Source organism: Symphalangus syndactylus, chromosome 11 (genome assembly GCF_028878055.3).
Source record: "Symphalangus syndactylus isolate Jambi chromosome 11, NHGRI_mSymSyn1-v2.1_pri, whole genome shotgun sequence".
NCBI classification, from domain to species: Eukaryota; Metazoa; Chordata; class Mammalia; order Primates; family Hylobatidae; genus Symphalangus; species Symphalangus syndactylus.
In genome coordinates, this window is record NC_072433.2 from 44,824,110 (window position 1) to 44,896,198 (window position 72,089).

Sequence of the window (72,089 nt, forward strand, 5' to 3'; positions counted from 1 at the left end):
ATCTTCCTTGTGATATTATAATTTTGCAAAATGTTTTCATTGGGAGAAACTGGGTGAAGTGTATAAGTAATCGCTCTGAATTATTTCTGACAAATCCATGTCAATCTACAATTACCTCAATAATCATTTTGATTAAAAAAAAAAAAAACAAATTCAGTAGCTTTCTTCTCATACTGAAGGCCTGGTAAAAGACTGGCAGCGTCTTCTATAAATTGAATGGTAGGCCAGAGAGGATGTGTGGGATTGGGAAGACCAGAGGTCCTCCTGCTAAAAAGGCAAAGGGGGCCTAGGGCAGCTGTAAAATCATCCCCACCTGAAGGCTCCAGCAACCCAGGCTCAGACCCCAGTTCTGATGTCCCATCTGCTAGGACCACCAGCATTGTGGCCCCTCCAGATTCTTCGCTGGCCCTTTTAGTGTGCAAAGGATAGCAGTTGTTTTTATCTGCTTAACAACCCTTCCATCCTGCAAGAGCAAACTGCTTCTGCTGGTGAATTCCCCCTTCCCATGCCACATGTTTGTGGAGTGGCTGCCAATCCCACTGCCCTGCCCAGTGGGGCAAGGAAAGGACATAAACACGGGCCTGGCTAATCATAGTCTGCCTCCCCGTAGGCAGCAATCTCTGGCCCAGAATTGGCCTAAAGACCAGAGCTGGATCAATCAGAGTCCATCGTGGATTTTTGCCTCCCATGTGGCTGGAGAAACACTCTTTCTTTTGATGTTGCTGAGTTAGATGATGCAAGCCTGGATCTGGGCAAGGTAATGCCCACTCTCCCTTCACTACAGGGACAGAGTCCATCAGTGGTAGAAGCAATGGAGGCCAATATGAAGAGAATCCATGAAATGAGAGAGAGAAACGAGGAAGAATGCAACCTCACCTGAGCCTCTGGAGGCCATGGTCTCCAGTTACATAAGGCAGTGCATCCTGTGCACTTCAGCCAGCTTGCATTGGGTTTCTGTCACTAACCCATGGCCTAACCTTTCATGAAGCAGGCCTGTGAACTTGCACTGACATCCTCAGCACACAGCATGGACCAGTTGGTCCCAGCAAAAACCTTCCAATACCTTCGCCATGGCCATGATACTGAAAATAGAGACATGTTTCTAACATACACAAACCATCAGTTCCACGGATGATAAATGGATGAGACTACAGAAGGGCCAAGCCAAGGCAAGATGTGGCATCCAACTCTCACATACACATACATCCTGCACTAAGATCCTTGCAGTCCTTCCGCTGAGGCAGCTGGCTGTTCCAAAAGATTAATATTGTTTACATTAGTTATTAGTGTCTATGCGAAAAAAAGATGAGCCTGGCAGAGAAGATTTGATGTAAACAACTCCATCTCTATCTCAGAGTAGAGTTTCCTGCTCTTGGCACTCATTTCTGGGATAGTTTGGCAAATATCTACTAGGTGTGAACAGCATCCTAGGCACTGTGGGAATGGAGAGAGATAAGCAAGACTGGAGTCTTTCCCTCAGGAACATGGGCTATTTGGGAGGATGGGCACCAACAATAGATGTAGCACAGTGAGGTTAAAAACAAAGTTCTGGAATCAGAAAGTTTAGGTTCAGTATCCCAGCTTGGCCCAACCTATGAGCAGCCAGGAACCAGACATAGACATCAGCCACATTTCTTTAGCAAACAACAAAGACTCTGTTTCTGTGTCTCAGTTTTCTTCTCGGTGAAGTGAGAATAACAACAGTGCCTATCTCAGTGGTGCGGTGAGGATTGAATGGGATAACAGGTGTAAAATTCCTGGCAGATAGTGCATACTTGGTAAAAGCTATCTGTATCATTTTTATCGTAATCATCACCATTGTCATCATCATCAGTCATTAATACTCTCATTATCACCAATACTACAGTGAGGACTTCAGAATAAGCCATGAAGGAAGCCAGAGTTCCTTGGGAATAAAGAGAAGAGAACATAACTGGGGGGTCCCAAGAAGCATTCTGGACTAGGTGCCATGAGCTGGACCTGTAAGTATAGACAGGTGGTGGGGAGGACGTTCTCAGAGCTACAAGGCCAGAAGACATTGAGACTAGAACCAGAGTCATTTCTGCTTTTCTAACCACCTGGGATTTAGCATCAGCCATCTCACAGAAGCAAGGGAGCTACCCAAACTCCCAAAAACCCAAGGTCTGATCCACATTATTGCATATCTTGGACTTGCTGCTAGGTCTACAGTTTGGTCCTAGGGCCTGAAAAGGCTCATGTCTTGTCTTCAAAATCCTGAAGTGGAAGGAAGTGGCAGCCTGCCATTTCCTCTCTGAGCCAGAACTTCAAGCCTCATGGAGATGTGCTCCCTAAGCCACCTGCTCAATCCTGTTCTCCAGACGGCTTCACTGTCCAGCTTGAACAGGTCCTATCCAGCACAGCCCTTAGCATGGTGCCTGGCATGTGGTAGACTCTCAGCACATGCATGATGAATAAATGAACTCCTTGAGCATACTGTAGCCTCACTTAACCCTGAACTATAGCCTCTATGACTGGTGATAAGACACATGAAATCTTGTGGACATGGTCCATGGGTCATCTGACTCATTCCTATCTGTGGGCAACCAGGTGCCCAGAAATGGGCAGCACGCCCCCTGGGGATGTGCTTTCTCCTCTAGGTGGTTTCCCTTCTGAGAGCCTCAAGAGTCTCCACTTGGCCACATGACTCTAGAAGTACTTGGAAGGAAGTCCTTATCAGAGGAAGTCTTAGGTAATGGCTATCCACCCACACCCTCACCCAAAAACACACACAATCTAAGGTAACTCAGTGGATATCTGTTGTTTCTGCTTGCCCAAACTCATTTTTCTCTTGTTCTAGCAATGGCTACTCAGCTGTCCTCTGAAGAAGGACCAGTTCCTTACTCTTCCTCTGTGTGGTTAGGGTGTGGCTGACATCTATCGCCACTTATTCCACAGGTGGGCACTTAACCTGGGCTTACCCAATCTTCACATTCCATCTTCCTGGCCACGGTGATTGGTTCAGGGGTAAAGAAGTGATCCCAGCTGGTCCAATAAGGGAAAGATTTGAAACTTAGATGGCAGTATTGGGACTAGAAGCTATCTTTACAGACATGGGCCCATGGCTGCCTGCAGACAATTTGGTACCTCATAAGGGCAACCTGTCTCAGGGTGAGGCCAATATGGAGGAGAGCAGAATTAGGATATGATCAAGGAGCATTTGAGTGGCTGGAGCTAGCCATGCCTGAAGCTGACGTAACTTGGTAAGACAATACTCTTTTTTGCTTAACCCAATTTAAGTTGGGTTTTCTGGACTGAATGAGTCCTAATGGCACAAATAGGGCAGCATGAAGGCAGCTCATGTATCCAAGAAAACCCTGGCTTGAACCCTAGATCAAAGAGGTTTTGTTCCTGGGAACTTGTCTTTTCTGCTCATTTGACAAATATTTGTTGAGCCCCTGTGAAAGAATTGGGAAAATATTTTTAATCTCAAAAATCGCAAGAATGACTAATGCACTGGTTATCTGGGTAGGCAGGGATGGAACTCTGAGGAGCTGAGTGGTGAGACCTGAGGAAGTAAAGACATGCACAGTGGTTTAGTGGGGCAAGAACATGGCATGTGGCTTGGGTTGGGCTTCTGGCACTACAACTCACCAGCTGCATGATCTTGTTGGGTAGGCATCTAGAACCCTCAGTTCTTCTACTTTTACAATTGGGATATTAATTGGCCAGGTACAGTGGCTTATGCCTGTAATCCCAGCACTTTGGGAGGCCAAAACAGGCAGATTACTTGAGATCAAGAGTTCGAGACCAGCCTAGCCAACATAGTGAAACCCTGTCTCTACTAAAAATGCAAAAATTAGCCAGGCATGATAACACATGCCTGTAGTTCCAGCTACTCTGGAGGCTGAGGCAAGAGAATTGTTTGAAGCCAGGAGACAGAAGTTGCAGTGAGTTGACACCACATCACTGCACTCCAGCCTGTGCGACACAGTGAGGCTCTAACTCAAAAAAAAAAAAAAGCAGGGGGATATTAATATCTGTTCCACTGAAGCCAGCTGACTGTTGTAAAAGCAAGCAGGCAAACAACAAACAAATAGAAACAAAAAGTGATTTGAATTGTTAAAAGCAATATATTTTTGAATGAGAGAAAATCATTATATAAATTGACATGAGGCACCTTAACTTCTGACCAAGATAAAGTAACAGATTCATCTTCCCATCTTAAACAACTAAGAAACCAGACAAAATATATGGAACAATTTATATGCCCTTGTTCACAATATCATTATTTACAATAGCTAAATATGGAAGCAACCTAAGTGTCCCTCAACATGACTGGATAAGCAAAATGTATTTTTGCTTATATATTCATCTAAGAATATATATATTCTTATGGAATATCACCCATCTTTAAAAGAAAGGAAATTCTGACATGCTATAACATGGCTGAAGCTTCAGGACATTATGCTAAGTGAAATAAGCCAGTCACAAAAAGACAAGTACTGTATAATTCCACTTATATGAGGTAGTTAGAGTAGTCAAATTCATAGGAACAGAAAGTAGAACCATAGTGCCAGGGGCTGGGTTGTGAGAGAAATGGGAGAGCAGTATTTAACAGGTACAGAATTTCAGTTTTCCAAGGTGAAAATCATTATGGACACAGGATGTGGTGATGGTTCCATAGCATTATAAATGTATTTAATATCACTGAACTATATACTTAAAAATGGTTAAAATAGTAAATTTTATGCTATTTATGGAAATTTTCTGTATATGTATATTTTACCACAATAAAAAATTTTTTAAATGTGGAACAACAATTTTCAGACATTGGACTACAGGCAATGCAAGATTCCTGATAAAGAAACAAATGAAGTGAGCCCTTCAATTCTGTCAGCTTATTGCCTAGAAAGGGTTTTCAGGCTGCAGTGCAGGGAAGACCATTCTAGGCAGAGCTCATTGGTCTCCCTGAGTTGAAGAGATAGAACTGGAAGTTTGGAGAAGGCAAGGGAGCTAGAGTTTGCAGGGCAGAGTACCACAGAAGAGAGATCTGCACAGAAAGAGGACGCTGGTGATTCCCCCTCTACTGTTCTGCAGAGTACTGAACTGCATATGCATGTGAGGGGGCTGTTCAAGGCTGGGGAAAGATCCACTGGACATGAGCACGCAGAACAATTGCTAGACCTCAAATAGAGTTTGGAATGATTTGCATTCCCAACAGCCAGAATGGAGAAGCCTCATACTACATAGTGCATCAGGGAGAGTACTCAGAAAGGGATTGCCTCCCTAATAAAACCAAACTAGCTCTAAAGACTAGTCTGATACAAGCTAACAAAGCTTTTTGAAGCAAGTCTTAATGGGATCAAACAATTTTCAAGTAACTTGTATAAATTTTAGAACAAAGCTCACAAACACTTAAAGGAATACAAAAAAATCCAGCTCAAAACAATGTAAAACTCACAATGTCTTATACTCAGTCAAAAATTACCAGACAAAGAAAGCATCAGGAAAATATAACACCCCCCCAAGAAAAACAGTAAAAACAGACCCAGAAATAACACAGATGAATATAAATGGTAGACAAGGACATTAATAGAGCTATTATAAATGTACTGCATATGTTCAAGAAGGTAGCAGAAAGCATAAGAATAAAAAGAAGAAATGGGGGAAATATCAAGACCCAAATTGAACTTCTAGAGATGAAAAATAGTGTTTAAAATGAAAAAACAAAAAGCAGTTGAAAGAATTAAAACTGACGTGAAGAAGGTGAGGAGCATCCAAGTTGAGGGTACTTTGCAGAGATGGAATGAAACCAAACTGGGTATGAAAGGTGGGATTGTAAGTAGAGCATCAGCAGCATTTCAGTCCCACAGCACATCAGCCAGCCGTCTGATTTCAGGTCATAATCTACAAAGCCATATACAATGGGCCAGTGTAAATCAGTGCCAATGGAGGAGAAGGAATGTCACAAGCGTCATGAACCTCTGCTTCCTGAAAGACCCATGGACTGAACCACAATTCCAGTTCTGACTGAGATTACTTTCACCTGCTTCTAAGAATGAGCAAAAAGCCCAATAGCTAACTGCACCTTCTTCCCTCTCTCCCTCTATCAAGATCTCCATGTCCCTCTTCCCCTCACTGTGCCATCAGTCAGGAGTTAATTTCATATTGGCTAAAGATAATCAAAGGTACCAGGACACTGACACACACAGCCATGGACAGGGTCCTACACAGAGGCTACTGCCAAGATTTAAATGCTGAAACAACATACACAGGAACTGTATCAATGCAGATCCCTCTCTAATGAAAACCTATGGTTAAAAAAAAAGTAAATAGAAAAACCTGTCCTGCTACTGGCCCCTCAGCAACAGCACCAGGAAGTCACTCAGAATCTACCCAGAGAATCTACTCCACATTTGCCAAGACGATGCCCTTGTTTTATAATTCCATTGAGCCTGGAAACTCCAGGGAATATTCAGAACCCTAGAGACAGAAACAATATAAAGACAGTCATTTCTCTCTGAAACAATAATTTGTATTTTCATATCTTTGATACACAGTCTAATACTCAAATCAATAGGCCAATGGAGATTCACCTAGTGCAAGTTTAATAAGGAAAATTGTCAAAAAAAAAAAAAAAAAGATTTGGAAAGCTAGAGAGATATTACCTGCAGCTGTGTTAGATTGTGAAGGTGGGCTTAGGTTGGCTCTTTCTTTTTTCCCCAGTGTAATGAAATTGAGAAGCTAAACCTCTGAGTTCATTATAATCATATAGAAATGGGAGCTTCTGGCTGCTTTCTGCTCCCTTTTACCCCTCCTACCTTTACCCCAATCAATACAACAAGTTTTATCTTCTCTGATGAAAGCTAAACTTTCTGGCTATTTTTGCAAGTTAGGCTTCTTCAAGTCTGGTCCAGCTTTGCAGATCTACATAGGTAATGGACTATTGGGGTGGGGTGGCATGGAGGAGTGGAAACAGAGAAGACAATGTGATGGCTATGGCTGTAGTCCAGGTAAAGCAAATTAGAGGCATGAGTTTTGGAAACCCAAAGCAAATGTCCCAGGGGGTGGGTAGGCAACATGGATGAAAACAAAATCTGTAAAACAGAGGAGCTACACAAGGTTGAGAAGAACAGAGAAGTTGGGCAGCAGGGAGAGGATTGTTCTTGCAGAGCTCTTTCCTTATCCCATCACCGTGGCTTCCCCTTGAAGGTGACATGATTCCCTGATGCCAAGGTTAAGCTCCGTTCGTAAAGACAATGGCCCTGGCTTCTTTAGGAATAAGAAATGTGGCCATGCAGCCTCCATATTAATGTTTGATTGGAACAGCTATATTTTAGGCTCTATCCGTTCAATAAATATTCATTTATTTATGTAAACACCAGGCATTGTTCTAGGCCCTGGGGATACGACAGTGAACACTATCGACTAGCTCATGGAGCTTGCATTCTGGTAGGAGAAGGTAGAAAATAAATAGACAAACAAGTAAACAAGAAAACATCAGATAGTGAGGACGCTATAAGGAAAGTTGTAAAAGGGCTACTAAAGCTTGGAATAGCATTTCCGAAAGGAAAAAAAGTGGTGGGGAGGAGGTAGTATTGTAGCTGAGATTAGATGAAAGGAAGGAGCCACTTTGTGAAGGTCTGGGGGAAAGTCCTTCCAGACAGAGGAAACTGCAAATACAAAGACCCTTAGGTGGAAAGAAGTTTTGGTTGGAAGAATAAAAATGGATGTCTGTGTGGTGAGAAAGTAGTGAGTGAAGGGAGAGTGATATGAGACAGTTAAAAAGTTAATCAATATAAGTATCATGTAGGAACATGTGGGTTTTTATAGAAAGGAATTGTGTTAGGAAACAATTGTCCTGAGTTATGTTTTGGAAAGCTCTTTCTGGTTGCTGCATGGGTAACAGACTGCTGGAGTGGGATAGCATGGAGGCGCAGAAGCAGAGAGGACAGTTAGAAAGCTCTGTCTGGAAAGCTACAGCTGTAGCCCAGGCAAGGGGTGATGGACATTTGAATTAGGATGGGAGCAGAGAGAGGGTGAGAAGTGGTTGAATGGGGTATATTTTGGAGGTGGAGGTAGAGGTAATGGGATCGGCTGGTGCGTGTAGTAGGGAAGAAATTTCAGGAGAGGATTCAGGAATGGCACTTAGGTTTTGGCTTTGAGCAGTTGGTTGATTGGATGTCTTGCCCACTCCTGAGATGAGGAAGAGAGGAGAGAAATCAACAGTCTTGACTTGAATGTCTAACACTGTGATCTTTATTTGACACTCAGTGGAGATGTCAGGAAGGCACTTGGATATAGGCATGAAGAGCTGAGTTGTAGGGACCTAAATTATCTGGACCAGCCTTCTAACCACCTAGCTCTGAATTGCACTCGCTCCTTCAGCTGGGTGTTCATGTACTCAGCAAGCACCCGAGGAGTGTCTACTGTGCTCTAGGGCCTAAACTCAATGCTGATGGAGTTACAGTGACGTGAGCAGAGCTTGAGGCAGGACCTGTCCACTCAGCCCTGGATCTTTGGTATATAATGGGGCTATCTAGATTTTATTTTTCCTGCTGAATGGCCACCCCAGTGAATATCAATGCTGTACTTTTTTATTCCAGGGTTTTTCTCAGTTTGGTGTCTGTACAGAGCACCCTTGACATAACTAACTCCATCTTAGAAAAAGACTCCATTTTATATTTCATAGGGCCCTTTGCCAATGAGGATAAGATGTTTCACTTAAGAAACAAATAAAAAAAAATAAAGACTGCATCCAACCAGATAAGGATACACATAAGTGCACTTTCCCACAATCTGTTCTCGCCAGAGGATTCTGACTATAAAAGAGCAGGCCAGGCCGGGTGCAGTGGCTCACACCTGTAATCCCAGCACTCTGGGAGGCCAAGGTGGGCGGATCACCTGAGATCAGGAGTTCGAGACCAGCCTGACCAAAATGGAGAAACCCCATCTCTACTAAAAAAACAAAATTAGCCAGGCGTGGTGACACATGCCTGTAATCCCAGCTACTTGGGAGGCTGAGGCAGGAAATTACTTGAACCCAGGAGGCAGAGGTTGCAGTGAGCCAAGATTGCACCATTGCACTCCAGCCTGGGCAACAAGAGCAAAACTCTGTCTCAAAAAAAAAAAAAAAAAAAAAGAGCAGGCCTTCCGCAGCTCGAAATGGCCGTCTTTACTGGCACTGTCTTGCAGTTACTCGTGATAAGAACTTGGCCTCGGCCAGAAGGCTCTACCACATCCAGGACTCTTCTTCACAGGACAGAGGGACCCATGGAAGAAGTACCAGACCAGGACTCCTTTTGTCTTCTTCATTCTCCCTGGACTTGCTCATTAACCTTTTCTCCCCTTTTTCCTCTTCGTGTTAAATGCTATTTTGTTTATTGTGGAATGTTCAATCTAGAACATATGTATATTAAGCATACTATTATATATGGTTTGCAATATTGACTGACTTGAAGAATGGCTTGATCCTGTGTGCCTGTGGGCTCTGACTCCTGAGTGAACGGGAAGTCCTGAAGAGGAGGTTGTGGCTTTTGTGATTGAAGCAGCATCAATAAAAACCTGACATTGCAGAAAGACACAAACATGCATGGACCTGGTTGTCTCTAACCTTGCACCACTCATGACCATGTCCCAGAGGCCCCCTTGGGAAAGAATCTCAAAGAGTCATTACTCAAGTCTCCTCCAAGTGTTTGCCTAGACCAGCTTGATTACTTTCAGTGATGGAGCACTCACTACCTGTGATCTTTGAAGAGATCTGAGAGGTCTCTGGAACTGGGATTCTCAGGGGGAAACAGAAAGCCTAGGGTCAAATTGCCAACATTCGCAGCTAAGTGATAAATCTGGGAATTGTAAGCAGCCAGGAACCTTTAAGAAGGCCTTTATGGAGGGTCTGCAGAAAGGCTCCATGCTGCCCCCAGAGACTTACATGTGGCAGCCCTGTGCACCTCTGGCCAGCCTGCACCTAGAAACTGTTGGGTTACAGCCCCAGCTCCAGTGCTTCTTAAAGAGGGTGACAAGGGCAGAGTGTATAACTTCATATTGGAGATAATTTTTCTCACGTTCCCAGGTGTCTGTAGAGGTGGGTCTTGATTAAGGTTTATTATCCTCCTGAGACTGGCAGAGCCACATACAACACCCATAAGCTTTATTCATGGACTTTCTTCCCTTTATGGCCAGAAAAAAAACAGTCCAATCCTCCCAGCTCCCTAGATGGAGAGAAGGAAAGCCAATCCTAGGGACCCCCTCACTGGTTCCAGGAGGCCTGCCTGGGCGTGTCCGCATCCCACCTATGAGGCATCAGCTGCCCCCCTTCCCCCTCCCTCAGCCCCCTCTGCTGTCACGTCTCACCTCTCCTGAGTCACCCGAGCTTTAATTTGGGCAAATCTCCACTCCTGACTCAGGTAGGGGTGGTGGTGAAAAATCAAAATGAGGACACAAGCTGTCTGGAATAAGACAAGAGAGACTTGTCAGTCTAATCAACTTTATTAGCAGTGAGTCACAGGAAAGCCTCCAGCAGCTTCCCCCCTTTTCCTTGATGCCTCCTTTTAGTCTCTATGAAGTTGCCAGCAAAGCAGATGCAGCCAAGCCAGGGCTCAATTAGCATGGAGGAGGTAGGAGCGGGGGAAGCTGTGTGGCACCCCCAGGGGACAGCACAGACACTGCTGTGATCAGGGCTGGCAGGAGGGAGGCAGCAGCCTGGTTGCTTCAGGTGAGGGGCTGAGGGTCTTCTCCCCCTGGGGATGGGGAGGCTGTGAGGTTTAGGGACATAGTTTATAACCTCTAGAATTCTGGGGCTGGGAAGGATGGAAAGGCCCCATCTAAGCTAACCCCTTGCTTTGGGCCAGGGAAGGATCTTTAACAAGCCCTCCCCAGACCAGAAGGAGAGCACACATCACAGGACGATGGCCTGGATCCCTGGTGGATTTGCAGCTCCTGGTTCTAGATGTTGCTGAGACCTGGCCCTGAAACCACTTGCCCTGGGGTCTCAGATCTGTGTCCTCATGATGCATCTTCCCTTTTCTGCTATACTACAGCTTGAGTGGTTTTGTTTCTTGCAACCAAAGCAGTCTTGATTAAAAGAGTCTGAAACTATGGCATTTGCAACATGGACATACTGAATAAGCCTCCAATCTGGATTTTCTCTAAGCCCTAGAACTATACATCTAACTGCCTGGTGGACTTCTCCACTTGGGGTACTATAGGCCCCGAAACTCAATAGCCATTATATTGTAAACATCCAAATATTAGAGACAGTGCTAAAGACCCCCTGAACCACATCCCATCCCCAGTCTCCTCCTTGGAGGGGAGCCCCATTAGTGATTGGTTTGCATGAGGCCAGATCTTTTCAAAGGCGTTTGCATGTGAACACACGCATATAGATATGTAGATGCATGTGTGTCTGTTTTGTTTACTTAAATGACTTTATAGTCAATATATCATTTGACAACTCACTCTTTTCCTATTCAAGTAAATATCAGCTTTTTAAACTGCTGCGTATTATTTTACAAGCTGGATATACCGTAATTAATTTAATTATTCCGTATCACAGGACATTTAGGCTGTATTCTACTTTTATTTTTTTCAGTCACAGAGAGCACTGCAGGGGATTCCTTGTAAAGACCCTTTACACATGTCAGGGCTTTTTGGGGACAGGCATAGATAGCTGGACTTGTAGCTCCCAAGAAATGGATTCACTTCTGCCCTCCTCACCCACTATCCAGCTCGAGGAACCCAGGGGTCTTTCTTTTCCCTTTCAGCCAATCACCAGTGATGGCTAGTGATCTCACCTTGCCTTCCGAATTCACAGCTTCTCATCCGTTTCATTGGCTCCACTCTCCTTCAGACCCACCTACCCACTGCCTCAACCATCACCATGGTAGTTTCTCACTGGCCAACCCCCAAGTTCAGCCCTGGCCCTGGCTAATCTGCTTCTACTCTTTGATAGAGGAACTTACTGAAAATGTAAACTTGATGGGGTGGTCCACCGCCTAACCACAGGCTCCTCAGCATCCCAAGGGAAGGCCCAAATTCCTCACTGTGGCTTTCAAGGTCCTTTGTTGTCTTGGACTGTTTTGTGCTGCTGTAACAGAAACCTGAAATTGGGTAATTTATAATTAACATAAATGTATTGGCTCATAATTCTGAAGGCTGGGAAGTTCAAGATCAAGGGGTTGGCAACTGGTAAGGGCCTTCTTGTTGTGTTATCCCATGGCAGAAGGGCAAAGAAAGAGCAAGAGATCAAACTTGCAGCCTCAAACCATTTTATAATCAGCATTAATCCATTCACGAGCGTGGAGCCCGCATGATCTAAACACCTCCCACTGGGCCCTGCCTCCCAACACTGTTGCTTTGGGGATTAAGTTTCCAACACATGCATTTTGGGGTGACCCAAGCATGGCAGTGGTCCAAGCCTAGCTTCCCAGGCTGGATCATTTCTCTGTCACTTCTGCTGTAACCTTCTAAAAACAGAGAACTGGCTGTAGTCCTCCACTCACCCCCACTCTGTTATTTCTTGACTCTTGACTTTTGCTCATGCAGTGATTTCTTACACCATTAGACTCAGTTCAGGTGTGACCTCACCCAGAGAGCCATCTCCAAAGCAGAATCAAGTGCCTCTCTCAGGTCCTCTTGAAGCACACTCTGGCCCCTTTAGCATGGCACTTCTCACCCGTATGTTAATTATTCATATATGCGTGTATCTGTTCTCCCACCAGACTGTGAGCTCCGTAGGGATGAGCGCTTGATTTCTCCCATCACGGTGTCTGCAGAACACAGAGACAGCTCTCTCTCTCTCTATCCATGTGTTTTGGGAGATCTGGCTCCACTTCCCATCTCCATGAAATTTCAGTGTCACCCTGGCTTTTTTTTTTTTTTTTTTTTTTGAGACAGAGTCTCTCTCTGTTGCCCAGGCTGGAGTGCAGTGGTGCGAGCTCAGCTCACTGCAACCTCCACCTCCTGGGTTCAAGCGATTCTCCTGTTTCAGCCTCCTCAATAGCTGGGATTACAGGTGTGTGCCACCATGCTCAGCTAATTTTTGTATTTTTAGTAGAGATGGGGTTTTACCATGTTGGCCCAGCTGGTCTTGAACTCCTGACCTCAAGTAATCTGCCTCGGCCTCCCAAAGTGCTGGGATTACAGGTGTGAGCCACTGCGCCCCGCCTCATCCTGGCTTTTAAGTCAGTCAGTAGGAATGGTCATTAGGTCTCGGACTTTTTGTTCAAACTCTTGGGAAAGAAAGGCTGTCTTCTCAGCTCGACTTGGCATTGTGAGAATATGAAGCTAATGAGGCTGCTGCCACCTTGCCATCTTCAGGAGTTGGCCCATGTAAGAATGGGAGCCAAGAAAAGAAAATAAATACTGAGTTCTGATGACACCATCTAAGCTCCACAAAACAGCCATCTCTCCTCCATTGGACTTCCCTTTTGTGTAAGCCAATAAATTTCTTTTCATTTTAAGCTGGCTTGAACTGTGTTTTCTGTCACTTGCAGCTAAAACAGGTCAGTAGATGTGCAAAGAAAGGGCATGGATGTCTCAGGCCCCTGTGTGGTCCCCTTGTACGTTGAATAGGGCTGACATGTGTGACCAATGGGATATCGCAGAAGTCACTGCATGTCACTTGCAAGGCTAGGCCATAAAGAACCTTGCAGCTTCCGCCTTGCTCCCTCTGGGGATGCCAGCCGTCATGTCATAAACACACTCAATCAGTCCCCCTGGAGGGGCCCAGGGAAGAACTGAGGCGTCCACCAAATTGCCAGCCATGTGAGAGAGATGCCTTGGAAGCAGATCTCCAGCATCAATCAGGCTTTCAAAAGGCTGCAGCCTCATCAGACACCCCGAGCAAGCACCCCAAATCCCTAACCCACAGAAGCTGTTAGAACAATCATTCATTATTGTGGTTGGAAGTCACTACATTTTTGGGTGATTTGTTACACAGCAATATGTACCTCCCAAATCAGCTGCTCCAAAATGGAAACCCCGACCTTCAACGTTCCTCAACCTTCAAATGGCACCAAAATTCACCCAGCTTTTCGGGACAAAAAAACAAAAACCTAGGCGTCATCCTTGAATTCTTCATTTTTCTTGCACTCCACAGCCAGTTCAAATATTAATCATGTTGGCTTTGCCTCCAAAATACATCCTGAATCCAACCATTTTTCTCCACCTTCACCTCTATAACCCTAGCGTGGTGACCCTAATCTCTCTTGACTGACACAATGGTCTCTGAACTGGTCTCAGCTGTGTTCTTAAATCCATATAAAAGACTCTTCTTGCAGTGAGAATAATCTTATGAAAATTCACCACAGATCACATCATACCCCTGTTTGAAACCCTCCAATGGCTTCTTAGCTCCATTTGAATAAAATCCCAACTCCTTACCTGGGATTAGGGCCCTACACGCTGACTCCAACTCCCTTATCAAACTCATCTCTTCTTATCCTCTATTATCCTCTGTGCTGCAGCACAACTGGCCTCTGTCTGCCCTGCAAACATGCAAGGACTGCTGTGGACAAGGTCCCACCTGATCACCCCTTCGGTAGGGCTTCACACGGCTGTCCCTCATGATCCAGGCCTCAACTCAAATGTCACCACAGCAGAAAGTCACCCCAGACCTGCTTCAGCAGCCTCAACCTCCATTCTAGACTTGGTTTACTGTCTTCTCCAAGCCATTTATCCTTACCTGAAACAGTATTATTTTTTTCAAAGGTCTTCCCTTCCCCACCCCCTCACTGAAATATAACCTTGGTGAGGGCAGAGGCCTTGTCTTGTTATTCACTGCTATGATTGTATGGCCTAGATTGTATGTCTGCTATATAGCAGGTGTTCAATACATTTTGTTGTCTGAACAGCTGACCAGTGTTCCACAGAATAGTCTTTGGGAAATACTGAGCTAAGTCATCTCAAAGGTCCGTTGTAGCTCCTAAAATGGTGCTGTTTCTTATTCAGCCTGATTCTGCTCTTCCCTTTGCAAAATATGCATCCAATGGAAGGGAGAAAACTCATCTTCTCTTCGCAACTGGAGTTTTCTCATCATCTACGCAGGGTGGTTGTGGCTTAGATAGGGCTAGTGGCTTCCTGAAAGCTACACAGCCAGCCTGTGCCAGGGCTGGGAATTAGAATTGCACTCTGCCAACACTGAGAAGCTTTGAGGTGGAGGAGAGGAGAACTAAAAGAGTTGGCAGAGCCTGTTTGCTAATGGAAGGGAAGTCACCATGACGCTGGTGAAGCCCCAGGGCCCTCACTCGCACTGACCCTTTCCACGGCCCTCACTCGCACTGGCCCTTTCCAGGGCCCTCACTCGCACTGGCCCTTTCCAGGACCCTCACTCGCACTGAACCTTTCCAGGGCCCTCACTTGCACTGGCCCTTCCCAGGGTCCTCACTTGCACTGGCCCTTTCCACGGCCCTCACTTGCACTGGCCCTTTCCAGGGCCCTCACTTGCACTGGCCCTTCCCAGGGTCCTCACTTGCAATGACCCTTCCCAGGGCCCTCATTTGCACTGACTCTTTCCAGGGCCCTCACTTGCACTGACCCTTTCCAGGGTCCTCACTTGCACTAATCCTTTCCAGGGCCGTCACTTGCACTGACCCTTTCCAGGGCCCTCACATGCACTGACCCTTTTCAGGGCCCTCACTTGCACTGACCCTTTCCAGGGTCCTCACTCACACTGACCCTTTTCAGGGCCCCAGGAGAGGCATTAGCAATAGGCTCACATGTTCAGATGTTTTTGTACAACCTGCAAAACCAAGGTATTTGAACCACATCAGCTGACTCCACTATTTCTTTCCGCGGCCATGTGCTCCTGCCAGGCGATGTTGGGAAACTGTGGGCATTTGGGGATCTGACACGGAAGAGGTTGTGTCAGAGTTACATCTAGCATGAACATGAGGGGATATATTTACACAGTTTCCAATTGATCTCATGGAGAGTTTAGCTTTTGCCAGCTGTTCTGGTGTAGGCATGACTTCCAGGAATATCCCTACTCGCTCCCTTTGTGTCATGACATAAAGAAACAAGGCCAGAGGTCACATCATGAGATGAACTGGCCCAAATGCGCTCGACCCCAGAAAAGAGTGAGAAAGTGTAGGTCCTAGAAGCTAGTCTGTAGCTTGTGCCCCTAATCCTCAGACACGTGCAATGGGAAATGAAGAAGCTGGCTTTTGCTGATGCCTCATCAAAATGGAAGTTTTTTTCTGCAAAAGGATCTTTCTAATTTCTCTATAGACACATAATCATTGTCATGGGAAGAGGCAATCAAAGAGTATAAAGCCAAAACATACAGAGAATTTGGAAAATATTTTAGAGGTGTGTCAGCAGTTAATGAATACAAACGTCATGCTATTTTTTGGATTTTCTGATGTTTGTGGTGCCCGTTTGTGGTGCTGTATAGCTTTCAGGAAGCCACTAGCACTATCTAAGTCAGTTTTAAACTGTTCTTATTCATTATTTCTTTTTTTTCTGCTCTAAATCAATATTCACTTTCATATCTAATTTCATGTTCTTTTTTCTTAAAGAGGATCCCACACTTGGACAAGCTTCCCCTTGGAGCCTACATCCACACCTGATTATCAGCAGGGACTCGGGCTCTGATGAGAAGCAGGGGTGGCGTCCTGGGCCCAGAGGTCTGTTCTGGCCAAAAAGAGATGAGTCTCTCCCTGCACAGGCTAGAACAGCTGCCGTCCCCTCCTCCAGCACTGAAACCCTGGTTCCCTCCAGCCTTCATTTTGGGCTGAAAGCCAAATGATTTCCTGTGTTTTCTCTGTTTATCAGCTCTCTATTATCATGATGGCAAGAGCCACCCACTCAATAAAGCAAAGCAAACAAACTCCCACAAACCCACAAACAGCTCTGAGCGTGCAGCCCCGATTTCCTAATTAACAAGCCATTCTCAGCCAATCAGATGATGTGCATGTCATCCCATTTGGATTTGTGGACAAACCAATGATTCCTGGGCTTCAGGCCATTGCTCTACGGAGGAGAGGGGGCTACTGGGGAGGGACCACCTCATGGCTGTTGCTACACTCATTCCTGGGCTTCCTTGTCCCTCCTCCCTGTCCCTCCTTCGTCTGTCTACACAGAGTTAGCAGGCTTGCAGGGCTGTTTCCAGACTGCTGGGTCCAAGGCAAAATGGGGTTAAGCCCCAGAGAATCGCCTTTCCTTTGCGGCATCACAGCTCTTGCTTTTCCTCTTGTTCCACCTGCCAGTGCCAAGGCCCTCCTGGTGAGTAAGCCCCATGACGAGTGCTGTTAGTGCACAGAGTACAAAGACAACCGCTCATGGCAGTGAGATCCAGTGCCCTGGCTGCCCTTTCCAGAGCCTTCTTAGAGGGGGCTGAATAACAAAATTCAGGGACCCCCATGAGCAAAGGAAAGGTATCTCACCTTCCCAGAAGGCACATGGATGCTCCCAACCACTCACTTGCTCTCCTCCCCATCACAACTATCTGCTGTCACCAGTTCTGCATTCTGGCAAGTGGCTCCCCATCCCTGGGCCTTGGTCTCTCCATCCATGAAAAGGAGCAGTGGGAGAAGCGTGAGGCCCTGTAGGGTGGCCCTCACACCAAGCCTGGCTGGCAGGTGTGCTGAGTGCTCTACACAATACTTGTCTTATTTTTATATTTGATTTAGTTGCCTACACTTTAAAAATGGAGAGAGTCATTATTTTAAAAATGTATATTTCAGGATTAAAAAAAATACTCAGAAGATCTGGCATCATTGAGTACACGTTCCCTTGTGGCAAACAAGAAGAGGAGCAGCTGCCCTGAAGAGAAGGGACTGGGGTGCTCCAGTTCCCCCAAGTTGCCACCACTCCCTATCGCTCTACCCTGTCCACCTCACTCGTGTAGGTTATTTGTGGGACCCCTGAAGGCATGCACATTTGTGAGGATGGCCCTTTTTGTTTAATAGATTGTGGTTTTAATTCCACAGTTCGTTCCTTCTGCAGATGATGAGCTTATTCCACAGGTATTTATTGAGCCTCTCTTGTGTTCCTTGTGTTTTACTAAGCACTGCGGAATGCTTAAATGGGGTGAAAGGCACAGCCCCTACCCTTAGAGAACTCTGAGTTTAGTTGCAGGCATATGAGGACATGGATGAGAATTCATGACCTTGGAGGAGGCCTTCCTACCCAGTGAGAGGAGATAAGGCCCAGTTTAAACTCCTCCTCCCGCTTGTTCCTGTATAATTGCACGACTACATTTACATGGCACCTCACAGTTTCAGGACACTTTCCTACCTATTAACTCTGAGTCCTGACCACAACTCAGAGAGGCAGAGATTATTTCCAGATGCTCCCAGATGCCAAGAGACTTCCTGCATTCTCTACCAGTTGTGTTTTTAACACTCAGCACAAACACAACCAGACACCATTTTAAAACTTGGCATCTGCCACTCTGAATGCTTGGATGCTGTGCCCACCACAACCTTTGCCAGGAATATCCCTGGTCCATAGCCTAAAGAGATACTGGAGAGGTGTCTTTCTCACTCAAAGACAGAAGAAAGACCTCCCTTGTTCTCTGCAAGGCACATGCCTTCTAACTCCCTACGTCAGCTTGTACCATCCACGAGCACTGTGAAGGGCAACAGCCAATCCCAGCCTGCTCATCTTCCTGTGGTCCAGCAAGCATCCCTCTTGGCCAGCCCTCCCCGAGGGCTTACCTGTGGAGGGACAATTCCATCCCACTCACACTTTGGACTGACCAGAGAATAAGCGTCCAAGATCATTTTAAATGAGAGTCTTCTAGTTCTGCAGAAATGAGAAAACAAATCCTAAGGAACAAGAGGACATGTGGGGCCAGAGTGCATAGATCTAAAGTCCTTCTCCCTCTGAGGACAAGACCCTGAGTTCTCTTTCTAAGGCTCCACGCCAAGGGTCGTAAGCCTGTCCCACCCTCGATGACTGTGCCTCAAAGGCATGAGTGGTGTTGATGACTGATGAGCCCCTGACAGGCAGCCAAGGGCACTGCAAGCCCAGCCCCCATCTTCATGACATCTAAGCTGTTCCATTGGTAACAAGCTTCTCCCTGGTTAAAAGTAATAAATCTCCTCTGATTTAAGTGACAGCTTGTTGGGATGGTTTCCTTGGGCTTTGACATAAAGAGGAAATTTAAATCCAACATAATCTGGAGTGAAATAACGATGTTAGCTCTGAAGGCTGAGATGGTTCAAGCAGGGCAAGGCATAGGAGATAGACCCTTTTAGGGACTCAGCGAGGCCCTCATCATGCTCAGCTGGTGGAGGGTAGGGTTAGTTCCAGTAAGGCCTGCATTGTGCTGTCCTATTCTTCACCCTTCCTTCCTTCCTTCCTTCCTTCCTTCCTTCCTTCCTTCCTTCCTTCCTTCCTTCCTTCCTCCCTCCCTCCCTCCCTCCCTTCCTCCCTTCCTTCCTTCCTTCCTTCCTCCCTCTTTTCCTCCCTCCCTCCCTCCTTCCTTCCTTCCTGGGTCTTCTTCTGTCACTCAGGCTGGAGTACAGTGGTATGATCATAGCTCACTGCAGCCTCGAACTCCTGGGCTCAAGCGATCCTCTCACTTCTGCCTCTCAAGTAGTTGGAACTGGAACTGCAGATCCGCAACACCACACCTGGTTAATTTTTTTGTTTTTTGTTTTGTAGAGACAAGTTCTCTTTATGTTGCCTAAGCTGGTCTCAAGCTCCTGGCTTCAAGCAATCCTCTTGCCTCAGCCTCCAAAAGTGTTGGAATCACAGGCCTGAGCCACTGGCACCAGGCCATGCTTCACTTCTACCTGCATGCTCCTCACCTCCACTTAGGTGCCTGGGACTACCTTCACTGTCACCCCCAACCGAGCTGCCTTCATCAGCACCCAAGATAGCAGATCTTTTCTCTCCCATCCCCTCACCCAAACTGATCCATCCCATCTGAGGTACACACATGGACTCACTCCCAGGTGCTAAAGCTGAAGTTGACCACAGAGCCTTTACTGAAACGAGGAACATGTTTCCAAATCCTTCCTCAACCTTCTTGCATAATATGAGCCTAGAACTGGTCAGGCTGGGACACCAAAGAGATGGGAAGAGACAAGGTAAGGCAGGGAGGTCTCACCAAGCCAGGGACCACAGTGGGCAATGAAGGATGCTAAGGTCAAAGAAGGCACAAAGCCTGAGGTCTCACCCTGTTCGTGATGCCTGGTAGGTGCTCGATGCACTCTCATTGCATGAGTGAATGAATGAATGAATGAATGAATGAATAATGGAGGCCTGAGGCTTAAAGCCTCTGGAGGAATTCGGAGGAGACCACCAAATCCAGCGAAAGGCATAGTGAGAGCGGGGAGGATTGAACAAAGGCAAGCACAGAAAATCAGGATCAGTGCTTACCTCCATTCCTGTCTGGCCTGGAATGTTTAAATTGGCTTTATGTCTTTTGGCTGTAAGTCCTTTGGCAATAGGAGTCCCAGAGAAGGATAGGATGGACCCGGGACAAGACAAAATAAAAGTTTGGCCATTGATGGTGCTTGCCAGGTCCGACCGGCAGCCCTGGCCAAATGACAGATGAACAAATGCACTCAGACACAGGTATCCAGTGAAAGAGTGGGCTAGGAGACTGGGCTGCTCACAGACCTTGAGGAGGGTGCTGTAAAGAGTCAGCAGCCACAGCCCCGACCAGCTGGAGCTGCGGGCATTAATTCAGTATAGATTTAATGACAAAGGCCTTGAGTCAACATACTTGTGGGTAAGTGCGGGCAGATGATTAAAGGCCAGGTTTCTGGAGACATGAGTAAACAAGCTATTCAGATAAACTCCCCTGTTTTCTTTTGTACCTACTTCTCGCCCTTTGCCCCAGGGTAAGAACTGCCACCTTGGGCTCATTCTCCCCCAAAGCTTTGCAAAGCCCCCTGGCATTCCAAGATGGTTTGCGTTTTTCCTACAATTTCTCCCACCACTCTGACCTACAGTTGCTTCTGGAAGATCTTGGCCAAAAGGGGGAGAATGTAAACTAAAAACACAATACTAAGCCCCTCCATTGATGGAATGGACACCTCTTGGCCAAGGGGACCCCAGAGAAAACTTGAAAACTGAGTTTCAGCCCTGACGGGGGGTTGGAGAGTCAGACACACCTTGTTATAACCCCTCCTTCGCTAAGATCAGCCTTTCTTCCCTAAGGGCTGAACAGAAACCAGCCCTTTCAAAAGATGCCCCCCCACCCCCACTGACATAAACCAACTGCCTGACACTGCCCCTCCTTTTTTGCCTGATAGGAGACCATGGAATGTTTCTGGCCATTCTACAGAGACACATAGTAAGAGTTTTCATAACCTCTGTGTCACCTTTTGATGTCAGAGGGTCGAAAACTCCACCCTTGGATCACGCTAACACTGCCATTTATTGTACATGGTGCCCATGAAGGGGCATGAAGCTCAGCTCTGCGTGCACACATTTCCCCTTCTATAAATATTCATGACTGCTCCTGTGGCATATTGATTATGTATATCCGGCCACACCACTCAGCATTAATTCCTGTTCCTCTTGTCCCTCCCTTGAAGTATCTGTTTCTGGCTTCTGGTTGGAAGTTGTGCTTCACAGCCTATCGGAATGGCCACCCTGCAGGCTGCAACCCTTTATGAGAAATGGGGCTCCCTTTCCCAAAATAAAAAAAAAGGAAAGAAAATCAGGGTCAGTGTGAAGAGACGATGCCTGCAGCTGCCCAGAATCCATGCTCTCTTCCTCTGATAAGACCTTGATTTGCCTTTGTAGAAGCCACCCTTCTCTTCATTGTATGTAGTTTGGGTGGAAATGCCAATCAAAGTCATTCTAGCAAAGGGCCAGGCAAATCACAACCAGCCCCATTAATCTGTCTCTCATGACAATGTGGACCTTGAGCAGAGGGATACAAGGGCCAAAAGCACTGGCTGATGGTTCATGCCACCAGGAGTGCCTTAAACAGAGGCCCTGTTCCCTCAGCCACCAGAACCATAGGCCTGGTCCATCTCCAGGCTCATTGTCAAGTTCTTCCTATGAGCAATCCCATATTCTTATTAGAAGTTTTTGTTTTTTATTTTCAGTTTAGATGAGCTGGAGTGATTTCTTTCTTTCTTTTTCTTTTTCTTTTTTTTTCTTTTTTTTTTTTTTTTGAGAAAGAGTATCTCTCTGTTGCCCAGGCTGGAGTGCAATGGCACGATCTTGGCTCACTGCATCCTCCACCTCCTGGGTTCAAGCAATTTCTGGCTAATTTTTGTGTTTTTAGTAGAGATGGAGTTTCACCATGTCAGCCAGGCTGGTCTCTAACTCCTGACCTCAAGTGGTCTTCCCTCCTTGGCCTCCCAAAGTGCTAGGATTACAGATGTGAGCCACCAAAAGCAGCTGAGCCGGAGTGATTTCTGTCACTGCACCAGATAATCCTAAATAGTACAAGATCAAAGGTAGAGAAGGTTGGAGAAGATATTAGGTGGTCTCCCAGCTATCGCCCTAGAAAGTGTGGCTTGCTGTATGCTCTTTGGTGGCCCATTGTGAATCTGTCTGGTTTTTGAGACCTGGAGACTGGACACCATCAGGTCTCTCTGCTGTACTGTTCATAAATGCTGAGTCAGCAGGGTGGGAGCAGTCACCAAGAGCTCCATCCTGGACAGCTGTGCCTCCAGTCTCAGACCCGCTGGGACCTGGTTCTTCTAAAAGGGGGCTTGGGACACGCAGGGTGCAGCACTCATAAAACATAAATTTCTTCAGTGCAATGAACACAATTAGACATTTTCCTTCTGCTTCCACTGAAGACTGACACCCCAGTGTCCAACAGAGCATGCAGATTTCTGTAAGCAGCTACTTGACAGATTTCTCCAGGAAATTCTCTCTCTGGCTCTCACTTTATCTATCAAGTTAAATCCTCCCATACCTTTATCAGACAGGCTTTTTAAAGAGCATCACTGCTTCCTTGTCCCACTCCAAGCAGCTCTGAAGTCTCATTTGAGTGAATAAGAAAGAGCAGGACAGACAGAGAAAGGAGGCAGCAGGGATGGAAGAAGTGAGAGGAGCAGGTGACAGGGCAAGGGCTGAGATTCTGAGAATCACACTAGGTCTCCTTTGATGATGGACAGGGTGGGAAGGGTGCCAGGGAAGTGATTCAGCAGACAGTTCACCTAATGAGCTGAAGTCATTAGCAGAGTCCTGGAGTCACGAGGTGCATTCATTTAGTTTTTTGGTTTCCAGGCCCAGGGGCATGTTCCAGTCCCTTATAGAGTTTACATAGGATTAGTGTTAGAATACAGGGCACGATAGGCAAAGCTGGCCAGCCCCACACCAGGCAGGGGCAGGTAGGTGGCAACTCCAGCACCTGGGCCTCTAATTACCCTCTCCCTGGGACCCTCTTTGACTCCCTAGTCCCAGTGGCTCTCACCTACTGCACCGATTCATCTGTGCTCCCTCTTGGCTCCCACCGTTCCTCTGCCACCGCCTCTCACCTTCCGTGTGTCCATTTTCCTCCTCCCTGTAGTCTTCTTGATGTGGCTCTTTGTCTCACCCCACCTCCTTCTACTGACTTCTCATTCTCCATAGCTCAAGTTCAAAGTACTCAAAAGAGAGGACATGATGGACTGGCCCATTGCCACATTATCTAGGAAGCCCTGGACAGCAGAGTTTACACATCAACTTTGCTGTGGTTTGCTGGCCTGCCTGGGATTAGGCTGCTCCGCTCAGATCCAACCAGCTGCCAGGGGCTGTGCAACTAGATGACAGTTTGTTCTCTAGCCGTTTGTTCCTTCCAGTGTCACTGTCGCAGAGAATTCTGGAGGTTCCATCCAGGGAGCATCTGTCAGTGACATTGGGGACCAGGAGGGCCACTGTGTGGGAGCAGCAGCCAGTGACCGTTCCACAAAAGAGGTTTGAAAACCCAAAGAGAGCTGGTTGTCTGAGATTTCAGAACCTTTAGAGACCAAGGGGACCAGTCAGGCAAAATCTCTCACGCCAGTCCACAGGGCTTCTGAGTCCTGCAGGCTAGACAAGAGGGAGTACCTGGGCCGGAGCTTCTGCTCTAAGAAGGTGGATGAGCAGAAGAGGCTGAAAACTCAGGCCTCAGGTCTCAGGCCTCCTACACCTTTGGACTCTATTTGCTCATCTTTACAATGGGATAATGATAGCACAGTCCAGCAGGGGTTGCAGTAAGAGCAGCTAAAATCATGCACGAATGTTCCCACTCGGTGTCTGACCCACAACAAAGACTACATGTGTCTTGCTTTTTAAAAATGATTTCAGCTATATGAAAATGATTTTAAGATTTGAGATATTTATTATGATGATTATTACTAAGAGCCGTGCATTCTCCCAGAAGAATTAATCTGAGCAGAATGAGAAGCGGCTGAGAAAGCAACCCTGCCAAGAAAATAAGCCTCACTTTGCCATTCCATCCCTCCTTTGGTTTGCACCAACTAATCCCCCCAGGTTAGAGGCCTATGAAAAACATTATAACAAGACTCACATGGAGGATTATTAATCCTTCATTTTCAACTGTCGCAAAGTGGCACTCTCCCTTCTGAGTCGCCTAAAGCCAAATTGGCTGAGCTCTGGGGTTGGACCTTTTCACCACAAGGACAGCATTCTCCAGAAGAGGAGCAGCCTCGAGCTACAGAAAAGGCTTGGGGGGGTGGGGGCAGGGGCCTGCCTGCTGGGCAGAAGAGTGCCCTCTCCTCACTTGTGCCCAACCACAGCCACTGCTGTGTGCTGGGAGGTGGGATGGGTGGGTGGGCAGGGGGAAGACCAGAAGCAAAACTGGAGCTCCTGGGGGTGGGGGTGTTTCTCAACAGTCTTGTTGGCATGACAGACATGGAAGGTGGTCAGTCTTCCCCTTTTCCAACACAATCAGAGAACCTCATTCAGGAGAACCAGCTTAAGCTTCTCCAAAGAAAAACGCCCTCCTCAAGATGGTCTCATAACTCTAATGTTTCTAGAATAACGAAAAGACAAATATATGAGGTGGTGGATACCTCAATTACACTGATTTGATCTTTACAAATTACATGAATGTATTAAATTATCACATGTACCTCAAAAATATATACAGCTGGTATGTGTCAGTGTTTAAAAACCCTGTTTTTATTATTGTATTATTATTTATTTTTAGAAAACAACAACCATTTTTTTTTTTTTTTTTTTTTTTTTTTTTTTTTGTATCTCAAACAAAAAATCATTATTTATTATCTTTTTTTTTTTTTTTTTTTTTTTTTTTTTTTATTACACTTTAGGGTTTTAGGGTACATGTGCACAATGTGCAGGTTTGTTACATATGTATCCATGTGCCATGTTGATTTCCTGCACCCATTAATTCGTCATTTAGCATTAGGTGTATCTCCTAATGCTGTCCCTCCCCCCTCCCCCCACCCCACAACAGTCCCCGGAGCGTGATGTTCCCCTTCCTGTGTCCATGAGTTCTCATTGTTCAATTCCCACCTATGAGTGAGAACATGCGGTGTTTGGTTTTTTGTCCTTGCGATAGTTTACTGAGAATGATGTTTTCCAGTTTCATCCATGTCCCTACAAAGGACACGAACTCATCATTTTTTATGGCTGCATAGTATTCCATGGTGTATATGTGCCACATTTTCTTAATCCAGTCTATCGTTGTTGGACATTTGGGTTGGTTCCAACTCTTTGCTATTGTGAATAGTGCCGCAATAAACATACGTGTGCATGTGTCTTTATAGCAGCATGATTTATAGTCCTTTGGGTATATACCCAGTAATGGGATGGCTGGGTCAAATGGTATTTCTAGTTCGAGATCCCTGAGGAATCGCCACACTGACTTCCACAATGGTTGAACTAGTTTACAGTCCCACCAACAGTGTAAAAGTGTTCCTATTTCTCCACATCCTCTCCAGCACCTGTTGTTTCCTGATTTTTTAATGATGGCCATTCTAACTGGTGTGAGATGGTATCTCACTGTGGTTTTGATTTGCATTTCTCTGATGGCCAGTGATGATGAGCATTTCTTCATGTGTTTTTTGGCTGCATAAATGTCTTCTTTTGAGAAGTGTCTGTTCATGTCCTCTGCCCACTTTTTGATGGGGTTGTTTGTTTTTTTCTTGTAAATTTGTTTGAGTTCAATGTAGATTCTGGATATTAGCCCTTTGTCAGATGAGTAGGTTGCAAAAATTTTCTCCCATTGTGTAGGTTGCCTGTTCACTCTAATGATAGTTTCTTTTGCTGTGCAGAAGCTCTTTAGTTTAATGAGATCCCATTTGTCGATTTTGGCTTTTGTTGCCATTGCTTTTGGTGTTTTAGACATGAAGTCCTTGCCCACGCCTATGTCCTGAATGGTATTGCCTAGGTTTTCTTGTAGGATTTTAATGGTTTTAGGTCTAACATATAAGTCTTTAATCCATCTTGAATTAATTTTTGTATAAGGTGTAAGGAAGGGATCCAGTTGCAGCTTTCTACATATGGCTAGCCAGTTTTCCCAGCACCATTTATTAAATAGGGAATCCTTTCCCCATTTCTTGTTTTTGTCAGGTTTGTCAAAGATCAGATAGTTGTAGCTATGCGGCATCATTTCTGAGGGCTCTGTTCTGTTCCATTGATCTATGTCTCTGTTGTGGTACCAGTACCATGCTGTTTTGGTTACTGTAGCCTTGTAGTATAGTTTAAAGTCAGGTAGTGTGATGCCTCCAGCTTTGTTCTTTTGGCTTAGGATTGACTTGGCGATGCGGGCTCTTTTTTGGTTCCATATGAACTTTAAAGTAGTTTTTTCCAATTCTGTGAAGAAAGTCATTGGTAGCTTGATGGGGATGGCATTGAATCTATAAATTACCTTGGGCAGTATGGCCATTTTCACGATATTGATTCTTCCAACCCATGAGCATGGAATGTTCTTCCATTTGTTTGTATCCTCTTTTATTTCATTGAGCAGTGGTTTGTAGTTCTCCTTGAAGAGGTCCTTCACATCCCTGGTAAGTTGGATTCCTAGGTATTTTATTCTCTTTGAAGCAATTGTGAATGGGAGTTCACTCATGATTTGGCTCTCTGTTTGTCTGTTATTGGTGTACAAGAATGCTTGTGATTTTTGTACATTAATTTTGTATCCTGAGACTTTGCTGAAGTTGCTAATCAGCTTAAGGAGATTTGGGGCTGAGACAATGGGGTTTTCTAGATATACAATCATGTCATCTGCAAACAGGGACAATTTGACTTCCTCTTTTCCTAATTGAATACCCTTTATTTCCTTCTCCTGCCTGATTGCTCTGGCCAGAACTTCCAGCACTATGTTGAATAGGAGTGGTGAGAGAGGGCATCCCTGTCTTGTGCCAGTTTTCAGAGGGAATGCTTCCAGTTTTTGCCCATTCAGTATGATATTGGCTGTGGGTTTGTTGTAGATAGCTCTTATTATTTTGAGATACGTCCCATCAATACCTAATTTATTGAGAGTTTTTAGCATGAAGGGTTGTTGAATTTTGTCAAAGGCTTTTTCTGCATCTATTGAGATAATCATGTGGTTTTTGTCTTTGGTTCTGTTTACATGCTGGATTACATTTATTGATTTGCGTATGTTGAACCAGCCTTGCATCCCAGGGATGAAGCCCACTTGATCATGGTGGATAAGCTTTTTGATGTGCTGCTGGATTCGGTTTGCCAGTATTTTATTGAGGATTTTTGCATCAATGTTCATCAAGGATATTGGTCTGAAATTCTCTTTTTTGGTTATGTCTCTGCCAGGTTTTGGTATCAGGACGATGCTGGCTTCGTAAAATGTGTTAGGGAGGATTCCCTCTTTTTCTATCGATCGGAATAGTTTCAGAAGGAATGGTACCAGTTCCTCCTTGTACCTCTGGTAGAATTCAGCTGTGAATCCATCAGGTCCTGGACTCTTTTTGGTTGGTAAGCTATTGATTATTGCCACAATTTCAGAACCTGTTATTGGTCTATTCAGAGATTCAACTTCTTCCTGGTTTAGTCTTGGGAGGGTGTATTTGTCGAGGAATTTATCCATTTCTTCCAGATTTTCTAGTTTATTTGCATAGAGGTGTTTGTAGTATTCTCTGATGGTAGATTGTATTTCTGTGGGATCGGTGGTGATATCCCCTTTTTCGTTTTTTATTGCATCTATTTGATTCTTCTCTCTTTTCTTCTTTATTAGTCTTGCTAGCGGTCCATCAATTTTGTTGATCTTTTCAAAAAACCAGCTCCTGGATTCATTAATTTTTTGAAGGGTTTTTTGTGTCTCTATTTCCTTCAGTTCTGCTCTGATTTTAGTTATTTCTAGCCTTCTGCTAGCTTTTGAATGTGTTTGCTCTTGCTTTTCTAGTTCTTTTAATTGTGATGTTAGGGTGTCAATTTTGGATCTTTCCTGCTTTCTCTTGTGGGCATTTAGTGCTATAAATTTCCCTCTACACACTGCTTTGAACGTGTCCCAGAGATTCTGGTATGTTGTGTCTTTGTTCTCGTTGGTTTCAAAGAACATCTTTATTTCTGCCTTCATTTCATTATGTACCCAATAGTCATTCAGGAGCAGGTAACAACAACCATTTTTTTAAATTTATTTTCTTTCCATAGGTTTTTGGGGAAACAGATGGTACTTGGTTACATGAACAAGTTCTTTAGTGGTGATCTGTGAGATTTTGGTGCACCCATCACCCGAGGAGTATATACTGAACCCAATTTGTAGTCAAAAAAAGCCAATTTTATACAATGGTCTCTTTATGAAGCCTCCTTAAACTCTTTCCTATTTCCTTAAGTCAATCTCTCCTTCCCTTTCCCTGACCTTTCACATCCTCTGGTTTTGAACTGAGCTCCTGGTCTGCAGGCCTGACAGAGTCAGAGAATCTAAGGCAGGACCTCCTCTTTGTCGATAAGGGAAGTCTCAGACCCAGAGCAGGGAAAGAGCTTGCCAGGGTCACACAGTAAGTAGTGGCAGAGAAGGGGAAAACCAAGGTCCCCAAGCCCACGTTTTAGCTCACTCAGGGGAGTTCCCCAGGTGAATCTCACATAACATTACTTCTGCCCCGTGCTAATCCAAACGAAATCCAAGTATAGGGGCCTGTGGTCACAGGTAGCACTAGGCTGAGCAGGGATAAACACTTTTTCTTAATGCAGGACATCTCAGAGCCTTTGATATGTTATGGTACATAGGAAAACTCCTGGGGCAGGGGAGGGGGCACCAGAATCCACAGTATTTTCCACGTATTTGATTTTTCTTTTTTCCTGGGACCATCTTGCAAGCTAATGTCCAGCAGAATGCACACTGCAAACACCATTCCACACCATGCTTCTCAGACCCAGACCCAGGAATAGTCACCCCTTCCAAAGTGTCTGCCCGGAGAAAGCAGCTCCTTCCACATAAGAGATTGGGCTGTGTGTCTTGAAAACAGGAGCCTTTAGAAGTGAAGCTACAGCATAAAACAAATTCAAACCAACAGAATGTGCTTTCTCTCACCTTCATTTGGCTCCAATGCCCTATGTTTAATGAAATATTTCCGGATGGAAGGAGGTGAGGAGGAGAAGTGTCTGCCCTGATCCTGAGATTCCCCCTGCCACACTCAGCCCAGAGCAAATTTAACCAGGGACCCCTGCAATATGCATCAGAGAGAGCACTAAGGGGCTCCAGCCTGAGCCCGGGCCACTGCAGTCATAAAACACAGCCAGCGGACATGAAGCTGCAGAGCAAAAATACCTTGTAGCCATTATTTTCATGAATCTCTTCCCATCCACACACCACCTCTTCCATTTTTTTAATCCGGAGCTACTGAGAATTGGTATTTCTCACCTTTGTAATATGAGAAACAAGTTAATTAAAATCAATCCCAACTCCAGTCTCAGAACATCACTACTTTGGCTGCAGATCTGTCAACAGTGTATTTTGATAGCAGTGCACAAAGGTGGTTATTTGGAGACACTGATAATTGCATCAATTTAGGAGGCATTAGCTAAGCCTGGCGATTAATTACACAAGCAGCTGACAGAGCTGTAGCCACCAGATAGCTGGAGGAAAAAGGTAGAAACTCCAGCTCCCTTTTATACAGATCCAAACACCGAGAACACTCAAATAACCAGAACTGTGCTCATTGCTCATGAAGGTTTACAATGGTGAACACGTAGCACACTCAAACCTTGAAGGTCTTTCTAAATCCCAAAAGAGAGATTAGAGAGCTATTGGTATAATGTTCATTTAAGAGAGTTTTGTTGGACTTTAATCCTTTGAAATCTGGTCATTTATAAGGGGTATTTGTGCCATATCTTTTGGAATCAGAATTTCTATTTAATTAGTTTTGATCCCATTTCCCTATTCATTAATCAGTTTGAAATTAATAGAAATTATTTCTGTTTCTTTCTCTTCCTCATTTTTCACAACACACACACAGATTCATGTATATGCGCATATCTTTTCTGTGAATACTATGACAACACGCAAGTATATACATGGGTAAATAGTTTTAAAAATTGGGAAAGCGAAATACCAACCCGAATAAGAAAAAGTTTAAATGCAAAAAAGACAGAAGACGACATGGGGAGGTGGTAGGGAGTGTTTTCGTTTCTGCTGTCATAGGCCCACAGCTCCCCTTTCTCACCTACTGAAATCTCACCCATATCTAAAGACCCAACTCAAAAAGCCTTGCTTTTTCTTGAGAATTTCACAAATGCCTGATTGGAATGCCAGAATCTTGGGCCAGTGTCTGGAAGTATTTCTGGAAAATTTTTGAAATATGATCTGGTCCATACATGAAATGGGAACTAAGATTAATGTGGGTCATGGCCAGGGCATGGTTCCAGAAGGGATCCCCTGAGGTGGGTGTTAACCCAATTCTGCAGAAATCAAAGCTCAGAGAAGTGAAATAACCTGTGTAGCACTCACACCTGCCTGACTCCAAAGCCCAGGCTCTTGGCCATTGTGCCACTCACCCCTCTGCACTGAGATTCTTGGTGTCCAGTGGATAAGGAATGATTTTGGTTCTGTCCAGCCTCCAAGGTCCCCTTCTTCCATGGACCCCTGGAGACCCTCTGGGGACTGTCTGGTTTGAACTACTTTTCTTTGGGTCCAGCCTGACCACTGGGTATGGAAAGAAAACAATCTTTATTTTTTACTCAAGTAATATCTTTATTACTCAAGTAATAAAATGTGAGTACATTATCATTACAAAAGGTTAAATTCATTCAACCATTGTGGAAGACAGTGTGGCGATTCCTCAAGGATCTAGAACCAGAAATATCTTTTGACCCAGCAATCCCATTACTGGGTATATACCCAAAGGATTATAAATCATTCTACTATAAAGACACATGCACACATATGTTTATTCCAGCACTGTTCACAATAGCAAAGACTTGGAGCCAACCCAAATGCTCATCAATGATAGACCGGATAAAGAAAATGTGGTACATATACACCATAGAATACTATGCAATCATAAAAAAGGATGAGTTCATGTCCTTTGCAGGGATGTAGATGAAGCTGGAAACCATCATTCTCAGCAAACTAACACAGGAACAGAAAACCAAACACCGTATGTTCTCACTCATAAGTGGAAGTTGAATAATGAGAACACATGGACACAGGGAGGGAAGCATCACACACTGGGGCCTGTTGTGGGGTGGGAGGGCCTAGGGGAGGAATAGCATTAGGAGAAATACCTAATGTAGATAACACGTTAATGGGTGCAGCAAACCACCATGGCACGTGTATACCTATGTAACAAACCTGCATGTTCTGCACATGTATCCCAGAACTTAAAGTTTAATTTAAAAAAATTCAAATCACCAGAATATGCCAGAAAACTTCAAGTGGCACTTTAACAATCCTCTGCTCTCTCTCTTCTCACCAGGACTTACTGCTGTCAACTGTTTGGTTTGTCTGTTCTTCTGATCATCTCTGTGCACACTTATGAAGATAGGAGTTTTGTTCTGTTTTAGGATCACATCACCTTTTATGAGACACTTCTTTATTTAATGATATGCCCTAGAAATGTTTTCATGGTAGTACATGTGGGTGTACTTTCTTTTTTAACACATAAAATTTTGCCAAATCACCTTATAAAATATCTCTTTGTGAACAAATGCAAATAGATAGCTAGGCTGAATTTCTAGGAGCAAAATTCCCAGGTGTTATGGATTAAACTGTGTCTACCCAAAATTAATATGTCCTAACCTCTAGCACTTCAGGATATAAATTTATTTGGAAATAGGGTCATTGCAAATGTAATTAGCGAAGATGAGGTCATTAGGGTAGGCCTTATTCCAATATAACTGTTGTCCTTGGACACAGAGGCATGCCCACAGAGAGAATGCCATGTGAAAATAAGGGCAGAGATTGGGATAATGATTTTGTAAGCCAAGAAATGCCAAAGATGACCAGCAAACTACCAGAAGTTACAGCATAGGTATGGAACAGAGTATCCCTCACACTCTCAGAAAAAATAACCCCACTGACACCTTGATCTTGGACTTCTAGCTTCCACAACTGTAAGACCATTAATTTATGTTGTTTAAACCACTTGGTTTGTGGTACTTTATTAGGGAGGCCCTAGAAAAACAATGTGCCATATATGCACATTTATGCTTGCTGTATAACATCAAATTGCTTCCTCCACCTCCCCAGAAAAGATTTCATCATTTCACACTTCCAGGCATAGTGTGTAAGGATAGCAGGGGGGTGAGGGTCAGGGGGGCTCATACCCAGCAGGTGTCATAGCTTTTCTCACCAACCAGCAGTAAAAGAAGGGGTCTAGATCACCACCTTCATAATCCCATTTAGGATTGGAATTGAGTCTGTCTTGATTTCACTCCTATCAACCTGATCTTCTGAGCAATATTATCACAAGCTGTTTGGAGTGAAGATGGAAAAAAATGCCTCTCTATGTGACAATATATGCCTTGTAGTGAACTCAAGAAGGGGTGCAGACAGGCAAGGCTCTGAGGTGCAGAGGACAGAGGATTTCTTCCCAGCCAGCACAGCCCATGGTAAAGTGGACCTTAGCAGCCGGAGAGGAGCAAATGAATCTTTACCCACTGGGCACTAAGAGTCTGTCTATGCAGAGAAGTGGGTGGCACAATCACCTAGGGCCTGGGCTTTGGAGTCAGGCAGGTGTGAGTGCTGCACAAGTTATTTCACTTCTCTGAGCTTCAGTTTCTCATCTGGAGAATTGGATTAACATCCATTTAGCCCCTTCTGAAACTTGTCCTGACCAGAAACTTATGTTAGTTTTAGTTCACACACGAATGTGAACACTTCTCTCCACCTGTCTTTAGGTTTACGTTTATCCATTTATCTGACATGACTTTAAAATAGAAAGAAAAGCAAAAGAAAGATGTTGATGGCAATGATGATCATCATCTCTCTCTCCTCTGGTTAAGTGCAGAGGGAATTCGGGAGTGGTGTGTGCATCTTTCTCATGGGTTTTGAGAGAATAACAAAAATGGTGATTAGCTCTGGAATCACATAGAATGTGCTGAAGGTAACAGTTGCCAAGCACATTAAGTCCTGTGATTAATTATTACACAAATGAACAAGTCCATTCAATAGACCAGGCTCAGTCAGCCTTAATTTTTTTTTTTTTTTTTTTTTTTTTTTTTTAGACGGAGTCTCGCTCTGTCGCCCAGGCTGGAGTGCAGTGGCGCAATCTCGGCTCACTGCAAGCTCTGCCTCCTGGGTTCACGCCATTCTCCTGCCTCAGCCTCTCCGAGTAGCTGGGACTATAGGCGCCCGCCACCACGCCCAGCTAATTTTTTTGTATTTTTAGTAGAGACGGGGTTTCACCATGGTCTCGATCTCCTGACCTCGTGATCTGCCCGCTTCGGCCTCCCAAAGTGCTGGGATTACAAGCGAGAGCCACCGTGCCCAGCCGCCTTTATTTATCCAATAGGGTAACTTGTCCCTGTAGGATACCTAGGGCCACAGAAAAATCAGTGGAAGCTGACACATATGGTAAATATTGGCCAATATCAACTTGCTGATGGGGGTCCAATCAGCAAGTTGTGCTCTGCTTTCTGCTCTGTCAACTCTATTCAAGCAGGCTCTTCTTCTATGGTGGGAAGAAGCTCAGTAAGTCTCGGTTTATATTCTCTGAGTCATCCCAGCAGAAATCATAACTTATTTTCTCAAAATAATCCAATAACTCTCAAGGATAGCATCTCATTGAGTCAACCTGGATTGTGTGCCTGAGATGAACTAATTGCTATGACCAAAGGGATGGAAATGTGCTGATTGTCATGACCTGATTATATGACAGACCCCGGCTTGGGTAGGTGGGGACAGCCCCATGTAAATCCGATAGACTGAGAGCTAGGGAGGGATTCAGGGTATGAGGGGCTAATAAATGACCTCCTTCTTTTCCCTGCCTGAATTGAGAACAATTAAAAGAGGATAGACACAGGGTTAGGCATATGGGGTGCAAAATATCACAGGTTTGGAGAATGTAGTTTCATTGTTTGGCTGCAAAGAGCGTCTATGTATTAAAATCTCAGGAACAGACAGCCTATCACAGGCAGAAATGGATAACTGCAGGTCTCCCCTTTAGGGCCCTGGCCCTGTAAAATTATAGCTTAGAAGACAAGGGAATGTGTATTCCGCAAGAGAGAAGGAGGCAGAGGAAGCTGAGCAGATCATGCCCAGTTTCTTCCCACAAAATCACCAAACAGATGCGTCACTCCCTCTCCCTGGGGAGTAATGGAGGGCAGGGGAGAGGCTGGGGCACAGGTCTGACAGAGGCCTAGCCACTTGAAAACAAGAAGAGTAAGAACTGAGAGCCCCACGACTTACCCTGTATGGGCATTCCCCAAGAGGAAATTCGGGTGATATTGCAAAAGAAGTTAAATGGTCTTGAAACCAGTAAAATGGCAGCCGTCTACTACAGACAGAAAAGATAAAAGATAAAATGCCAGCCGGGCGTGGTGGCCCACACCTGTAATCCCAGCACTTTGGGAGTTAGATTATCTGAGGTCAGGAGTTAGAGATCAGCCTGGCCAACATGGTGAAACCCTGTCTCTACTAAAACTACAAAAATTAGCAGGGCATGGTGGCGAGTGCCTCTAATCCCAGCTACTCAGGAGGCTGAGGCAGGACAATCACTTGAACCCGGGAGGTATAGGTTGCAGTGAGCCAAGATTGCACCATTGCACTCCAGCCTGGGGGACAGAGAAAGACTCTGTCTCAAAAAAAAAAGATGAAATGCCTTAATGCCTTTACCTATCTTCTCTCCCAAGGATGCTAAATCACTAATTGTAATACCACTGTGTATACTTGACGTATTTACATATAAAAATGCCTATTCCAGGCTGACTTTGAGACTGTGAGGATTTCAGAGTGTTTATAAAATCCTCTTTTGTAAACAATTATAAGGGAAAACAATATCAGGCACCAGTGTGGTCTGAGGTCAAATACTAAAGCTCACAGGTGGCATCACACAAGAGTCTTGGACATGGAGTCAAAAGAACTTGGCTCCAGCCCAACTTAGCCCTTCCAGCCTAGCTCTCCTGAACTTCTGTTTCCTTCTAGAATAAGGGTTCTAACCCCGTGGCCCTAGCTGACCTCACAGTGTTGTGGGGATCAAACAGGACAAGAGGGGAAACACTTTTAATAATAATGGTTAACATTTTCACCATTTATCATGCCCTAAACACTGTTTCAAGAGTTTTACCTGTATTAACTCTTCAAACTCTTCTAGTCTTTTTTTTTTTTTTTTTGTGAGATAGAGTCTCACTCTGTCGCCCAGGCTGGAGTGCAGTGGTGCAATCTCGGCTCACTGCAACATGACCTCCCGGGTTCAAGTGATTGTTCTGCTTTAGCCTCCTGAGTAGCTGGGATTACAAGTGCCCACCATCATGCCTGGCTAATTTTTTGTATTTTTAGCAGAGACGGTGTCACTATTTTGGCCAGCCTGGTCTCGAACTCCTGGCCTCGTGATCCACCTGCCTTAGTCTCCCAAAGTGCTGGGATTACAGGCGTGAGCCACTGCACCTGGCCAACTCCTCTAGTCTTTAAAACAAGCTTACAAAGTATGTACTCTTAGTATAATCTCTACCTTCTAGATGAGGAAACTGAGCACAGAGAGGTTGAGAAGCTTGCCCGAGGTCTAATAGACTATAAAGGACACTCGCTGCAGCTGCCATCATCAACAAGATTGTAACTATTGACAGGCAGGGCTCAGGGGAGTGGCTTGGAACAAGGGCTGTATGGCCAAGCATGGAAGTGGACTTGCTGGCTCTGCGGCTCTGCACAGAGGAGAGGTTTCTGAGCAAGAGAACCTTGAGGTTTGGGCATGGGAGCATGGGCCAGGGCAGGATATAGAAACATGGCAAGGGCTTAATCTGTGTCTGTTCTAAGCATGGGAGGAGAAGAAGGAGGCGGTTCCTGAATCTGACATGAGCCCCTGGCTTAGCACAGGCAAGATGCCGAGCAAATGTAATACAAGCATTAACACCCTGCCATGGACACTTCTAAGCCCTCTGTTCACAAGTTAACCCTGACCCAGGTACCTCCTGTCAAAACAAGGAGACAAAAGGGGCTAAGGTGAGGTGGCCTTATTCAGGGTTCTTAGGAGATGAGCAAGCAGGTGTCAGGACTGGCCTTAGGTCAGTGGATGTCAGCCTTACCACACAGGCCACACTCACCTTTACTTAGCCTGACTTCTTTCCTACCCAAACTGATCCCTGAATTTTCTTAGCAGATTTACTATTAGGGCTGGAACAATCTTTCTGTTGCAGCTTGTGCTTTCTAGAAAGAAGGAAGAACATTCTTCACTGAGGATGCCCAGCTTCCCAAAGACAGAGGGATATAAATGTTGCCTGTGGCTATGAGAGAGCGATTAGAAGAAATCATTTTTTAGCACCTGTCTAAGTTGTGGTATACTGTATTAGATGATTTAACTTTGTATTTCAGCCTGTGTTTGATCTTGTGCTAAGATGTGTAGTAAAGCTGTAAAATGATGAGCCACAGTGTTTCCTTTGCCCAAATAAGGATGGCAAACGGCTACTACACACAACCCTACCTTCCTTCTCGTGACAGTCTCAGACATTGCTAATCAATCATGATGCTCTTTCTCACCGACCCTAGACGTGGCCTGAGAAGTCTCAATGTAGCTCTCCAGGCTATCTGAGCTGATGCATGAGATGAAAACCATTTGCTATTTCTGCCAAAGAAGTAGGAGAACCTGGGAAGAACAGAAAAACAACAGAGGAGACAGACACAACATCAGATGATGGAGAGGGGAGAAATACAGAGAGAGAGGGAGCAGAGAGCTTTGCCAAGTGGATGGTTCCGGGAGACAAGTGATAGAAAACAGGCATGGAAAATTTAAGAGAGCTGTTGATAAGCTGTAACTCTGGTAACCAAAAAGAAAGTGTTAATGTGACACTTAAAACGTGGACTGTAACTCTTTCAGAGCTGAAAATAAGTTGGGCAAATAGAGTTCTAAAGGGAGCCAGAGACGGTCTGTAGATATTTGTTTGATAAACACAGCAATTGCTTAGCCCTGAGCTTTATGACTGGTCAATAACTAAAAATAGATATGGATGATACAGATACACATACAGGAAAACAAATCCTTTCTGTGAATACTGATTATAAGTAACATTCGAGCATCTATCATGTGTCAGGCACTGTGCCAAGTGTTTTTTCATGTGCTGTGATATAGGAACTATTATTATCCCATTTTACACATGCAGCAACTGAAGCTCATGCATATCCAAGAACTTATCAAAATCAAACAGATAGAATATAGGGAAATCAGAATTGGACTCTAAGTAGTATTACCCCTGCATCTCTCTCAATAAACAATTACATACCTGTAGCAGAACCCTGCAAAGAATGGGAGAGAGGCTAGCCCAAGTTTTTTCATGTCTGGGGAATTTCTATTCATATGCATGTATTGTTTGCTTGTTCATTCATTCATTCATTCATTCATTTACTCATAACCAGCAAATCTTTATAGTGTGCTGCTATGTGCCAGGCACTGTGTAGGCACTGGAAATGCCAGATGAATGGGGTAATGGTTCTGAACTCACATAGCTTTCCTGTCCTTTCCCTGAAATTAAAGAATTGTACAGCAACTGGGATAAGTTAGAACAGGTCCTGCACTTTATAGCTAGGGAAATGAAACTGAGGTTTGGGGATGGCAAGGTCTAGGCAGCCTAGGCTCATTCTGACCAGCTCTGAGCTGAAAAGACCCAGTTCAGCCCACCACAAGCCCGGCTCTTGGCTTGGTCAGGATCAGTAGGAGAAGTGGCTTCTTCTGGATTGGTTCTGGGAAATAAATTGCTTTCATGGTCAGAAGGGTTCTCCTGCTTCCAGATGATTCTGATGTGCTGCAAGATGCAGTTCTCTGGGATGGGGTGAGTTCCAAAAAATGCATGTATCTTAGGTACAGAAATTGGATTGTCCCACCACCTCTGGTCCTCCATCCGCCCCCACCCACCACCAAACTCTAACATGAGGAAGATATGACACATGGGTGTCCACAGCTCTCTGACCTCTGATGTTCCCTGATGAGAACCAGTTTAGGATTGGTGTGTGTCAATTCAGCACCTTGCCACACCTTGGGAGGCATTGCAAAGAAGTCCTTTCAAATTTCACTGGATTACTCCCTCTGCAACAGGCCGGAAGCGGCACCAGTAAATCAGCTTGGATAGCCCAGCAGCAATGGTTGTTTAGGCTTATTTCAGAGATTATTTTGAGGAGCTGGTTCAAAAGCTGCAGACAATTTTTAAGTTCATTATAAGTTCAAACTGGCTCAGCGGGCATTAGGGTCTTTTGCTGATGTTATAAAAAATAAAATTACCTTGGCTCAGTTCATAAATCTATAAAGAGAAAAAAATCTGACTTGGTTTGAAAGCAGTTTGGGCTTTTGCAGGTGAATGGATGTTTTTAGTTGATGATTTCATGGGTTCAGGCCCCCGAGGAGAGCACTAATGGGCAACATTAGTCCAATTATCCTAACAGGGGTAGGAAGCTACAGCAACTATTTACTGAGACTTTCAGAGTGAGGAACATTCTGTGGAAGGTGGATACAGTTCCCAGAGAAAAGAAAACCTCCCCACATGACTGAGCCACTCTCAAACCTCTTCAGATTCCCAGAAACCCTAGAGGATAAATGAAATGTCTTACAAACATATCTTAGCAGAAGGTCAGTGGAGACAGTTATAAAATGGTGCCCAGAAATGCAAAGGTGAAAACCAAGGGAATGGGAAGCCTCAGGTTAACTTGGACAGGTGACAAAGAGAGTTTGAGGCTGACCTTCTGCTCCACTGACAAGTAATCTTGCAGGTGGGTGACTAAACCACCTCTCCAGCAGCTGGAAAGAACAACCCCATGGGAGGGGAAGAGTGAATAGACACTCCTTCCAGGGCCAGAGCAGGAGGAGTTAAATTCACAGACTTTCCTCCTCCACTAGGTTTTATTAAGTCTGGCGGCTAACTCCCTCCCCTCCTAAGAACTCCCAACTGACCTGGGGAAGGAAGAAGTGTCAGTAGGGGACAGACACCCGGAGAACATACACTAAAGGATGACGAAGGGTTACTCACCCCCTGCACGAGTCTCATCAGTGGGTCAGTGGGAGCCACTTAGCCCACAGGAAAGTGCTACCCAGTCATCCCATCTGAGGTCACCCCTCCCCAGTTCCTCCTCATTTCCTCATACTGAGTACGTCTTTCAAGGCACTTGTTACAATCTTGCTTATTTATCTTCTTTGTTAATTTGTATTCTTGTCTGTGGTCTGTCTCCCAAACTTGAACTTAAGCACCTTGAACTTAAGAAAGCAGGGATCTTCTGTAGTTTATTGGCTGTTGTATCCCCAAGACATAGAACAGGGCCCCAGATCCATAAAAATACTCAAAATTTGTTCAACTAAATGAATGCATAAGGAAATGAATGGATGAGTAAAAAATCCAGAACTCTATGCAGAGGTTACAAATAAATGGGGAGGGAGAAATAAGGTCAACGATTCAGATAGGAGAAGGTGGATGTGATGAAATAGAGTTGGAGAGTCTGAGCTATCATATCCCGGTCTCTCGGCAGGGCACCCCGTAACACAGGGAGTGTGCAGAGGGGTGAGAGGCAGGTGAAAGGAAACAGTGAGGACTGCTAGGGGTACAGCCAGGAGGGGAGAAGGAAGAGAAGAGCCACAGAGAAAGGGACTTGGCAAACCAGGCCAGGGGGATAGCTAGGGGGTAGAAAATTGAGTTGTAAAAACCCCTCCAGATCAAAGACTGCGGGTAGGTGGCATCGTGATCAGCCTCCATCTCTCTGAGGTTGGAATCACCACCTCAAGTCCCAGCTCAGTCCCTGGGGCAATAAACCAGCCTTTCTGAGCTTCGGTTTCCTCCTCTGTCAGATGGGATAACAACAGTCTATGTCTTTGGACTCTAATGAAGACTTAGAGAGACGATGTGGGTAAGAGCTTGGCATGGGGCCTGTTTTCTTCCTGTCAGAAGCTGCCATTCCAAGCCAGCTACTTTAGGAGACTTCCTGAATTCCCCACATCAGTGTGCCTTCCTCACCCCACACAAGCACCCTCCCTTGAGAAATTCATCTCAGGTAAGGGCTGGTAAGAGAAATTGCTCCAGTGTCAGCACCCTTGGGTTTGGCTTGGGAAGACTGAACCTGTTCTGGTCCACTTGAATGGGCCACAGAATTGTCCTTGCAAAAGGTGGGCTCCTGTCTTCTTTATTGATCTGCACACTAACCGACATTTCTGAATGGTACTGAGCACAAGCCTAGGCAAGTCCCCCAGATTCCCTGTGTCCCTTTAACCTTGGAGGTAGGAGGGTGACCTTGGAGCCCTCCCGCAGAGGAGTGAGAAATTGGTTTCCTCCGCCTTTCTGTGTCATGGAAGCCATCCTCCTTCCAGCCCCAGAGGATCTTCTGTCACAGGTCAGAGGCTCATGTTGTGAGAGGCTCAGAGCTTTTTTTTTTTCTGTTGAACAGAATGTCCTGGAAAGAAGTTGACAGCCATGCTCTCTAACAGCCTGGGATTGGCGAGCAGCAGGAACAAGCCTGCAGTACCCAGTGTCTGGAGACAGCCTGATCCCCAGAAAACAACCTGGGAGCTTGCTCTGTCTGGGGTGTGTGGGGTTCAGCTGGCCATGCTTTTGCTACTAAGGGTGTGGGCTGAAGGAAGCCAAGCCTTGATATTCTAAAAGCACAATAAGCATGCATACATTTTCAGCAAGCAAAAATATCATGCCCAAACAGGATATTTTGAGAGCTTTTTCAAAGTCAAGGATACTTAAAACATTCTGCTGTCCTCTCCTGAGGAATGTCCAGGGTTCTGGGGGTGCTGCACTCCCCACCCCCTGGTTGGGCTGTCCCAGCCTTGAGTGGAGAGCAGACTCTGTGGACTGTCCCCGGGAGGAGGTGTGCCTCATGGAGCAGTCATGGGCAGGAAAACAGAGGCGAGAAACAGAGGCTCTTTCAAACCAGCTCAGATAACACAGATTCGGAAAAGGTGTGACTGGCCAAGGACAGGAAACCAAGGACACTCGGGCCACATGGTGTCTGGGTCTGGACAGCCAGCATCCAAGACTGCATCTCTGTTTTTTATGGTGCTGCTCATCACTCCTCTGCCCTTTTTCTGGAACATCTGCTCCATCCCCTGGTTGGAGAAAATGCAATCTGCCTTTTTCTGCCGACACGTGACCTCTCTGATCTTCCAAAATGTCCGATATGAGGTGGCTTGGCTTGCTTTTTACTTTAAGTCATGCACCACCATAATCAAGACAATATAAACTTGGAGTTAAGAGAATGGGGTTCAGATTCCCACTTTGTCACTTACTACCTGTGTCACCTTGGACAAAGTATGCCTCAGTTTCCTCCTCTGTAAGATTGGAATGATAATCGTTTCTGTCTCATAAAGCTAAGGTGAGTATCCAGTGAGTTGATTCATGAAAAACACTCAGAAGTAGGCCTGGCAAGGAAATGCTTAAAAACACTAGTTATTGTAAACTCCAGGAGGGATGCAAATTCAAATGCCCACAGGGGCCAAACAGGTAATATAAACCTCTGAACCAGGCATTGAGTGATACAATAAGGATGGGCAGGGACCATGCCAAACTGGAGAATACATGCCCCAACAAATGTATTCAAGTTTAATTTAAAAAGAGAAGTCAGCAAACAGGCAAGTACATCTGTATACCTATGGGCCACCATGTTGAAACCCTGAATACAGTTTATTTTTCTTTAAATTCAAGATAAAGAGAAGTTGATTGGCTCAGTGAAGACGAGGGATGGGTACACTGGGTCAGGCCTATCCCAGCCTAATCAGCTGTGGCCAAAAGTTGGGCAGAAAAGAGCAGGATCCTGACATAGTACAAACAGGGATAGGGAGGGGCCTGTGGCCAAGGACAGACTATCTCAGAAAGGGAGGACCTGAGCCAGCCACATTTACCTACCAACATGCACACACACACACACACACACGTCATGTATGCACATAAGGCTTTGGTGATCATCAGAAGTAAAGCAAAGTAGAATGCTCTCTGCCTCTTACTACTATCATCTTTTTAGCATTCATAGACTCCTTGAATCCAAGGGTAGAATAAGACCCTGGAATTCATCTCTCTCTGCTTCTCCCTTATTCAAGAAATCTCTCCACAGTATCCCAGACAAATTCTCTGCTAGATCTAAAATATCTGTTTCAGTCACCAGTGTGTTTCCAGCCAGTGGGATTCCTGAAGTTGTTTGAAAAGCAAAATGGGCCCCTTATTAGCAAAAGAAAGGGTAAATAAGGGCAATGAAATAAAAACAGCAATTACTCATCCCAGGGATGGCACTGTTTTTAAAGAACACTGCTAGATAGCTCTATTAAAAAAAAAAAAAAAAGTTCCCCAGAATGTGAAAACAAGTCCTGCCTGGCTTTTCTACCCATTCTATTCACTGCTCTTGATACTATGTTTAAGAGTCAAGAAGAAAAATGCTGCTCTCAGCATAGGTTTGAGAGTCAAACAAACCTGGGCTTGAACCAGCTTTGCCTCTTGCACTGTGACTTTGTACAAACTGCTCAATCTTTCTGATTTTCAGTCTTCTAATCACTAAAATGGGGATAATAACTCTATCTACCTTACATTGTTGTAAGGAATTAGCAATATGTGTAAATAGCAGCTCTTCAAGAATTTAAAGACCCCAGTATAGGTGTTCTTATTTCCAGGCTAAAAAGTCTCAACTCCTTTAACCATTCCTGGGGTGCCGTGGTGTCTAGACTCCTCCCAGTATTAGTGGATTTGTGTTGGCCTTTGTCTGCCTGCTTGGATTGTTTTTCACCTTCTTTGGACAATGGCACTTTGTTTTGTTTGGGGGGACCACTTTTCCCCCAGACACACACAATCTGGTGAGATCATCAGTCAAAGTGCCCTGGGCTCACCTACCAGGCTAAGCCAAATGCTGTTCTCCCTTTGAGCTTCCATCCTGAGCTGAGGGATGCAAAGAGCAATGATGGTTGGAGTTCATTTGTCTTGATTGGGGAGATTGTTCAGCTTTCCTGCCTCTGTCCTTTCCTTCCTTAGTTCTTTCGGCCTTTCAGTGATTATATGAGCCACTAATCAGTATTCCTGCTTGTTTGGCAGAGTGCATTCCCATTGCTTATAACCAAGGAACACTATTGGAGCACAGTCCAGATGAAAAATTGTGGTTCGTGGAGGAGTTGTGAGTATGTCTGTCCCAAGCTTAGGATGAATTTTGGGGGTCTCATGAGAGGGGAAGCATTAGGAGTGAAGATTAGAATGAAAATAGCTAGGAGAAAGACCCATTAAAGGGGAAACTCCCGTGCCTGTGTGGGGTCTGAGGAAGCACTTGAGATGGTGGGATTCTAGGGAAGATCTGTCCAGAGGAACCAGTTGAGATACATCACCAGGGCGCTAGCTGCCCTCTCTGCCTGCTGCCGATGTAACACCATACCTAGTATTGAGGGGACACAGGAAGGTTTTTCTAACTGGCAGGAGTCCCAGGCTTTGAGGGAGAAATGGAGAAAAAGTGCGAAAATTTGTTTCTTCCAAATGTTCTCGAATGCATCCAGGCACATCCATAAAAGAAAGCTGGCACCCACCTAGAAGGGAGGCAATATATTTTTTTAAATTGCAGTCATAATTCCTAATTGAATGTCTCTCTCAAAAATTCATGACACGGAAGACTGAATTGTTAAGTAAATAAAATCATAAATGAGGTTCATAACAGAGCTAATGGCTGCACTAAACAGCTCTCTATTGTGCAGGAGCTCTCAACCAACTCCCTGATGGTCCAGCATAGCTGTATCCATGTGTAAACTTCTAAGACTTTCCCTTCACCCAACAAAAGCATGGTGTGCCCTGCTCTTCAAATCTTGCTCTTTGTGAACTGGGTTTTTCTACCAATGAAGACGACTCAGTAGTGCAACTTTCTTTTCCACAAGACAAGTAAACTTTGGGGCAGCCCCAGCTTGCCTGTTTCTCATTGAACTGTCACTCACACTCTTTGGACATCAGCTTCTGCATCCCTGATAGCCTCCGTCAGCTCTGAGTCAATGCACCACTTAGACCCCCAAATCTGATTTTGATTTCTACCTACTTTGATCAATTTTTTAGGAAGTTCAGCAGATTTCTCCCATAACCTTTCTATTTAACCTGTACTCCAGAAACTTGTGGTAGAGATAAAGACTTTTCAGTGAACATTTTTCTGCTCCTTCCGACTGCCCATCGTTTATTTAACAGATGTCAAGTGAGTTCTGTGCCCAACGTGGTGCTGGGTCAAGGACATTCTATGGTGAGCTAAGTAGGCACCATCCCATCCTCAATGACCTCATGGTCCAGCAGAAAACAGGAGTTATGCAAATAGGCCTAATTAACAAATTGGAATATGTACTACGAAGGAAACAAAATTAGGTGGAACAAAAAGGAATAACTGAAGAGATCTCATTTAAAGATAAGGTGAGACTTAGGAGAGATTTCTCTGAGCACAAGATATTTAACCTGAAACATGAGGATGAGTAGTGCTGGATTGGCCAAGGCGGAAGCCATGGGACAGCGAGACCATTCCCAAGGGAGAGAGCCACACGTACAAAGGCTCTGAGGAAGAAAACCTGGCCTGTTGGAGGCACTGAAAACCAGGCAGCATGGCTCACAGAGGTGGCCAAGCTGAGGCTAAAAGGTGCAATGGGCAGCTTCCTCTGGTGGCTACAGAATGGGGCTCAGCCAGGCTCCTCTGAGAGGAGAGCAGCCAACACACTTGAGCTGTGGCTTTTAGGAGACACAGAGGTGCAATTGAATGATTGTGATCTGGAAGTCAGAACCCCAAGTTCTGAGAAAAACAAACAAACAAACAAAAACCTCCTAGGGCTGTGGCAGGGGTCAACAGGGATAAAATAGGTATAGGATGAGGACAGGGTCTTGTATACAGAAAGCACTCAATAAATGTGGGCCCTGGTTCTTTCAAGGTAATGCTACTTACCTTCCTTTTCTTGGGTCACAAGGTCTGTAAACTACAGAAATGGAGCAAATGTCTTGAAAGGCCCTTTTCTATAGAATCTTGTGGGGGGTGGGGCTGGGAGGTGTGGGAGGGACCTGGCCTATCTGGACTCTGGGGTCTCTTCCTGAGTGAGGTGAGGATGGTACATGCTTTGGCCTTCCCAGCCCCGGGTCATAGTCTGCCTGACCCATCTCTGACTCTGGGCACTGCAGTCTCAGGTACCTGGCCGACTTGCTGGAGGATGTCTGGGCCTCGGCTTGATCCTGGCATTTACTCAACAGCCATCTTGGTATTTGTTAGAGGCCCTTGCAAGCTCAACAAAACTAACCTGGGGCCTTGAACTCTGGTGTCCAAAAAAGCATCCTTAATTTTAGAACAAATAGCATGGACTTGACTTCTTCCTGACCAAGCCTTTACTCTCCACCATGTAGTGTCACCATATTCTTGAGCTATTTGAGGTCTTAACCCCAAACAAGTAAATATGGGGCTGAGATGGACTTGGGTTTGAATCCATCTGTGGTCTTGAGCAAGTTCCCTCTCTGAACCTGTTTCCTCATCTGGAAAATGGAGTTACAATACCATTAGTAGTGTTTCTTTGAGGATTAAATTAGGACACCTAGACTGCTTAGGACAGGGCCCAACTCGGAGCACATCCTCCATAGATGTTAGTTGCTATCAGTAATGAATTATTATTTTTAAAATTAGTATTATTATTAGCAACAGAGTGAATTCCTAATGAAAACAGTGAAGCTTAGAGCACAGTAGGGGTTGAGGTCAGATGCCCAGCTCATCACAGGTCTGCAAAGGTCAGACCTCAAAGACGGAAAAGCAGAAAGACCCCTTGAGTCTCAGCTTGGCTAGTCTTGAGGAGGCAGCAAGGTAAACGCTTGTTGGGAGTGGCTGAGAAGTTTCACAGATGCTTCCACAGCTCTGGGGGAGTTAAGTCCCCACCTGTGCTCCTGCTGGCCTGGGGCATGGCTCTGGGGCCCACATTCTGGAAGCCCAGGTTCCAGTAGCCTCCCTCTCTCCACAACTCCAGTCCTCTCCAAGCAAGAAGGACCTTACAGACTCAACCTGGAGGTTTTCTCCAAGCAGAAGGAAGAGTTTTTAAGGCTGTCCAAGAAGCAGAATGCCAAGGAAGTCATACATTTCCATAGGATGAGTTCTGTTGAGTAGGTTTAATGTGCCAGACTTTGTTCGTAATACTTTCTATGACTTAATTAATTGAATACTCAACACAGCCCTATGAGGTAGGAGTTCTGTTATTACCCCTGTTTTACAGAGGAGCGAGGCTTGGAGACACGCCTCAGGTCACTCAGTGGGTCTGCATGAATCCCAACCCGTGCCCTTAACAATCACACCAGAGAAACGCTGTACCATCAGGCTGCTGCCCCAGCGCTGGCAGCATCCAGGCTCTGAGCCGCCACTCTCAGACTCAGGACTTACTTGAAAGTGATTTGGCCTCAGAACCCACAGTTGGTGCCATGCTGCCTCTCAAAGCAGTCCACATAACTAAAAACACAGTCCACATAACTTAAAAAACCTCCTCGAGGTCCTTCTAATTCACAGTCTGGGAGTCTCAGCCAGGACCTAGTTCCCCTACAGTGTGGTATTTAAGAGCATGGGCTTTGAAGACACACAGCACTGAGTTTCAGTCCTGCCTCCTCTGACTCCCAAGACAAATTACTCAGCTTGTCTGGCAGAGCTTGAGAACTGTAACAGTGCCTGCCTCATATTCCTGGACCCAATGTCTGACACACGGTAGGTTAGTCCACTCAGCTCTGTCCAGTGCCAATGAAGACAGGTCAGCAACAACGCATCTCCATCCAGCACTGGCCACAGACCACTTTACAAACTGATGTCCAGGCCCAGCACAGTGGCTCACGTTTGTAGTCCCAGCACTTTGGGAGGCCAAGGTGGGAGGATCACTTGAGTCCAGGAGTTCAAGACCAGCCTGGACAACATAGTGAGGCCCCTGTCTCTACAAAAATAAAAATAAAGTGATATCCAACAAGTCCTGGGCAACATGCCACACGATTCCAGCTCATTAGCCATCCATGACCTCTTGACTTTCTTCTGGTCATTCAGCTCGCACTTAGGTCCTGAAGACATTCTGTTTTGGTTTTGATTGATTTTGCATTTATTGTAGCCACATCCACCTCCCTCCGTGTGGATCTTGGGACAACCAAAGGAAGCAGAAAGGATTCACCTGTGAGCCACATCCCAGGGCAAGCGGCTGGACGTCAGTCAAGACACATGGCCTTCTCCTTCCCTTCTCTCCTCAGCAGGGGATTAAACGGATCAGTAACTGAAAGAAGGTCAGTCCCTGGCTCCAGGAAAACCAAAGCCTGAGCAAACCCCCGGATTAGCCACACAGCCCCGAGCTGCTCACAACGCTCAGGCTGTGTGGGCCTTTTGCTCTGGGCCCAAAAATGTCTGGTGGTGGAGGCAGGCCTGTCCCTTTACAGCGAATTTACAGCTGGCATCAGCTTAGCCATAAAGACTCTTGCAGAGTGTCCAGATTGTGAAGTTTTGTCACTCAAGGGAATAGGGAAAGTCTCTTCCCATGGGGATGAAAATGAGAAATTCAGTTCTTAGGATGGTTCACTTGGAACAGTATGGGAGGCAGAAGGGAACAGCGATCACATCCTCTCAGATCCCCTCAGGGTCTTCTCCCAGACACAAGCGAGGGAGAATGCCTCTGCTGAGGCCAGTTTTAAACAGCTTTGTCGAGGCACAATAGATACACAAAGAACTTCATACATTTATGTGTAAACCTTGGTGAGTTGCAACACATATATCCAGTACCTCCCAAAGTTTTCTTGTATCTTTTTGTCTTATTTTGGGGTGTGTGTGTGTGTGCGTGTGTGTGTAGAACATTTAACATAGGCCAGGTGCAGTGGCTCATGCCTGTAGCACTTTGGGAGGCCCAGGTGGGAGGATCTCTTGAGGTCAGGAGTTTGAGACCAGCCTGGCCAACATGATGAAATCCTGTCTCTGCTAGAAATACATAAAAACTAGCCGGGCATGGTGGCGCATACCTATAGTCCCAGATACTCAGGAGGCTGAGACAGAAGAATCACTTGAACCCTGGAGGTGGAGGTTGCAGTGAGCAGAGATTGAGCCAATGCACTCCAGCCTGGGCAACCGAGCAAGAGTCCATCTCAAAAAAAAAAAAAAAAAAAAATTTAACATGAGGTCTACCCTCTTAACAAATTTTAAGGTGCACAACACAGAACTGTTGACTAACCATAGGCACTGTGTCATGCAGCAGATCTCTAGAGTGTATTTATTTAGCATAACTAAACCTCTAGACTCATTGAACAGCTCCTCATTCCCCACCCCCAGTCCCTGGCAGCCACTATTTTATTCTCTGCTTCTGAGTTTGACTCTTACAGATACCTCATATAGGTGGAATCATGCAGTATTCATCCTTCTAAACTGGCTTATTTTCACTGCCACTTTTGAAAAGTCCAACAAGATACCAGCAGCTATACCAGTGAAATAATTTAATAGTCTTGTTTGGATGTTTTAAAGTCTTTTGCAGAGGAACACTGAGTTTACCTTTTCAGAGTCCTCTCCGGGCTATTGCCTCTCCAGGCAAACGCCTTTCTTTGTGCTTCCTGGTCCCTTTGTCCAGTGATTATGGAATGGTTTGCATTGTGTGGTAGCTGGTGCCATGTCCCTTTTCCTTCTCTGGAGTAGACTTGAAGGCAGGGACTGTGTTTCCACTCAGGACAGAGGCAGGCTCACAGTAGGTGCTCCATAAATGTTTCTGAGGGATAAATTGTAACTGTCATTTATATATTGCTTTCATTTTGATGCTCAGAATGAGAATTGGCCTGGCTTTTCTAAAGGAAAACTTGGCAATTTGGCAATTCACGTCAAAGGCTTTGGAAATGTGCGTGTATTCGACAGTGACTCTCTCCTAGAAGTGTATCCTGAAGCAGTAATCTATACGGTCACCAGGATTTGCGTTTAAGGACAGTCAAGGCAACATTGTTTACAATAGAAAAGAATTGGGCTTATCATGATTGTCCAACAATAGGGGTTTGGAGAGAGCAATTGTGGTTCATCCCAGTAACGAAGTAGTATGCATGCAGCCATCACACACTGTGTGACAGAGGAAGAGTTAGGGACGTGGGGAAATGCTCATGATGCAATGTAAAATATTCTAAGAGTAAATAACAGTACATAATAGATATAGTTATTTTAAAAAGCAAATTATAGACATGCATATAAAGAAAAAGAGTCAGTTAAAATATACCCAAATTTTAGCAATGCTTGTCTCTGGGCTGTGGTACTGTGGGTAATTTTTGTTTGTTTGTTTCTTTTTTCTTCCTGCTTGTTGTATGTTCTAAATTTTCTACAATAAAATATTTTGTGATGAGTGGGCAATAACCTTTATTCTACTTTGTTACCCAAGAAGTTTTCCATTGAGAAATTTTTGATGATCATTCTTTATAAAAATATGTAATCGATTCCTTTAACATAATACCAGAAATTTTGTGTCACAAAAGTATCCCGATCCTCCTGCTCACATAAGCCTTGTTGACTACAATAAACTTTTATAATCCGAAATCAAAAGCATTACTTTTTTAAAAATCAGTTAAAATTGGAGTTGACTAAAACTACTTGTAAATTTGTGCTAAATAGTCCCAAGTGGACTCCTCAGATATCAGAGCCCCCAGAGACCATTTTTAGGAAAAAGTGTATCCAGTTCCAGGTACTTCACTGCAGAAACAGGGAGTTGACTTGTCAAGGGGAAGATTACATTTTGGCCCTGTGTTTGCTCCAGGTTTTATGCCTGGGCTCTGAGTAACTTGAAGCATTTCTCAGATCCAGAAACACAGAGTCTCAATTCCACTCCAGCTAAATGTCGACTTCTTTCTGTTGCAGGGTTGGGGTAGGCCAACCAGGTTCCACATTGACTCTCTTTTCCCAGGGCCTCCTGAAAATGATGACCCCTCCCTCACTCTTCAAGCAGACCTCTCCATCTGAGTCTCTAAACCACCCCTGGGAAGATCAGGACAACTGAGGGAGAATAGAATTGAGGGGAGGGAGGCAGTGGGGTTGCTCAGGGATCCCTGTGTATGTTGTTTCATGCTGGTGGGTGGAGATGCTCTCACTACTAAATGCTGCATTCTCCAGTCTGGGGATGCCACAGATTGTTTGTCCGCAGTTGTACACAGGGCTACTGTGAGTGTCCAGTGCAGAAGACCCATGTGCATTCACAGGTTATCGCCATGGTGAAGCTTTTCCTTACATTTAATGTCACCAAGTGTTCAGTCCCCTACACTGGGCCAGCCATCCATCTGTCTGAAAATCCTGCCTCCATGTGCTGAGCTGAGCTGGGTAGCAGCTGGTCTAGGTTGTGGTGGAGGTGGCTGGTTACCTACCTGATATCTATCCTCCCTTCTTCCTTAGTAACTGACTTCTGTTTTATTCTGGAGTTAATGTGCCCAGTGAAACGGCCTCAGTCCCTGGCCTTCCTTGAAGTTCATGGTGGCCCGTGGGCTGTAAGCAGGTAGAAATGTTGGGTGGATGCAGAGGCATGCACCCTGAGAAAATGACAGCTAACATGTGCCCTATGATCACCACCTCCTCTTCTGATTTTTGGATGGAACATGGCTGGGATAGCAGGAGCTCCAGATGCCCTTCAGGACCAAGAGGCAACTTGGTGAGGGAAGCCATGCATCAAAGGATGGTGGAGTGAAGGAAGAGTGAAGGAGCCCAGCTCCCTGATGGCTGTGCAGCCACTACACTGGCCCTAGACCACACGCCCAGACTTTTTCACATGAGGGAGAAAGAGGCTCCCACATTGTTTAAGAACTGTCATTTCTGGCCTCTGTTACACAAGTCTCAGTCTCTCTGAGGAGGGTCCTGGAAAACTCCACTTCACAACCTAAGTGTTCATGAATGGGTGAATGGATAAAGAAAATGTGGCATACAGCAGGTCTTCAAATAATATCATTTAGTTCAACGTCATTTTGCTATAAGATTGATGAGAGAAAAAATGGATTCCTGACCAGTGCCCCTGTCTGTGGAGTCTGCACCTTCTCCCCATATCTGTGTGTTTTCTTGGGGCACTCTGGTGTCCTCCACATCCCCAAGCTGTGCATGTGAGGTTCACTGGCCTGTGCACATGGCCCCAATGGGAGCGTGAGTGTGGGTGTATGTGAGCAAGTGTGTGTGTGAGCAATTGTGGGCGTGTGTGAGAAAGTGTGGGTGTGTGTGTGAGCGAGCGTGGGTGTGTGAGAGTGTGGGCATGAGCGAGTGTGGATGTGTGTGGGTGTGAGCGAGTGTGGGTGTGAGTCAGTGTGGGCGTGTGTAAGTGTGGGTGTGTGTAAGTGTGGGTGTGTGTGGGTGTGAGCGAGTGTGGGTGTGAGTCAGTGTGGGCGTAAGTGTGGGTGTGTGTAAGTGTGGGTGTGTGTGAATGTGAGTATGAGTGAGTATGGGTGTGTGTGAGTGAGCATGGGTCTGTGAGTGAGTGTGGGAGTGTGAGTGTGAGTGGGTGTGTGAGCAAGTGTGTGTGTTAGTGTGGGTGAATGTGAGAGAGTATGGATATGTAAGTGTGGGGGTGTGTGAGTGTAGATGTGTATGAGCAAGTGTGGGTTGGTGTGTGAGTGAATGTGCATGTGAGTGTATCTGTGAGCAAGTATGGCAGGGTGTGTGAGCGTGTAGGTGGGTTTGAGTGAATGTGGGTGGGTGTGAGTGTGGGTGTGTGCAAGTGTGGGTGTGTGTGACTGGGTGTGAGTGTGGGTGAGTATGAGTATGGGTGTGTGTGTGTGAGCGACTGTGGGTGTGTGAGAGTATCGGTGTGAGTGCAGGTGTGTGTTAGTGTGGGTGTGTGAGCAAGTATGGGTGTGAGTGTGGGAGCATGAGTGTGGGCATATGTGTGTAAGTGTGGGTGTGTGTTAGTGTGGGCGAGTGTGAGAGAGTATGGGTGTGTGAGTGTGGGTGTGTGTTAGTGTGGGCGAGTGTGAGAGAGTATGGGTGTGTGAGTGTGGGTGTGTGTTAGTATGTGTGTGAGTATGGGTGTGAGTGTGGGAGCATGAGTGTGGGTGTGTGTTAGCAACAGTGGGTGTGTGATAGTGTGGGTGAGTGTGAGAGTACAGGTGTGTGACTGTGGGTATGTGTGAGAGTGAATGTGTGTGTGGCTATGTGAGCAAGTGTGGCTGGATGTGTGAGAGTGTGGGTGGGAGCAAGTGTGGGTGTGATTGAATGTGGGTGAGTGTGAGTATGGGTGTGTGTGAGTGAGTATGGGTGTGTGGGAGCGTGTGATTGTGTGTGAACATGTGGGTGTGTGAGCAAGTGTGGCTGGGTGTGTGAATGTGTGTCAATGTGGGCATGTGAGCAACTGTGGCTGGGTGTATGAGTGGGTGTGTGTGAGTGTGAGTGTGTGAGTGTGGGTAGGTGTGAGTGTACGTAAGCAAGTGTGGTTGTGGCAGCGAGTGTGTGTATGTGTGTTTGTGGGTGTGTGTGACGGTGTGTGAGTGAGTATGGGTGCTAGCAAATGTGGGTGTGTGTGAGCGAGTATGGGTTTGTATGAGCTAGTGTGGGTGTGTGAGTATGGGTGAGTGTGAGTGTATGTGTGTGAGTGTGTGGGTGTGTGTCTGTGTGAGCGAGCATGGGTGTGTGTGAGCAAGTATGGGGGAGTGTGAGCAACTGTAGGTGAGTGAGCAAGTATGGGTGTGTGTCAGTGAATATGGGTGAGAATGTGGATGTGTGTGAGTGGGTGTGGTATGTGTGGATGAGTGTGGGTGTGAGTGTGGGTGTGTGTGGGTGTGTGGGTGAATGAGTGTGTGGGTGTGTGAGCAAGTATGGGTGTATGTGTGAGTGTGGGTGTGAGCAAGTGTGGGTGTGTGAGCAAGTATGGATGAGTGTGTGTGTGGGTGTGTATGATGGTATGTGTGAGTGGATATGGATGTGTGTCATTGAGTGTGGGTGGGTGTGGCAGTGTGTGTGAGCAAGCATGTGTGTGGGTGTGTGACTGTGTGTGTGAGCAAGTGTGGGTGTGTGAGTATGGGTGAGTGTGGATGAGTATAGGTGTGAGCAAGTGTGTGAGTGTAGGTGGGTGGGTGTGTGGGTGTGTGAATGTGTCAATGAGTGTGGGAGTGTGTGTGAGCAAGTGTGGGTGTATGAATGAGTACGGGTGTGAGTATGAGTTTGTGTGAGCGAGTATGTGTGTGTGTGAGTATGGGTGTGTGTGAGTGAGTATGGGTGTTTGTGAGTGTGTGTGGATGTGGGTGTGTGAGCGAGTGTGGGTGTGTCAGTGTGTGTGAGCAAAAGTGGGTGTATGAATGAGTATGGGTGTGAGTATGGGTGTGTGTGTGAGCGAATATGGGTGGGTGTGAGTGTGTGAGTGAGTGTGGGTGTGTGTGGGTATGGGCATGTGAGTGAGCAAGTGTGTGTGTGTGAACGTGCCCTGCGATGGGATGGCCGCCTAGCCAGGGCAAGTTCCTGCCTTGCACCCTGAGCTGCCAGGAAAGACTTGGGTCATCCATGACCCTGAACTGGAATAAGCAGGTTAGAAAATGAATTAATGAGTACAAATTATTGTACAAAATATGTAAAGTCTCTGGTAATCCCACAGATGCATGACAGTAAACAATGCTGTTCGAAAGCGCTCAGTGGACACGCTGTGTTGGTGATTGTTTTTGAACTGTGTGGTGGCAGGAGATGCTCCTAACAATTTTCACTTTACCAACATTTATTCCTGATTTAACCCACCACCACAACAACCGCTGTCACTCACTGTTTCAACAAAAGTTAGGCAAATAATTCCCCTACTTGTTTTTATTAATCTTTCTTGAATGTATATATAGCTCACATTTATTTCAGTGTTCAATATTAGAAGTGTTTTAGGTCTTTAGAAGTTTGGTGATGTTTTTGTGATCAGAAATATGCCACAGGAACTTAATTTTTGTTTATATCAATTTGTCTATGATAAAATTGATTTTGTTATATGTTGTTTTGCTTAAAGTCAGTTTCCAAGAACCTATTGATGACATTAAGTGAGGATTCATTGTATACACACAATGGAATACTAAAAGAAGGAAATTCTGTCATTTGTGGCAACATGGATGAATCCAGAGGGATTAAGTGAAATAAGCCAGGCACAGAAGGACAAATGCTGCATGACCTCACTTTCATGTGGAATCTGAAAAGTCCAAAAAAGTCAGACTCATAAAAGCAGAGTGCGTGGTGGATAGCAGAGGCTGGGGTTGGGGAAGGGAAGGGAAAGGGAAGATATTGCAGAGGGTACAGAGCTCCAGTTAGACAGAAGGAATACCTTTTAGTGATCCGTTAGACAGTATGGGGACCATAGTTAATAATAGTGTTGTATATTTCAATATTACTAAGATAGTAGATTTTAAATATAACTGTAACTGTCAAAAAATGGTAACCATGTGCGGTGATGGGTGCATTAATTAGCTTGATGTAATCATTTTACAATGTATACATGTATCAGAACATCACACTCTACCCTATAAATATACACAATTATTATTTGTCAATGAAAACATTTTAGAAAAAGGAAAAGAGCTCCACTTCTAATGCTAACTCAGCTATTAATGAAATGAAACTGCACCTTCAAACCTGCGATTGATTGTTCCTTGTATGCATAGCTCCCTTTCTTAGGAACCCCAAAGGGAAGAAGAATGGGCTGTGGGATAAGGACACCTCCAGGTCTCTTTCAGTATCTACATACCATAGTGATGGCATGAGAGAGTCTTGTTTAACAGGGGAAAGTGGGTGAGAAGACAGCCTCAAAGGGGCTCAAAAATACAGACATATCTTCAGATTCTTTTGCAGTGGTGGTGGTTGCTGTTGTAAAAAATTTTTCAAGTGCTAATTTGGTGTAAATCTTGCTGGCACATGCAGTAAAAATAGGCTTGTCCAGCTCATAGCTACCAACCAATTAATCCAGACAGACAGGAGGCTGAGTATTTAAGAGTATCTATGTAGAGGGGACTTGTCAGACCCTATGAGAGCAGCACCACAGCAACCAGGACGAGACAAGGCATCCCCCTCCCTCATCCTGAAAGCCCAGTACAGCTCACAGAGGTGCAATTAGCAGCCCATGGCCTTTGTAAAGCTATGCAATGCCAAACGAGGCTGAGAGTGGTTTTGGAGAGAAAGTCTCCATGGTGGTGATGAGTGAGTGGTGGGATCGTCACATGGCCTTACTGAGATAGGATGGCCTGGTATGCAGTGCCCCATGGGATTTCAAACCTCCTCTCCCAAAGAGTCCTACTGTCCCTCCCAGCAGACTCTGCGGGGATGGGCAGACAGAATCCTAGAAGCCAGGGTGTGGGAAATGGCCTTCCCATTTGTCTTTGTTTTCAAGTCTGGCTGTAAAAGAGGACCACGGTCTGGGTGTCTTACACAACACAATTCTGGAGACTGGAAGTCCCAAATCAAGGAGTTGGCAGGTTGCTTCCTTCTGAAGCTGAGGTAAGACCTGTTGCATAACTCTCCCCTTGGCTTGTGGATGGCTGCCTTCTCCCTGTGTCTCTTCACATTGTCTTCCCTCTATGTATGTCTGTCTCCAAATTTCCCCCTGATACGGTTTGGCTGTGTCCCCACCCAAATCTCAAATTGAATTGTAGCTCCCATAATCTCCACATGCTGTGGGAGGGAACCCGTGGGAGGTAATTGAAACATGGAGATAGGTTTTCCTGTGCTGTTCTTGTGATAACAAGTAAGTCTCATAAGATTTGATGGTTTTATGAAGGGCAGTTCCCCTGCACACACTATCTTGCCTGCCACCATGTAAGTCATGTCTTTGCTCCTCCTTCGCCTTCTGCCATGATTGTGAGACCTCCCCAGTCATATGGAACTGTGAGTCCATTAAACCTCTTTCTTTCTGAATTACCTAGTCTTGGGTATTTCTTCCAACCAGTATGAAAATGGATTAATATGCCCCCTTTTATTAGGATTACAGACAATCCTAATGACCTCATAGTAATTTGATTACCTCTGAAAGACCCTATCTTCAAATAAGGTCACATTCTGAGATACTACTTGCTAGGACTTCAGCATATGGATTTTGGAGACACAGTTCAGCCCATGACATCATTCATCAAGTGTGAGGGACCCAACATGAGACAGAAAGGTCACATCCATGAGTGACCTCCACCTGGGTGGGAACTGTGGAAAAGCAGCATGTGCTACATCTAACGAGGTCAGTCTCAGCTTCAGCTAGATGTAGCTGTGGGACACCTTCCACTTGCCCCTCTAGCCCCGCACCTCTGTTCCATGCCCAGGAGGCCAGTTTTTGTGGACTGCATCTAAGGGCACCCTAACCCCATGGCTTTCAGATAGTTCAGCCTGTGCTGTACAAAATGCAGCCACATATGGCTATGTAAATTTAATTTTAAATTACTTAAAATTAAATAACATCTAAATTTTCATTCCTCTCACACTAACCACATTCCAAGTGCTCAATAGCCACAAGTGGTGAGGCACTGCTGTTTTGGATGGTACAGATGTGCACTTCCATCATCACTGAAAGTTCTATTGGACAGCACTGGTTCAGCTAGGCAAGGCCCTGGCAGGAGATACAGAGTGTGGGAAGACAGTGAGTCAAGATATTTATTCCTTCAGCTTCTTTTCTGCCACGTTGCTGAGGTTGACTGTGGCTCTGTCAAGGACCCATCTCTTATCAGGGAGCCCTCTCCAATAACCACTCTCTCTGGCCTCCTGTAACTGTTCCCTCCTTTGCCCCTTCAGCCCCAGGGTTGGTAAGCATTCCCTCTGTTTCTTTTTAGGGTGCTGCACCATTTCTTGGTTTTAATCCTAGACTCATACATTTGTAAATATCCAAATCTCCCCATACACCTAGGTTGATGACTTACCTGTTCGTATAACAAGACCCTGCCATGTTGGAGTGCCAGGATGCCAGGACATTGTCACCAGATCTAATCTTGAAACAAAAGATGGAAATCTAAATTTTTATATGAAATCTGTATCCTAAATCATGGCAACTGTCTCAGAAACAACAACTTTCAAACATTGAAAGCAAAGCAAAACTCATTTACAGTGAATGTGTCCCATAACTAGCTACTTGTGCTCTATCTCGGTGCCAGGCAACCTGGTAGTCATTCATTCTGAACACCTTGCTCAGATCAAACCCTTCTCCCCAGTGACAATGAGGGTCCTCATGATGTCTTCTGGGTAGCTACCACTTTCCTGTTTCTCCTTTCTCCAGGGATGGAAAGGCTGGAGATCACATTCTGATCTCCAACTGTAACTTGTTTCCTGTGCCTTGACTTGATGCAGCAGTCAGCCGTGTTGTGTAACAAATTGCCCCAAACATAGTGGCTTTAAGCAAAATCATTTATTATCTCACAGTTGGCCCTTCACAGTGTACCTGCCAGGATCCTAGCTGTCCCTCTGCTCTACTTGGACACCTCCCCCCCATTCTTGGCTCTTGTATTAGTTGGTTCTCAAAGTGCTATAAAGAAATACCTGAGACCTCGTAATTTATAAATAAAAGAGGTCTAATTGGCTCACAGTTCTGCAGACTGTATAGGATGATGCTAGCATCTGCTCACCTTCTGGGGAGACCTCAGGAATCTTTTTTTTTTTTTTTTTTTGAGACGGAGTCTCGCTTTGTCACCCAGGCTGGAGTGCAGTGGTGAGATCTCAGCTCACTGCAAGCTCCACCTCCCGGGTTCACCCCATTCTCCTGCCTCAGCCTCCTGAGTAGCTGCCACTACAGGCGTCCGCCACTATGCCCGGCTAATTTTTTGTATTTTTTTTAGTAGAGAGGGGGTTTCACCATGTTAGCCAGGATAGTCTCGATCTCCTGGCCTCGTGATCCACCTGTCTCGGCCTCCCAAAGTGCTGGGATTACAGGCATGAGCCACCGCACCTGGCCAGGAATCTTACAATCATAGCAGAAGGCAAAGGAGCAGTAGGTAGGTCACATGGTGAAAGCAGGAGCCAGAGGGGAGGAGCCACACACTTAAACAACCAGATCTCACCTGAACTCACTGTCTATCGCCACAACAGCACCAAGAGGGATGTTGCTAAACCTTTCATAAGAAATGCACCCCACCCCATGATCCGATCACCTCTCACCAGGCCCCACCTCCAACACTGGGGATTACATTTCAATATGAGATTTGGGTGGGGACACACATCCAAACGGTATCAGCTCTGATTATCCAAACCCTGGCCACCTTTCAGGGCCAGCTCACGCCACTCCTCCTCTGTAAAGCCTCCTCTAGTTGCTCCAGCACACAGAGCTCTGGACTTGCAAGTAACTTCAGATCAATATTTTCTTTTTTTTCTTTTTTTTTTTTTTTTTTTGAGATGGAGTCTTGCTCTGTTGCCCAGGCTGAAGTACAGTGGCCCGATCTCAGCTCACTGCAAGCTCTGCCTCCCAGGTTCACACCATTCTCCTGCCTCAGCCTCCCGAGTAGCTGGAACCACAGGCACCTGCCACCACGCCTGGCTAATTTTTTGTATTTTTAGTAGAGACAGGGTTTCACCATGTTAGCCAGGATGGTCTCGATCTCCTGACCTCGTGATCCTCCCGCCTCGGCCTCCCAAAGTGCTGGCATTACAGGCATGAGCCACCGCGCCTGGCCAAGATCAGTATTTTCATCTTAACCCAATCTATGACATAAAATAATTATTGATAATCTAGATAAGTATGAAAATATGGATAACAGTTACAAGCAATATTATTTTAAAAAACGCTAAGAAACACAATTATTATTGACAATCTAAATAAGTATGTTAATATGGATGACAGTTATATTTGTAAAAGGCTAACATTTGTGGAGTGCATACTATTTGCCAGAACTTGTGCTTCTTTCTCACAGCAACCCAAAAGAAAGATTTTGGCTGGGTGCGGTGGCTCACACTTATAATCCCAGCACTTTGGGAGACCTAAGCGGGCAGATCACCTGAGGTCAGGAGCTCGAGACCAGCCTGGCCAACATGGCGAAACCCCATCTCTACTAAGAATTCAAACTTAGCTGGTCATGGTGGTGCATGCCTGTAATCCCAGCTACTTGGGAGGTTGAGGCAGGAGAATCACTTGAACCTGGGAGGCAGAGGTTACAGTGAGCTGAGATTGTGCCACTGCACTCCAGCCTGGGCATCAAGAGTGAAACTCCATCTCAAAAAAAGAAAAGAAAAGAAAGAAAAAAAGAAAAGAAAAGAAAAGAAAAGAAAAGAAAAGAAAAGAGAAAGAAAGAAAGAAAGAAAGAAAGAAAGAAAGAAAGAAAGAAAGAAAGAAAGATTTTATGATTATGCTTGTTTTATAGATGAGTATCTAAAGCAGAAAGGGGAACTTCTGGTTTCCAGAACTCATAAGTAAATGGTGGAGATGGAAGGTCTGACTCAGGACTTCCTGGGTCTGGAGCCACACTCTTCACCATCCCGCTGTCACCTGGTAATTGTTCCCTGTGCATGCTGCCCTTCCTAGTAGGCTGTGAGCTCTTTGAAGATACACATCAGGCCTGTGTCACCAAGCAAGCAGCAGGTGCTCAATAAATGCTGATAGGCTTACTGGCTGGTTGGTTACTTCAGAGAAGAGCTTTCTGAACATACTGAAATGAGGCCATCACTTGCAGGGCCAGTCCTTAGGAACTGCGTGATTCCAGCTGAGGGCTCCCTCTCCCATACCCGGATCACTGCTATTTACCTGCAGACATTAAAGGTCAGAGTAGTAATGTTCAGCTATGAACTTATCCTATCTGCCAGGATCACAGGTATTAAAGAGGCAGGGTGTGTGTGTGAGCGTGTGGGGCAGGCACAGCTCCAAGTGAGGTAGCTGCTACCACACTGGGTTTACTCCAGAGTGTCTGTTTTCTCCCAGCAGGTTTGGTAGAACTGAACTGGATTTGGGGATCTTCTGTCAAGGTCTCTGCAGGAACTCCAAAACTCAAGTCTGCTCTGTCATCAGGTCTCTGAACTCCTGTACTCCTTAGCCATCAAATCTATTAGTGAATTTTGATCTTGCCTATGCCACTCATTAATGATTTTAGGCAAGTAGGTAAATCTTTTTTTTTTTTTTTTTTTTTTTTTTTGAGACAGGGTCTGGCTCTGTCACCCAGGTTGGAGTGCAAAGTTCGATTTCAGCTCACTGCAACTACCACTTCCCAGGTTCAAGCGATTCTCCTGCCTCAGCCTCCCAAGTAGCTGGGATTAAAGGCATGCACCACTATGCCTGGTTAATTTTTCTATTTTTAGTAGAGATGGGGTTTCACCATGTTTGCTGGGCTGGTCTCAAGCTCCTGACCTCAGATGATCTGCCTGCCTTGGCCTCCTCCCAAAGTGCTGGGATTACAAGTGTGAGCCATTGCACTGGGCCAATTTCAGGCAAGTCTTAACTCCATAACTAGACCAAGCTCCCTCTAGGAAGTGGGCAGAGGCCTGAACATCCACTCTTGTTTGCCCACAGCCTCTGGCACGGTGCTGCACACAGGGGAGATGCTCAGTGAACAGCTGCCTGCTGAGAAGGGAGTCTGATTCCTGCATCCTCAGAAAGGCTCCCAAGATAGTCCTGGCCATGACCACCATGGCCCTGCCTCTGGGCCATAGCGTGGATGGGAAGGGGAGAAGAGAGACCAGGAGAAAGGCTGCTCCTGGGAACAGTCTCCATTAGTGGTGCATTTTTAATGATTTCTAAGGTGTTGGATTGGCATAGCCAGTTGTTAAGAATATGACAAAAAGACGTTAGAAGAAGCAGTGAAAACACAACAGTCAGTCTGGTCCATTGGACACATGAGTGTCCTGCCTCATCTCTCCCTCCAGAGTTCCCATGAGAGCACCACAGACTCCAACTCCTCACTCTGGCCTACAAGGGATAGCGTCGTTAGCAGCTTTTCTCTTTTCCTCCCTCACTGCACTTCAGCCTCAGAGGCTTCCTACTGCTCCTCTGTCACACAGCGGCTGCTCCCACCCCATGGCCACCTGTTCTATGAGTGCTGACAAAGGCACACACTATGCGTAGATCTGTACTCCACCCCATCAAGATATGAAACATTTCCATTGCCTCAAAAGGTTTGTTTCATGATCATAGCAATCAATGCCCCCCCATAACTGCCCTAAATGCAGTTGTACCCAATAACAGAATTTCAAATCTATGAAGCAAAAACTGACAGAAACAAAAGGTGAAAAAGACAAATCCACAATTATAGTTGGAAATTTTAACACTTCTTTCTCAGTAATTGATAGAAGAAGTAGACATCTGTAAAGATACAAAACACTTGAAGAACACTCTCAACCAACTTGACTGGCCCACATTTATAGAACACTACAATCAAGACTCACAGAATACACCTTACCTTATTATTTTTTTTTTTCTGACAGAGTTGCACTCTGTTGCCCAGGCTGGAGTGTGGTAGTGCTATCTTGGTTCACTGCAACCTCCACCTCCCGGGTCAAGGGATTCTCCTGCCTCCGCCTCCTGAGTAGCTGAGATTACAGGTACGTACCACCACACCTGGCTAATTTTTTGTATTTTAAGTAGAGATGGGGTTTCACCATGTTAGCCAGGTTGGTTTCGAACTCCTGGCCTCAAGTAATCCACCTGCCTCAGCCTCGCAAAGTGCTGGGAACCTTATTTTAAACATTTACCAAGATAGAGCATATTAAGGGCCATTAGAAAGAAGATTCTCCATAAATTTAAATTGATTAAATCATATAGTGTCTGTACTTTGACCACATGAAATGAAATTAAACATCATTAACAAGTAAATATTTGGAAAATGGCCAAATATTTGGAAACTAAACAAAGTACTTCTAAAGCACCTACAAATAAAAAAGTCACAAGGAAAATCAGAAGGCATGTTTAAACTAAATTATAATAAAAAAGCACAACATATCAAAATTTGTGTGATGCAGCTATAGTAGGGTTTAGAAGGAAATTTATACTTTTAAATGTTTACATTAGAAAAGAAGAAAGATTTTAAAATCAAGAAAACCAACAGCCAGTTATTTGGAAAGACAAATACAGTTGATAAATCTATAGGTAGACTAATAGGGAGAGAGATTAGGGAGAGCAGGGTGGAGGTAGACATCCAACCAACCAAGCATGACAGAAGAGACACTGCTCTAGACCCTACAGAAATTAAAGGCATAACAAGAGAAAATATTGTAAACAACTTTATGCTGATACATTCAAAAGCATAGATGAAATGGACAAATTCCTTCAAAGACAAAAATTACCAAAATTCACAGGAAAAGAAATAGAAAATCAGAGTAATTATCTATTAAAGAAATTGAATTCTAATACTTTCCCACAAAGAAAAATCCAAGCCCAGATAGCTTCACTGGTAAATTTTATCAAACTTTTTATTTATTTATTTATTTATTTATTTATTTATTTATTATTTTTGAGATGGAGTCTCGCTCTGTCACCCAGGCTGGAGTGCAGTGGTAAAATCTCAGCTCACTGCAAACTCTGCCTCCCGGGTTCATGCCATTCTCCTGCCTCAGCCTCCCGAGTAGTTGAGACTACAGCTGCCCGCCACCACGTCTGGCTAATTTTTTGTATTTTTAGTGGAGACGGGTTTTTACCGTGTTAGCCAGGATAGTCTCGATCTCCTGACCTCGTGATCTACCTGCCTTGGCTTCCCAAAGTTCTGGGATTACAGGTGTGAGCCACCATGCCTGGCCAATTTTATCAAACTTTTAAGGAAGAAATTCAACCAATCCTACATAAAGTCTCTCAGGAAATAAAGGAGGAGATACTATTCCCCAACTCAGTTCATGAGGCTGGTATAACTGTAATATCATAACTTAACGAAGGTATTACAAGAGCATAAAGCCACAGGCGACTATTTCTCATAAGCTTATGGAGACATTTTAAAAGATGCTATAATGCTATACTTATTTATATAAAATGTCACTCAGATTTCAGAACAATTTGTAAGTCCATTTTATATGCATTTATGTGTACTCAAATATATATGTATATACATGCATGTGTATAGGTATACATTGGTGTGTGTGTATATGGTGATAGAGAAAATGAAAGAAAGAAGAAGAGAAGAGAGGAGAGGTGAGGACAAGAAAGTAAAAAGAAATAGAAGGCTATATGTTAAAATGTTCCCAGTGGAAAGTGAGATTTAGAGTAATTTTTGTTTTGTTTTTTACTTATCTAATTTTTTCCTAATTTATTTCTGAGATAAACATTGTATATGTATATATCCTTTACACTTTTTAATAAAAGTTAAATTTTTTTAAATGTTAAAGCAAGAATGAATCCAAGATGGAGGCGTGCCAGCTCCAGTCCCCATGTGGTGTTGAAGTTGCTGCCATCGGAAGCAGTCACAGAGGACACTTGCCTCTCTGGGGAAGGAGGAACCCACTCCACTCAAGGTGAGTTTCCCTTGAGTAGCTCAACAGCTGTTGACTGGACATGTTGTTATTTAGAAACCCTGTTTGCACATCCCTTTCCCTGAAAGATTTGCAGATATTAGAGACGTGTTCATATGTGCTGTCCCCTCTCTTGTTCACACCTCTAATGTGTCTATGCCTCCTCGGAAGTAGTGGGGAAAAACTCTATCTGAATAGCACTTCCTATGAGAGGCTTTTCCCAGACCAACAACCCAAATCCAAATGAGATTCCTCTGTGTGGAAAATACCGTCTTTATTGGTCTGCAGCACTGCTTCTCGCCACCTTCCACCACCCTATCTCTGAAGATGTCTCTCTTCCCCAGTCCCTGTGGCTGAGGTGGGGCTTTGAATCTCAGTTTTCTCTACCCACACCCCTTGGTCACAGATTGGGTAAGTGACTGCTTAATGGCCAAAGTCCTCTCCTGGGATTTTCACAAAGGGATTTTCACAGAGCTAAGTTCTCTATTTCTCCTTGGCTCACATGCTGAGAACATATCCATAGCCCTGCTAGAAACCTTGGTGTTGGGGAAAAGCCTGAGAGGAGAAGGCTGACAGAGGAAAGGCAGAGAAATGGAGGGTGACTCCCTGGAGCCACCACTAGTCTTCCCAGTTACCTGAGCCAGTTCATCTTCTCTACTTGGACTATTCTGAGTTGAGTTTCTGCTGCCAGTATATGAAAGAATCCTAAGTAATAAGACTTTGTACACTCATAGCACCTTTTCCTTCATAGCATGTGGATCAGTCAACAGTATGTTCCATTTGTTTCTGTTTGATGTCTTCTTCCACCAATCTGTAAGCCCCATCGGGGCAAAGTCCATGTCTGTTTTAGTCACCGCTGTTTTTGTGTGTGTCTTTTTTAGAGACAGGATCTTGGTCTGTCTCCCAGGCTGAAGCACAGTGGTGCAATCATGGCTCACTGCAGCCTCCAACTCCTGGGCTCAAATGATCCTCCTGCCTCAGCCTCCCAAGTAGCTGGGACTATAGGCACACATCGCCATGCCCAGGTACAATTTTATATTTTTGAAAGATAGGGTCTCACTCTGTTGACCAGGCTGTTCTCAAGTTCCTGGGGTAAGTAATCCTCCCACCTCAGCTTCCCAAAGCATTAGGGCTACAGGTGTGAGCCACCATGCCTAGCCTTATTCACCACTGTTTACCCAACACCTGACACACCTGCTTCCCTGGAAAACAGAAAGACATCATAAATATATGAGAAGTGAATGAGCAAATGCATATACAGGCCCAGTCACTAAGGTGTATTGAATTCTTCTCTGACTCCCTATAAACTTAGACTCAACCTACTAATAGAGACCTAGAAAGAGAAGTGTTCTGCTTCTCACATGGCCCTGCCAGGCAAGGTACCTTCTGAGTTTCAAAAAAAAAGTGAACACTTCAAACTCAGTCGTGTTTCACACCTCCCTACACTCCCGAGCTCCTCGAGCTCCATGCTCAGTGGAATCCCATGACTCAACCTTCCAGGATAGTTTGAAATGGACAAGCTCATGAGTGCTCCACTACTACCATCCCTGGTCCTCAGAACCAAGGTTAATGGGGGTAGTGAGCCTGTATTTGTGTTTATAGGTACAAGGGTGGAGTTCAGCAGGAAAACAGAGGAGGTCACTCAAGAGGAGTGGAATGTGGTATTTCCTGCCCTTCCCTGGTGGACAGGATAGCTCAAGCCTCTTCATCCACACTCAGACTGCAAGGAGGAGATGTGGAACTCATGGGCCCTCCATGCCTAAGTGAGACTCTCCTGAGCTCATTAAATGCAGATTCCTAGGCTCCAACCCAGACCAGCTGAATCTCTTGGGTGTAAAGCCCTAGGAAATTCTCTTTTGAAAATCATCCCAGATGACTGATTTATGGAAGAGTTCAGGAGAAAGCTTCATTTGTTCTAAGCCTCCCGTTTACCTCATTGGTGCTGGAGGAATTCCCATCCTAGGGATATGGGCAAGGCTGAACGCACAACACCCAACTCTAGACAGATGACCCGCAGTAGTTTGTTAGTCATATAGACACACAGCCCAGAGGAAGAGGGCACCACATGGCACACAGGGCCACACAGGGGCTGCACTCAAGAAATGAATGAATATCCAGGGACTGTGAGAGGCAGCCTTTGCAGTGTCAAGAGAGTGAGGTGGCTCCCGGTTCTTGCAGAAGAAGGCAAATGTCTTATTTGAATTCTATGGGCTGGCAAGGCACTGAAACCCACTACACAGGAATAAGCAGGAGCTGTTTCTGGTGCCTTGATAAGGAGGTCTATTGAGCTATGGGACCTCATCTGTGAAAACAGAGTTGGGAGGGGAACTGGCAGCTCAATCTCTGGAGGCCCTTCCTATTCCATCAGCTATCAAGGCACCACTAATATTGAGTCTTCAGGCTGGGCACAGTGGCACACGCCTGTCCTCCCAGCACTGTGTTAGGCCGAGGCAGGAGGATCAACTGAGCTCAGGAGTTCGAGACTAGCCTGGGCAACTCAGAGAGACCCAGTTTCTACCAAAAAAAAGTAAAAAAAAAAAAAAAAACAAATCTTAGCCAGGCATGGGAACATATGCCTGTAGTCCCAGCTACCTAGGAAGCTGAGGTGGGAGGATCACTTGAACCCAGGAAGCAGAGGTTGCAGTGAGCCGAGACCACACCATTGCACTCCAGCCTGGGCAACACAGTGAGACCCTGTCTCAAAAAAACCAATATATATATATTGATTATATAATGTATACAGATTAACCTATATATTAATCTACATTATACATAGATTAATATATATATTATATTATATATGCAATATATATTGCACATATATATTGCATATATAATATTGCATATATTATATTGCATATATATTGCATATATTATATTGCATATATATTATAATATTACATATATAATATATTATATATTACATATATATTATATATTATATGTAATATAATATATTATATATTATATGTAATATATTATATATAATATATATTATATATTATATATGTAATATATAGATTAATATATGTAATATAAATTATAATATAACATTTTATAATATAAAATTACACATATATGATATATTTATATATCATACACAGATCTATATATTATATATAATATAAATAATATAACATTTTATAATATAAAACTACCCACGTATATCTATATGTACACATAAGTGTCCATATGCATATATATCTATACATGTACATATATAGATTGAGTCTTCATTTCAGTTCCTACACCATACCCTTCTGCCACCTCCTGCAGCTACCACAGCCTCTGTCAAGCTGCCTGGATATCTGTGCTTGCTTCGAAGTGGGCACACAATAATGGCAGGCACAGGTGAGTATTAAACTCAAGAGGCTCTAAGGGGGAAACCTATGGTGCACATTGATCACCCTAAACCATTAGCTTTAGTACTGAGAGAAAGTAGAAGGGAGTCCCATTTTCAGGAGTTCCATGCACCTGGAACTCCTACAAGTAACCCTAAATGTGAGGCCAGTTGGAATGCCCTACACCATTTTCCAGGGGGCCCAGCCTCATGTTGAACCTGTCAGCTGCACAGGGCTAGCAGTAAGCCAGGGACAAAAGCCAAAGAGGGCTCTCATGTTGCCCCCAGCCCCAAAATACAGAGAGAAGGAACAAATCCAGGCCCCATACTTCAAAAGGCCAGTCCTTTTAAAGAATGAACAGTATCCACAGAACACCAGCTGAGAGGCCACCTGTCATCAAATAAATAAATACAAATAAAAGTCCCAGCAAGCTTGGCTCTTATGTCCAGTTCCATTTATGGCCCTTTTGATCTTTTTTCACTTTCCTTAGCAGGTCCACTGGTATTCCTTCACACCACCCTGGCCAAATACATATGTATCTCACTTTCAGGGGGAAAAATGTTTCTCAGGCAGTTGATCTTTCCATATTCCTGATGCTGTAAATAAAATCTCTCTTGGCATGGAGAATTTTTATTCATTCGTTTATTTGACAAATTTTTATTGATCATCTACTATACACTAGGCTCTGCCCTAGGGGCCTTTGGAAACCCAGGATGGATGACAGAGGGAGACCTATACAGTTGAATGCTATGCTGCAGTTTTAAAAAATAAAACAGTTCTATACATACTCATATGAAAATATCTTCAACATAGATTAATTTTGTTAAAAGTAATGAGAAAATAGGGTGTCATATTGTATCATCTGTGTTACAGGGAGAGGGAAGAAAGAAGATAGAGGCTCAAGGAGGAGTAGGAGGGGGAGCAGAAAAATGACTCATTTCTGCATTAACCCTTTAGAAGAATACATAAGGATTTGAAACAACGGTTGCCCCTGGGCAGGGGGTGGAAGACAGGGAAAGAGGGTCTCCAAATTGAAGAGGTTTTTCATTATACACTTCTTTCTATTGATCTAATTATTTTATAACACACTTATGTGTTACCTCTTTCTCCAAAAATAAAACACTCTGAAGAAAAAGTCATAAAAATGAGAAAACTCCAAAGTCAGGTGGAGGAAACAGACTAGTAATCATCTCATTAGAAACAATGTAGTAAATGATGAAACATTCATGGAGCTCTTTGAGTTCTTAAGGAAGGGTGCCTAATTTGGGTGGAGAAGTCAGGAAAAACTTCTCAGGAAAAATAATATCTTGATTAACCCTTTAACATGCAGCCTACAGAATGGGAGAAAATTTTTGCAATCTATCCATCTGACAAAGGGCTAATAGCCAGAATCTATAAAGAACTTAAACAAATTTACAAGAAAAAAACAAACAACCCATCCAAAAGTGGGCAAAGGGTATGAACAGACACTTCTCAAAAGAAGACATTTATGCAACCAACAGACATATGCAAAAATGCTCATCATCCCTGGTCATTAAAGAAATGCAGATCAAAACCACAATGAGATACCATCTCACCCCAGTTAGAATGGCGATCATTAAAAAGTGAGGAAACAACTGATGCTGGAGAGGATGTGGAGAAATAGGAACAATTTTACACTGCTGGTGAGAGTGTAAATTAGTTTAACCACTGTGGGAGACAGTGTGGCAATTCCTCAAGGATCTAGAACAAGAAATACCATTTGACTCAGCCATCCCATTACTGGGTATATACCCAAAGGATTATAGATCATTCTGAGATAAAGACACATGCAAATGTATGTTTATTGTGGCACTATGCACAATAGCAAAGACTTGGAACCAACCCAAATGTCCATCAATAATAGACTGGATGAAGAAAATGTGGCATATATACATCATGGAATACTATGCAGCCATGAAAAACGATGAGTTTGTGTCCTTTGCAGGGACATGGATGAAGCTGGAAATGATCGTTCTCAGCAAACTGTCACAAGAACAGAAAACCAAACACCACATGTTCTCACTCATAAGTGGGAGTTGAACAATAAGAACACACGGACACAGGGAGGGAAACATCACACACTGGGACCTGTTCGAGTGTGGGGGAGCTAAGGGAGGGATAACATTAGGAGAAATACCTAATGTAGGTGATTTGTTGATAGGTGCAGCAAACCACCATGGCCTGTATATACCTATGTAACAAAACTGCACGTTCTGCACATGTACCCCAGAACTTAAAGTATAATTTTAAAATGAGTGGAATTGAAGTCTGCTGTCTTTAATATCATTTAGTTGTCAAACAAATAAAAAACGACAACAAAAACCCACAAAACACCCAAAGGATCCCTGGAGAGGTTTCATAGGTCTCGTGTGGCTTCTGGGGAAAGTTCAAGGCTGATGCCAAGATGCTCACAGCAGAAATGGCATATCCCCCACTGTCCCCATGGATGCTTAGTTATCAAGGGGAAGCAGCAGGCCAGATTTACTGAGCTTATCCAAGCTAGGAGCCATTTGCAGAAAAAGTGAGCATTTGCAGAAATCATTTCTTAATTAGCATATTGGTCTTCCTGCCCATTCTAAATCTCCAGCAATGTGCAAAGCTGGTTAAGGTCTCCCTGGCTTTGATTTCTCAGAGTTATCTTTTAAGTGCTTCATTTCTATCAAGTGAGATCAAATTTCTAAATTCCAACTTCATAGGGAACAGTCCCATTCTCTCCCCACCCCCATTCTTGAGCAACCTCTCAGAATGTGTGTTCTTTAAAAAGAGACAAGGTCCTTGCTGACATCTCTCTTTAGAGAGCTCCATCAAAATCCTGCACTTACCCAGTGTCCTTTCCTTGGCCACCGGTAACCAAGGAAACAGGATGCTATGGTAACACAGGGAGGAGAGGACGGGAGGCATCCTGAGCTCTTCTGCATTCTTTCTCCTCTCTACTGGAATCAAGGCAGCTACAGGACAGGAAGAACTCCTTCTGGGGGAGGGTCTACTCTCAGCTTCCCAGGGGAAGACGGACCAGGACACCTGCATGGGTGGGTTCATGGTTGACACCCAGAGTTTCCCTTCCACAGCCTAAAGACTGTTGCCTCAGGATCCCCCAAAATGATGCCTTTTTCTAAGACAAGGGCGCAGCCTAGGATGCATAATATAATACCCCAAATGCCCAGGGGTAAATGTGTGTAAATATTTATGCAAATGAGTGAACAAGATACAGATTGCAATCGTGAAGAAGTAAAGCCCTAGACATAACTGAAATGAGAATGTATGACCAAATGACCAACCGTTCGGCAGTGCTGAACTTGTCTCTTGGTTTTGCTCTGCCTTCCAGTCTCCATAGTCAGCCCTCACTGACCATCTCCAGCTCTGCCTCTCCGACACTGTCCTCCTGCTCCATTCTGTTTACCTACCTCTCCCTTTGCATTCTGCCTTCTCGCTTCTCTCTCACTCTGTCCCTTTTTGCCTCCCCTGACCGGCAGTTCTCCTGTTACTGTCAGGATGGGATGGCTGAAAGATAAAGAGTCTTTATATTCTGGGTCCAGAGCTCAGGCCCCACCAAGGCCAAATGCAGCTCCCTCCAGGTAGGGCCTCTTTGTCCACTTCCTGTGCTTCCCATGGACAGGAGTGGTGAAGGGCATGGGGGACCTCCAAGAGAGACAATCAGGGCCCCTCCCTGAAGGAGGTCAGGGCATTACAAATTGTGATAAGTGTGATGACATCATAAGTAAGTGCAGGATCTGTCTGTGTTGCAGTGTGAGGGGAGGGCTGCCACTTTCTCGCCAAATTTTGTTTGTTGAATCTTCTTTTGCATTCCTGAGATTTCTCATTTGCGTTTTAAAATCCCTTCTCTGGTTTTTACCTGAACTCTGCCTCACCAGGAGTCACCTGTTCTAACTTTCCAACACTGACTCCCACCTGTTTGATCACACACCTCTATCAGTCAAAAGCTATTGAGTAGCCAGGTGTGATGGTTCACTGTAGTCCCAGCTACTCTGGAGACCAAGGTTGGAAAATTGCTTCAGCCCAGGAATTTGAGGCTACATTGAGCTATGATTATGCCACTGCACTCCAACCTGAGCAACAGAGTAAGACTCCACCTCTAAAAGATAAACAAATATAGTGAAACAAAACAAGATAATTATTGAGCATGGACCTCCCCTTAATATGAGTACAGGTTTATTTATAAGTCATATACATGTACTACAATGCTAATGTTTTGCACATGATAAAATATACACAAAAATGGAAATTGATAAGGAAATAATATAATATCTTCTTCCATAACCCAAATTGACTGCTTTGTGCACCCCATGTCAGTCTACTCGGTCCCTTTAAATGGCCAAGTACTTTGATTTGCTCCTCAGGTCCCCAGGTGAAGGTCCCCCAAGAACTGGGGGAGGATTGGCAGGAGGAGCAGAGTGTGAGGTTTACTTGTCAGGAGGTGGACTCACTTCCTGCTGAAGCAAAGGACCACAGCCTTCAACAATAGAAATGTATTGTCTCACAGTTCTAGAGCCAGAAGTCTGAGCTCAGCGTGCTAGCAGGGCTGGCTCTTAACAAAGCTGTGAGGGAGAACCTGTTCCCTGCCTCTTTCCTTGCTGAAAAGGAGTTTTCTGTGCATTTTTGGCATTCTTTGGCTTACAGCTACACCACTCCCAGCACCAGCTTCCCTTTCCCATGGTGTTCTCCCTGTGTGCACTCCTGTCTCTTATTCCTGAATGCCCCCTTTTTACTAGGACACTGTCATGTTAGATGGGGGGTGTCACCCTAATGATCTCATCTAAACTTGAGCATCCTATTTCCAAATAAAGGCACATTCACAGGTGCTGGAGGTTAGGACTTTGACATCTTTCAGGGGACACAATCAAATCACAATGGGGCAAATGGAAAATGAAATAGCAAGCAGCCTCTTTAGACTGAGGTGTGGGCATGAAGCTTCTTCAGGGTGGGTAGAGAGAGGCAGCCCGGATAGGCAGGAACCCCTTTGCCAGGGCTGCCTGCTTCCAGTGGGTGGGGGCTCCTTTCTGAGAGTAGAGACCACCAGACCACAAGTCTACTTCCAGGAGTGGGGCTCGGGTCAG